Source organism: Stegostoma tigrinum, chromosome 29, assembly GCF_030684315.1.
Source record: "Stegostoma tigrinum isolate sSteTig4 chromosome 29, sSteTig4.hap1, whole genome shotgun sequence".
NCBI lineage: Eukaryota > Metazoa > Chordata > Chondrichthyes > Orectolobiformes > Stegostomatidae > Stegostoma > Stegostoma tigrinum.
The window spans coordinates 37279531-37351619 of record NC_081382.1 but is presented as its reverse complement, the minus strand read 5'-3'; the positions used below and the strand labels follow the sequence as shown (position 1 = coordinate 37351619).

Genomic DNA, 72089 nt, shown 5'->3' with positions numbered 1-72089 from the left:
AGTTAGTCAATCCTCTACCCATTGCTAACATACCACGTCCAACACCACAGGCTGTTATTTTGTTCAGTAGTCTACCTTCTTAAATATCTCCTGAAACTCCAAATATGTTAAATATATTGCTTCCCCTTGACCCTATACTGTTTCTTACCACTTTGAATGTTCTAATATCTTCCTTATGCTCTAGTATTTTAGTATATTTTAGTAAATTTGTCAAGCATAATTTCCTCTTCATGTAGCCATTTTGACTATGCATTTCTAAATGGTCTGCTATTTCACCCTTTGTAATAGATATTTTCCTCCCTCTTCGAGTTTTTCTCCAGCTTTGAGGAATTGGTATTAAACTTAGCACCAAGCAGGCAATACAGCCTTTGGGACTCAAACTCTTGGCTTCCAGGGACAGGATCTATCTCTGCAATTACACTGTCCCCTCGACATTCCTTATCTCTTGCCCTACCTGAATGGCTCCCTGTACTAAGGTGCCATTGTCCGTTTGCTCATCCCCTCTGCAGTCCGCATTCTCACCTGCACAGTTCGCAAAAAACTGTTGGACGATTGCTGAGACTGAGGCTCCTCAATTGTAACCCCTTGGGTTCTCTTAACTGCCTCACCTCCAGTCACACCAACCCATCTCTGATCATGGACCAATTTTGAATTGCCTCACCTGATGGGTGTGAGCGCCCCCTGGAGCACTCTTCAGGTAAATTTTCCCCTCCCCCTGAAATGGCCACAATATCTGTAGCTCAGTCTCCAACTCCTCAACTCAGATCTGAAGTTCCTTGAACTGCAAACACTTACTACAGATGTGTTCCACACCAGATGTGACCAGCAGCTCCCACATGTGGCAGCAGCAATACAGCACCCATCTTGCCATCACTATCATGTACAATTTAAATTCAAAATTAATTACTTGTGATTCCCTGCTCTTTACACCTCACTGTACAGACATATTGCTTTCATAAAATAAAATGAGACAAAATATCACCAGCATCAATCTGATGCTTAAACAGTTTATTTTTTTTGAGATGAAAGCAGTGAAGACCAAAACACAAAGTGAAAATCTGACTTCTGTTTTTGAAGACTAGAAATATTCACCAATCCCATTCACTAATCAACTTCTTTCACTATATTTGTGTCACACTTTGGTTTGTGACATCTTTTCCGTGCTGGTCTCACTGCAGTTTGGCCTTCCAATCCACACCTTTTATCCTCCGCCTCACCTCTCCTACTCTGGAATGTTAATCTTAGTTAAAGTATCTCTGCCCACCCTGTGCTCTAAATCTCCATTCGGAATCAATTTCCAATAGCCACTCAGTGTTGCTTGTCTTGCTGAGTTATACACTTTAGTAACACCAACAACAGATTTTAAGAAAGTGCCAGCATTTGGAAGAAGTTTGCCAGAAAATGTGATTTTGTTGTTCAAACTCCGAATTATGCAGTTTCGTAACACCAACAGCTTATTTTAAGACATTTGCGTGAACAGGAAATTGTGATGAGCAAAGTTGCTTATCTCACCGAGATATGCAGTTTTGAAACATCTTCAGATGATTTTAAGAAGTTTGCTCGAAATGGAGATTTTGATGTGTAAAGTTGTTTATCTCTCTCTCTGTGAAGGTCCTACTGTAAGGAGGTCCCGCTCTGACTGGATCCTTATGAACTGTGCATAGAATGTCTTTTCTTCTCTATAAAAGTCTACTCGGAGAACCTGTTCAACTACTCTAGTCAACACCTTTAAAACTGAGGAATTCAAGTAATTCAATTCTAACAACCAGAATCAGGCAGCTTCTTCATTTAAGGAGGCTTACTTACCTGTGCTGAGTTTACTTCTCCAAGCTAAACTTAGAAAGGATATACCTGGTGAGTTTCCACTTTGAATCAATTTCCAATGGAAGTCAGACAGTAGCTCACTCAAGTGAAGTTGAACACTGCTGACTGCTAACTGACGGAGTGCCACAGGGGTCAGTGCTCGACCCCAATTAGTGACAATATACATTCACGACTTGGATGAGGAAAATGAATGTACCACAGCCAAGCTTGCAGATGAAAGAACAATCGGTGCTTATTACAAACTGTGCCATGATTGTCTTCTCTTTCTTACAGAGAATTGAGGAATAGATCATGGAGCATTTGTGGGATTAGAAGAAGTTACAGAGCCTTGGGATTTGGAAACAAGGATGATAATGGATCTGAAAGGTTCACATTATTTCTCTTTCTTACAGACACTACTGGGCCGGCTGAGTGTTTCTACTTGTGTTTTTTTTTCACAGTAGTTTGTTTTGCATGTCTGTCATTGCAAGTGATCAGAAAAGCTGACAGAATTGAATCACTTTCCATAAGATTGATTGATTCAATTTGATTTGTTGTCATGTGTACCTAAGCGCAGTGAAAAGCTTTGTTTGTTAGCAGTACAGGCAGATCATAATAGGCAAGGACAAGGCATGGATGGGGCAAGATCAACATGAACAAGCTCAGCATTATTTGAAGTCACAGAGTCCATTCATCAGTAAAACAATAGCAGGGAAGAAGCTGTTCTTGAACCCACTGATGCATGTGTTCAAGCTTCTGTATCTTCTGCTGATAGGAGAGGTTGTAGGAGAGCATCGGGTCTGTGAAGATGTTGGCCGCCTTTCTGCAGCAGTGAGCCGTGTAAATGGAGTCCATGGATGGAAGGTTGGATCCGTGATGGTCTGGGACACCACCTTCTGTAGTTTCTTATGGTCCTGGGCAGAGCAGTTGTCATACCTTATGCACCAGGACAATGTGTTTTCAATGGTGCATCTGTAGAAGCTGGTGAGAGCCCTTGTGGACATGTTAAATTTCCTGAGCCTCCTGAGGAAGAAGAGACGTTGTTGTGCCTTCTTGACTGTCACATCTACGTGGGAAGTCCAGGACAGGTTGTTGGTTATCACCACTCTGAGGAACTCTCCACCCTGCCAAGCTCAGCTCTGTTGATGCAGAGGGGCCTGTGTTGTCCTCCTTGCCTTCTGAAGTCAATGATCGGTTCTTCAGTTGTGCCGACATTGACAGAGAGGTTGTTCTCATTGCACCGCATCACCGAGCCCTCTATCTCCTTTCTGTGTTCTGACTCACCATTGTTTAATATCCATCCCAGCACAGTGCAGTCATCAGCAAACATGTAGAAGGTGTTTGGAATTTGGTAACACAGCCGTCTGTGTACAGGGTGTACAGTGATCCAACGTCTCCCTTCACACAATGTTAGTGTCCCTATCTTTGGTTCAGAAAGTCTGACATCGCATCCCACCCACCTCAGAACTGTGCCCATAACATGCTTAACAGGGTCAATTACATTTTGTTTATCGCTAAGGGACCCAAATACAAAAACATTATGTTTCTGTTATCCAGGACCCTGGTGGGACCACATTATAGATTAGATTATAGAATCCCTGCAGAGTATAGGAAGCAGGCCATTCAGTCCATCGAGTCCACACCGACCATCCGAAGAACATCCTGCCCTTCTTTCCTCCCTTTATCTCCTCCACCCTTCTCTCTCTTCCTCCCCTCTCCCATACATGATCATTCAAACAGCTCTCCCTTATCTTCAACTACCTTCCGCCTTCTTCCTCTTTGCCCAAGTCTACTTCATAGCACTCTCCAGTTGCTCTTCTCTCTCCTTCTCTCCATCCATACTCTCCCATTTCTTATCTTCCTCTGTCACCCTCCTCCAAATGCCCTCCTCTTCCCGTTAACCCCCCAAACCCAATCCCATCTCCTCCTCTCTCTCCCCCTCAAATTTCTCTGCCCACCTCCTCCTATTTCTCTTCTCTTTCTTTCCATCTCAACTCCTTCTTTTCTTCTCCCTCTCCCTGCCCATCCTCTCTTCCCCCTCTCTCTCCCATCCCCACCTCTTCCATTCCACTCCTTATAATTCACAGAGTCATGGAATCCCTACAGTGTGGAATTCTCTCTCCCCTGAATCCCCTTCTGTCCCTTCTTTCTCACCCCCTCCCATTCTCCCTCTTTAACCCTCCACTCCTTCTCTTCTCTTCCCCCTTCTCTCTTCTTCTCTAACACCATCCCTCCCTCTCACTCTCTCTCTGTGCCAGTTCCCCGCTCCCTCATCTTCATTGTTCCTCTTCACAAATACCTCTCTCCCCGCCTTCCTCCCACATTGTACCTCCTTCCCTGTGTCAGGGAAATCAGTTTGGATTCTAGTGCAATACCTCTGGCTCATCCAGCCAAAAAGATGGGAAGTATTGTAACAACTGAGAGATTCAGCGATAACTCACAAAGGGAAAACTCCTTGAGGGAGAATCTAAATTACATCCCAGCTCTTACTCAGAATTAAAACATTTCACGATTCTGTTCATAAAGGTCAATCTGATCAGGAATTTAAAAATTATAACATCTCACCAAATTGCTTTTCACATCTGAAAATCTGACCCTCAGATAGATCCGTAAATGTGAGGAGTGAGGTGAAGGAGATGTTAGAGAAATTCGAGCACTTATCAGAAGAAAGAATTCACCTCCAGAGATGCTGCTTGGCCTGCTGTGTTCATCCAGCTCCACACTTTGTTATCTTGGATTCTCCAGCATCTGCAGTTCCCGTTATCACTGATACAATTTTAACCTCACTGCGAAGCCTCTTCCAGGGATGCCTAACCTGAAGAAGTTACCCTCCTCCCTCCGGACCAACCTCAGTCTCCCCCTATTTATTCCAGAACCCTCTCCCCATCCCCCTCTCTGATGAAGGGTCTAGGCCCGAAACGTCAGCTTTTGTGCTTCTGAGATGCTGCTTGGGCTGCTGTGTTCATCCAGCTCCACACCTGGTTATCAAAGAATTTACCAAGACTGCCAGGAATGTACAACAAGCTGTCACACAACACTAGTGATATAATAGTAACTTTACAGCAAGAATATCACAGAGTGGAGCATGGACAGGGAGCAACTATTCTCCTTAGTTAAAAGTTCATTAACGCTTACGTATTACCTTATTTCTTTATTTTTCTACTTATTCCAGGAAGGGAATGCTTAACTTTCTAATTTTGTTTCTTTAACTACTTTGTGTCTAAGTTTATTCTTCGACCTCGGTACCTTAGTACCGAAGATGGCATCATGTTTGACAACATTTAACACTTTTCAGTGTATCACTGTATTTCTGTACTTGACCACACATGACAATAAAATCAATATCTAATTTTAAGGCGAAAGGCAGGGGGGTTTAGAGGGGATTTGAGGGAGACATTTTCCATCCAGAGGGTAGTAGGAATTAGAAATGCACTTCCTGGTGGGAAGCCTCACAACCTTTAAAAAGTATTGAGATGTGCACTTGGAATGTCGTAACATTCACCGCTACAGTACGAGTGCCGCAAAGAGGGATTGATCAGTGCAGACTTGACGGGCCAAAGGGTACCTTCTGTGCTGTGTGATCCTATGACTCTCAGAAACTCCTCGATTAGCCAGTGAGGTCTGAGTGCCATCCTGCGCACAGGTCAAAAGCTGAAAATCTTCGTCCTCAGCCCCCACTCTGTCTTGTTGCCCAACCCTTTTAACTGTTTCTTTCCTCATTACCCGCCATCACTTTTTGGGTGTTATTATGAATGCCACTGCAGTTAGAGATCAGATGTTCCAATAACCCACCATGCAGCCCCCAGCCCCATCCCTTCGATTCAGTACTACCTGGGACCACCAGCAGATGACAGAGCTGCCCTACACAATAGACTATGACTTGACGCATCACCACCATCTGCTGGTCAGAAACGGTAATGCTGGAAGAAGGTGGGCCTTTGGAAGGAGTTGTAATGTCTTTCACATTCTTGGGTCAGCCCTGGGCGGTTTGCAGCCAAATGAATCATTTTTGGAAATGGTGTTCATGTGGGCCCAAATCAGCACAAGGAAACTGCACTCAACACAACCTGACACACAGCAAGAAAGAGATAGAACCTACACTCTGTTCGCGACAAACGACAACACTTCCCAGTCACGAACCAATTCAACACCCCCTCCCACTCCCTGGATGACATGTCCATCCTGGGCCTCCTCCACCGCCACAACGACGCCACCCGAAAACTGGAGGAACAGCACCTCATATTCTGCCTTGGAACCCTACAACTCAACAGTCTCAATGTGGATGACACGGTGTGGAGCTGGATGAACACAGCAGGCCGAGCAGCATCAGAGGAGCAGGGAAGTTTGACGTTTCGGGTCGGGACCCTTCTCCAGCATCAGCAGTTCCTACTATCTCAGTCTCAATGTGGACTTGACAAGCTTCAATATCTCCCCACCTCCGACCTCATACCAAGACCAGCAATCCCTCCCACCCCGCCTCATTGACCTATCCATCTTCTCTCCCACCCTATCCACGCCTCCCACCTCGCTGACCAACCCCCACCCTACTTCCTACCCACATTCACCTCTACTAGCCTCGTCACCGCCTCATTGACCTGTCCATCTTCTCTTCCACCCTATCCGCTACACTATCTCCCTGCTAAAACCACGCCCCCTCTCTATTTATTTCAAAGCCCCCTTCCCCTCCCCTATTTCTGAAGAAGGGTCCAGACCTGAAATGTCAATTTTCCTGCTCCTTTGATGCTGCCTGGCCTGCTGTGTTCCTCCATCTCCACACAGTGTTACCTCAGAGCAAGACAGCCAGGCCATACCTATCATCGGTGTCCACTTATCATCACCATCCCACTACCCCACTACCCCCACCCCTCTTTATCTGTAGCTCCCCCTACCCTCACATCCAGTCCTGAGGAAGTGTAACACCTGAAATGTTGACTGCTCCTCTCCTCCTGATGCTGCCAGGCTTGTCGCGTTCTTCCAGCCTCCTGTCTGTCTACCTGACACAGCTGGCTTTACACAATCAGGAAAGGAACATATTGCTGGGAATGGAGGATTTGAGTTATATGCGGAGGCTGGATAGTCTGGGACTTATTTCACTGGAGTGTAGGAGGTTGAGAGGCAACCTTATAGAGGTTTATAAAATTATGGAGGGGCATAAATAAAGTTCATGGTAAATGTATTTTCCCTACTGTGGAGGATTTCAAGACTAGGGGGCATATTTGTAAGGTGAGAGGAGAGAGATTTAATCTATTCAAAATGGTGTTGGATAATGTCAACAGTGGGCAGTTTTCACTATCTTACTGTATTTCTCACTGTAAAATAAACATGACAATAATATTATCCATTCACTCAAAATAAATCATTCATTCATCATTCATTGAAACACAGACATAAGAGGACTCCAAGGTCCCTTTGTCAATCTTTCTCAATCTATCACCATTTAAATAACTCTCTGCCATTCTGCTTGCAGGGACACACCTCTCTCTAACCTGTGTCAATGGCACCAACTTGGACCAGGACCTCTGGCTTATGTCCCTCCCGCTTCAGGATGTCCTGCTGCTGCTCAGTGGGAGGCAACATACCATTGAACAGTCTCCCATCTGACGCGACCCCCTTTGTAATTAGATAACACCGTGTGGAACACAGCGGGCCAGGCAGCATCAGACGAGCAGGAAATCTGGCGTTTTGGGTTGGGACCCTTTGTCAGAGAAAAACAAGGTCCATCCCCGAAACGTCAGCTTTCCTGCTCCTTTGATGCTGCCTGGCCTGCTGTGTTCCTCCAGCTCCACACTGACTCCAGCATCAGCAGTTAACGATTCAGGTCCAGTGACCCTGCCTCAGAACTGGGTGTTCTGAGTTCTGACCTGTTCTGAGGAAGGGTCACCGGGCCCAAAATGTTAACTCTGATTTTTTTCTTCACAGATGCTGCCAGACCTGCTGAGCCTTTCCAGCAACTTGTTTTTGTTCCTGATTTACAGAATCCGCAGTTCTTTTGGTTTTTATTTAACACCCCAATAAAACATTTTTTGCACCCTCTCCGAAGCCTCCATATCCCTCCTGTGGTGTGGCAACCGGAACTGCACATGATAGCATTTGAGTTTGGTTTATTTTTGTCACGTGTACTGAGAGACAGTGAAAAGTGTTGTTTTGCATCTACAAGCAGATTGTACCATACAAAGTGCATCAGGGTAGCAGAACAGGGTGCAGAATCCAGTGTCACAGCTGCACAGAGAGAGAGAGAGAGAGAGAGATCAATATTAACATTGTAGACGTCCATTCAAAAGTCTGAGAACCCCAGGGAAGAAGCTGTTCTTGAATCTGTTCATATGTGTATTCAAACCTGTATACCTTATGTCTGTCAGAAGATGGTAGAAGAGAGTGCAATCAAGAGAAAATCCAGATAAGATGCTTTCTATGGTGCACTTGTAAGAGTTGGTAAGAGTGTTTGTGGACATACTGAATTTATGTAGCCTCCTGAGGAAGTAGAGGCTTTGGTGTGCTTTGTAGACTGTACCGTTGATGTGGGTGGGCCAGGGCAGATTGCCAGTGATCATCACTCCCAGGAACTTGATGCTGTCAACCATCTCCACCTCAGCACCATTGATGCAGACAGGGTCATTTCCTCAATCCGCTTCCCAAAGTCAATGGCCAGCTCCTTGCTGATCGAGAGATCATTGCCATTACACCATAAAACACGCAATCTCTTTTCCTGCATTCTGTCTCGTCCTTGTCTGAGATCTGACCTACAACGATGGTGTCATCAGCAAACTTGTAAATGGAGTTGGAGTGGAATTCGGCCCCACAGTCACGTGTGTGTAAGGAAGACCATAGGCAGCCTTGTGGAGCACTGGTGTTGAGGATTATGGTGGAGAAGGTGTTGTCGCCTAACCTTACTGATCGCGGCCTGTGGGTCAGGATCCAGTTACAGAGTGGGGAGCTGAGGCCTAACCCTCAAGTTTGGAGATGTGTTTCTTGGGAATTACAATGTTAAAGGCAGAGCTGTAGTCAATAAGGTGCAGTCTGTGTTTTCCAGATGTTTCGGGGATGGGTGTAGGGCCAGGGAGATACTGTCTGTCGTGGACTGGTTGCACTTGTAAATGAATTGCAAAGGATGAAGGCAGTCTGGGAGGCTGGAGTTGATGTGAGCCACGATTAACCTTTCAAAGCACTTTGTAACGATGGAGATCAGAGCCACCCGGGCTCTGATCATTAAGGCACGATGCACTACTTTTCGTTTGGTACCGGCATGATGGCGGTCTTCTTAAAGCAGGTGGGGACTTCAGACCATGGTCAGGAGAAGTTAAATACGTCAGCAAATGTTCCCACCAGCTGCTGTGCGCAGGATCTGAGCGCAAGGCTGGGGTCTCTGTCTGGGTCAGCTGTTTTCTGTGGGATCACTCTCAAGAAAGGCAATTTAATGCTCGCAGTGCTAACCGTGGGGATAAGTTGCATCTTAGGCCGTTAGGACAGATAACATCATGGAACATAGAACAGTATAGCACAGGAACAGGCCCTTTGGCCCATGACATTGGGCCAAACATGAGGCCACATTAAACTAATCTCTTCAGCCTGCCTCTGGTCCATATTCTTGTGCATTTATGTGCATTATCTAAAAGCCCCTTAAATGTCTCAATTGCACCTGCCTCCACCACTACCTTCACTGATCTGCTCAAAGTGAGTGCAGATTGCATTGAGTTCATCAGGTAGAGATGTACTGTTGCCCGTGATTCCGTTCGACTTTTCACGTTGTGGCCTGTTATGTAGCCTAATCCTCCAAAAAATGGCCCGACTAAAGTTTTACACGGCTGCAATACCACTTGCCAGCTTTGTATACTCAAAAGCCCCGACTGACAAAAAATAAATAATTTGGGGCAGGGATGGAGGCGAGAGACACCGAGAACTCACATCGCGGTGAACGAATAACCAGCACCCAGGAAATTCGGTTTTAACAAAGTACCCTTTTCCAATACTCAAACACCAGTCTGATGGTAGTCAACTCAACATGCAAAATGATGGAGTTATGTTTTAAACCAGACAGCCCCCTGTCCTCTGTACATGTGAACTGTCTTTCTGTTGGGAATAGTAGTACACAATAGAGAACAATGCGACCACATGTTGCATTTATGTAGCACCTTCAACATAGCAAAATCTGCCAAGTTGCGACCGTGGAACATCAGCAAATAATAAAAAAATCAAAATTGACTGTGCTGCATAGATCGAAAGCTTGATCCGACGTTGTAAATTTATTTTGTTAGTGGGATGGGATGGTCACTGATTAAACGGCACGGTGGTTAACACTGCAGCCTCACAGCACCAGGGACCCAGGTTCAATTCCAGCCTCGGGCAACTGTCTGTGTGGAGTTTACACATTCTCCCCATTTCTGTGTGGGTTTCCTCCGGGTGCTCCTTCGGTTTCCTCCCACAGTCCAAAGATGTGCAGGGTAGGTGGACTGGCCGTGCTAAAATTGCCCGTAGTGTTCAGGGAGGTGAAGATTAGGTGGGTTACAGGGGGAATGGGACTGGGTGGGATGCACTGAAGTTCGGTGTGGACTTGTTGGGCCGAAGGGCCTGTTTCCCCACTGTAGGGGTTCTAAGCCAGTGTCCTCTACGTGTCTCCCACAGGCCTAGAGAAGGTGGTGGAGGGCTATGCTCTTGAACCGCTGCAGTCCATGAGGTGTAAGGGTACCTACAATGCCCTTAGGGAGGGAGCTCCAGGATTTTAACTCAGCGACACTGAAGAAACGGTGATGTATTTCCAAACTGGGCCCGTATGAGGCTCAAAGGAGTGATGGGACTAAAGGAGGACAGAGAGCGAACGGAATACCGGAGCTCAAAATCCTGACAAATGAACACATGACCACTAACAGCAGAACAACAAAAATCACACCATTAGATTTATTTATTTAACACACAGACATACGTTAACCATTTATAACTGAGAACATTGATGAGGGAGGAGCTCATCTCTGAGCAGAACCTATCTCTGGTCTGTCCTTTAAGTTATATGGCAAACTGATTCCATTCACATGAAATTTTTACGTCCATGATACAGCCTTTCAAACAATTGCTGTCAGTTTATCAAGACAAACATTAATTATTAACGTCCAGTATAAAAATATAGATCACACACTGTCTCCATCTGAAAGGGAAACTTTAGCAAATTGACCCCTTCTGCTTTGTCACGTCAAATGTAGAACAGTGAGGAAGAAGGCAGTCTGTGTGTGTAATGAAGGAGTTTCCCCCTGTTTCCCATCTGAGCTGAATTTTCCTCGACAGTTTCATGTCAAAATGTGATTCAGTATCGAGATGGAGAGAGGCAGTGGACCGTGACCAATCCCAGCTCCCACCAGGAGGCAGGAATGTGCTGGGATCAAGACTGCACACTCTAACCTGGTTCTGTCCTCGTCTGACGTCACACAGCAAACGTGGAGCCACAGGAATCCATGCAGCACTCCCACTCCCCTGATCAATCACTGTAGCCCCCGCCACTTTATTTCCCTCAAATGTTGGTCCCAGTTTACTCCTGAAATAACAGGCCAAGTCGATTTCCACCACATTCACAGGCAGCATGTTCCAGGTCATTAGCACTTACTACAAAAGACACCACGTCCTCATGTACCCCCAAATCACACATTGCCCAAAACCTTAAATCAATGTCCCCCTGTCCTTTGACCATCAGCTGCAGGGGACAGCATCTCTTTCCCCCTTATCTAAACCGGTCATAATCAGGAACGCCACGATCAAATCTCCCCTCAATCTCCTTTGCTCTTGGGATAACAGCATCAGCTTGTCCAAACAGGCCTTGTAACCAAAATCCCTCATCCCTACCCCATTCTGGGAAAGAGCCATGCAAGAACCCTCACATCTTTCCCAACACACCTCGCGCCTCTTCCTTGTCCAATTTACATGTTGCCTTTTTCTGGGCCATGTAGGAGCAAATCACTGAGGTGCTGGAATCCATACGGAAAACATTTTATAAAAATGCTGGAAATCACAGCGGGTCAAGCCGTATCCACAGGGAGAGAGAGGGAGAGTAAGTTAACAATTTGAGTCTAAATGGCTCTCTGTGAAGCTCTAATGAAGAGTCACCTGCACCCAAAATGTTTGTTTGCTCTTGCGTTATGGATGCTGCCTGTGATTTCCAGCATTTTTTTTCTTGCCAGTAACTTCTGTGCCACTTTACTCATCCTGCCTCTCTGTGAACCTTTGGGTAGACCAACACCTGCTAATGTTAATGTTTCTAGGGCACAGAGAAGGGTGGGGGACAGCAGTCCAGTTTGTCATTTCAACAGTCGTTCCTATTCAAGATCAGCAAGCCTGCAATGACTGGGATGGAATATGATGGAATATGGAATATGTATATGTTCTCCCTCCCTATCACCCTCCCCCCAAATCAGCATGTCTATCTCATGGTCAGTGTGACTTTAAGAGAGACACTCTTGATATCATCACTGCATCACAGCGTGTGGTCTGAGGGTATAAAGGTTTCAGACTCCTTCTTACCCCAAGATCACTTGAGACATAGCACTGCACTGGATGCATGTTGCTCTGCTGTAACTTGATAATGCCTGAGGAATGCAATGCAGTGGGAGGGCATTGGCCTAGTGGTATTATTGCTGGGCAGTAAATCCAAAGACCCAGCCAATGTTCTGGGAACCTGGCTTCAAATCCCACCAGGGCAGATGGTGGAATTTGAATTCAATAAATATCTGGAACTAAGAATCTAATGATGACCATTGTTGAGTGTTGGGGAAAACCCCATCTGGTTCACTATTGTCCTTTAGGGAAGGAAACTGCCATCCTTACCTGGTCTGGCCTACATGTGACTCCAGACTCACAGCAATGTGGCTGACTCTTAAGTGCCCTCTGGGCAATTAGGGATGGGCAATAAACGCTGCCTGTTCAGCAATGCTGTCATCCATGAATGAATTTTTAAAAAAACATGTAATATTGTACAGAATGGTTACTGGTAACAAATGAAACAAATGACTGAATGAGTGGGCAGATGGAGAACTACTGAAGCTATGCAGTGGGCAGACAGTGTGAGTTAGCAATACAAATCCAAACACTCAGTTATCAGCAAAGATTTCAACAATATCATCACAGTATCTTACAACGTGACCTGAAAGCATACTGAGTGTGAGACACAGTGCAACACCATCACTGGTTCAATCGTCAACTTTCTGTACACAATTGCGTAGTCAGAAGCTCAAAGCTCAGAACTGTGCAGGTCGAAAATTCAATGGGGAACAGTTCCTCTCATTTGGATCAGTAATTCCTTCTTGCGGTGCCATGCTGTGATATACCACTTAGATCCACAGTCTCTCCTTCACAAATACTGAAAGGCTTGGCATTTCAGAATTAAAAAGGTAATTACCAACATTCCATATAATAGTCAACTTGAAAAAATTTCACAGTATCACACGATTATCTTATTCCATTTTTGAAGATATCTGGAAATAAACAAATGGCAAAATAGTCATACGTAAAAATCTTTTCAAGTGGACACAACCTTTCCCCATTTTGACGATTTACCGTTGTGTTCTTTGCTCCAGAACAGAAAGCATTTGCATTTTCCTTGTCTTTAGACCATGACACCAAGCTCATGTTCACCACTGTCCCTGTCATTCAGCTACCTGGATCGTGCATAATACAGACCCCCTTGTTCCTATGCTAATTATATATCCCAACCATCTTTCAGTCGGTGAAGTACAGAAAGCCATGTGCTCCATTTCATTTCTATTTTTGTATTTAAAACGCACCTGGATAGAATTAAATTCAGGAAATTACTGAACACCCAATACTGAATGATTTTTCATCATGTTTCCTAAAACAGGTGATAGTGTTTCCCAGGCAATAATCTGTGATGTAGAGAATAGCTTCTTCTACCCCAGAAGGTGGCAACTGTTATGTCTCTGCCGTCTTCGATCCCACATGCTTCACTGCTACTTCCAACTCTCTCTTTGCCCTTTCCAAGCTCGTTGTACCTGCTATCCAAGTTCTTTTGTATTTGTAATCACCTACAACACACTAGAGAAAATTAAAGTTCAAAAAGAATCGGAAGGAACTGAGGAACAGGTAGAAGTAGCTTTCGAGATAGCTAGAGAAGTTATAGAGCACCAAGAATGGACTAGAGAGTTGAGGGATGAGGCGTGTGCTGTGGGGTTCTCTGGGAACAGATCTAAACTTATGGGAGGGTTTGTGACAGTCACTTTTGAGAGTAGGATGTTAATGGAGTATGAGAATCCATGAATACAAACCCACACAGTTGATGGTAAGTTCCATGACATGATTTCCAATGGAGAGGAGTCTATAGCACAATGAAGCAATCACTGGAAGAATTAGGAAGATCTAATATTGAAGATATCACTACGGCAGCACAATGCGATCTTCAGGGTCAGGGATTAAGGCACATTATTCGGGCAGAGGTTCTGCTGTGGACCCAGTCCATGTTAGACCTGACCTTGGGACAATCAAATGGTCAGGACTGAGAGCAAATCAGAGCTGAGTTACAAAGCAATGTGACAGGAATAGGAAAAGGAGGGAAGAATATCTGACAATTTGCAAAGATTTGCATCGTTACACTCACCATTATTCACAAAGTAGAAATAAATCAGTCAAGTTCACTAGATCTTCTACAAGTCCAGATTTGGTTAAAATTCTTGAAATTAGAGAAAATAGGATGAAGGTCAAGCTCTGATGCAAAAACAAAGCCAATTCTTCAAATCATGAAATAGAGAAAAGGATTTCTGTTTCAAAACAGTCACATACAATGGCTCGTTTTAACATTTTAAATATGAGCCGTTGGCCCAATAGAAAACTGGACGAAATAGCAATGCCTTCTGGAAAAGAAAGAAGCCCAGGACCAGCTCAAATCTCAAGAAGCTGTATCTCCATTCTAGGCAAGTCTCCAATTGATCATTCCCAACGACCATCTCATCAAACTACAACAAGGAAATGATTACACTCACAGCAAATCAAGACTTTCAATGTACTGACTTGGCACAACTCGAAGTGTTCATTACAGTTACAAAATGATCTAGAGCAAATTACTCACAATGACATCAATAATATGTTGTGTGTGGGATTTATTTGGGTTGTAACAACAAAGTGGCAGTGATCAGAGATACAAACTGGTCAGGCGAAATTCATCTTCCTATTCCAAACCACACCACCACATAAATATTAGTGAAAGTTCGGGCTGTGTACAAGAAACATAAAGCAGTGGAATCTTTATCCCCCCCGCCCCCGAAACAACAGTCTTACATGACATACTGAATTCTGGAGATGGTAACATCCACTAGGTACAACAGCTCAAAGTCATCCCGCCAATTTCAGCGAGCAAACCAGCAACGGTAACTACACAAAGCTGCCCCAACCCTTTGAGCAAAGTTATCAGGCAGCATGGTCTATCCTCTTTTACAGAGGTCTGTGTTCTTGGAGGGATCTGCAAGATCAGTGAAGGACAGACGCATCTTCCATTCGTGAATGTCTGTGAGATGATGTGAAATTTAGCAAATTGAAAATGCTTCTAAAAATGCTTTGCCCAAGGTCAATCACAATGCTCCATTCTGCACAATCATTATTGGGTGGTGCATGTCTCCGGTGCTATCACAGGGGCTGTTAAAAGGCCTAAAGCAAGGAACTGTGCTGCATTGCTTGAATTAGGTCACACCCCGTTGTCAATAAACAGATACAAATAGGGTTACAGGTTGAATTTTCTGTTATGAACAGAGCGCTTGAATGAATCTGCTCCACAGTATATTCAACAGGGTGCAGTTAATTTGCCCACTGCACTGGTGGTCTGGTGCAATTGTCCACCATCACTCCGATCCCACTCTCCAGCAGCCCTCCGATTCCCTGTCAACCATCAGTGAAGGGGCTTTAGCTTCAGCCTTCCATTGACCAGGGTGGGTTTTGTTTCCCAGACGTGGATGTGAAGTTGAAGAACGGTGAGGGCAGGCAGACCGAAGCGTGATATTACCTCACCTCACCAGCTGGGCTGCAGGAAGGAAATGTTGTAAAGCTTTGCCCATTCGGCAAACACATCCTTCTCGGTGATGAAACGATGGTGGTTCCCCTTCTTGGCTCGTTCATTCCCGATGAAGGTCCTACATTCATCTGGTCCTTTCGGCTCATAATAGTGATAAGGCATCCGCTTGGGCTGAGATTCCCTGTTCACAAAAGAAAAATATTAAGGTTTAAAATAAAAAGGCAATCATCATTTCTCCCGCAATGCATGGTTATGACAACAGTTACCAGATCCCACATCCATCTCTTACTTGCCCCCACTGTTTATACACTTGACAGGAGACTGCTCCCTGGTTCTACCTCTCTATCATGTGATGAGTTTGGATTCAAGATGACTGGCAAAGTCAAAACCATGGACTTACACATCTTGCGCCAAATGGCCATGCATGAGTCTGAAGCGAAGATTTCACAGGGACAGTCATTCTTTTATTCATTGGCGGAACAAGAACTAACCAGGCAGCATTTATTGCCCATCCCTAATTACCCAGAGGGCAGTTAAGAGTCAACTACATTGCTGTGGGTCTGGAGTCACATGTAGGCCAGACCAGGTAATAATGGCAGTTTCCTTCCCTAATGTGAACCAGTTAGGTTTTTTCTGATGCTCAACAATTGTTTCACGATCATCATTCGATCCGTAATTCCAGGTTTTTATTAAATTCAAATTCCACCAGTTGCCGTGGCAGGATTTGAACCTGGGTCTTCAGAATACTGCCCGAGTCTCTGGATGAACAGACTAGCAATACTCCTAGGCCATCACCATTTTATATATACTCCTTCATGGGATGGGATGTCCATCACAATTGTTAAGAGTCAATCTGTGCGTGTGGAGTCGCACACAGGCCAGACCAAGTAAGGACGGCAGTTTCCTTCCCTTATTTTCTGACATTAGTGAGCCGGATGCTTCTTCTTCATTCCAGTTTTTTTTTTGACCATTTTTTGCTGAATTCAAATTTAACCATCTGCTATGGCAAGTCGAGAGAAAGGTTCACTACCTGGTTTCTGAGCACAAAGTGATTTCCTGATGAGGAGAGATTGAACAGATTATGCGTGTATTCACTGGAGTTTAGAAAATGAGAGGAGACCTTACTGAAACATATGAAATCCTTTAGGGGCTTGATAGGTAGATACATGAAGATTGTTTCCCCTTGTGGGACAGTTTAGGATCAGAAGCAAAATCTCACAATAAGGGGTCACCATTTAGGGCAGAAATGAGGAGGAATTGCTTCTCTCAGAGCGTAGTGTATCTGTGGAATTCTTTAGTGCAGAGGGCTGCAGAGGTTGGGTCATTAGGTCTCTTTAAGGCTGATTTTTAAAATCAGTAATGGAATCAGAGATGATGGAGACAAGGCAGAAAAGCGGAGATGGGGTTTCTCTGATCAGCCATGATTTCACTTAAAAGCACAGCAGACTCGATAGGCCAAATGGCCTACTTTTGCTTCTATGTATTATAGTGCAGCTTGCTGATGGTACACACTGCTGTGACTGTGTGTCGGCAGTGAGGAGAGTGAACGTTTAAGGTGGTGCAAGGAAATTGAGTCGGAAATGACAAAAGCCCTCAGATTTCATCACACTTATTAGGAATGTTCAGTAATTAGCCTTTCAATTGAAATGTACTAGATCACAGCCTCACTTATTTGGGTATCACAACAAGGCTGCAGTATTCTGCAGAGAAGACGAGAGAAAACACACAGCAGAGTTTTGATGTGAAAGAGAAGGAACTTGGTCGTACATGTTTAAGGGATGTACTGTCCTATCTCTTTTCACTGGAACAGAATAGGAAATAAATTTTTTTCCCATTTTCACTACAAGAGTATAGGGCAGGGCATGCTACATTCCCTGGACGTTGGATGAATGAGATGTGATCTAAATGAAACATATCCCCCTACCGTCAAAATCCCGGGGGTTACCATTGACTAGAAACTCAACTGGACTCACCACATAAACACAGTGGCAATGAGACCAGATCAGACGCTAGGAACACTGTGATGAATAACTCACCTCCTGGCTCCCCAAAGCCTGTCCCACCATATACATGGCACAAGTCAGGAGTGTGATGGAATACTCCCCACTTGCCTGGATGGGTGCAGCCCCAACAACACTCAAGAAATTTGACACTATCCAGGACAAAGCAGCCACTTGATTGGCACCACATTCAAAATCATTCACTCCCTCCATCACCGATGCTTAGTAGCAGCAGTGTGTACTATCTACAAGATGCACTGCAGAAATTCACCAAGGATTCTCAGACAGCACCTTCCAAACCCACAACCATTGCTATCCAGAAGGACAAGGGCAGCAGATACACGGAAGCACCACCAAGTTCCAATCCAAGTCACTCACCATCCTGGCTTGGAAATATATCGCCGTTCCTTCACTGTTGCTGGGGTCAAAATCCTGGAATTCCCTCCCTAATGGCATTGTGGGTCAAACCACAGCAGGTGAACTGCAGCGGTTCAAAAAGGCAGCTCACCACCACCTCCTTGAGGGTAACTACAGACAGGCAATAAATACTGGCCCAGCCGATGACACCCACATCCCACAAATGAATAAAAAATAAAATGAAAGGAATTAAATTCTTTACGGCCCTGACAGGACTTGATGATGATGTCACTTCCTAGATGCATACAGCTAGGGGATTAAAGGCTCAGCGATAGGTTATTTATGATTGGGATGAGGAAGAATTTCTTCAGAGGATGGTGAAGCTTGGGAATCTGTACCCAGAAGCTCAATGGGTGAGTGTACGTCGGAATGAAAGTGATCAACCTTTGGGGAATTACGGAGTACAGTAATATTGTGGGAAGGTGTAACTGAGGTAGAAATCAGCCATGATCAAATGGCAAGGCAGGGTTGAGATGCTCCTGCTTATGTCACTATTGCCCAGGTCCTGGTCACTGATCAGAAGATAAGGCACCTACCTGCAGTGATGAGGTGGTGCCATCCCATACACTTGGACGTTGTCACAGAGTTCTATGGCTATCACCATAGTGAACCAGCCCGTACTCAACCAGGAATGGGATTTCTTCCTTCAGAGGGAAGGGAAAGAGAGAAGAAAGTCCCGTTAACAATCACCTCCCAAAAAACACAATTTAGAGATGCAGACCATGCAGGCCAAGACTCAAGGCAAGTGGGTCATGCACACAAATGGGTAGATTTTATGAGTTCTTGGAGGAGTGTGAGAGTGTGTGGGTATGAGAGAGTGTGTGTGGGTGTGTGGGTGTGAGAGAGTGTGTGTGGGTGTGTGGGTATGTGAGAGTCTGTGTGAGTGAGTCAGTGTGAGTGTGTGCGTGGGTGTGAGAGTGTGCATGGCTGTGAGAGTGTGCATGGCTGTGAGAGTGTGTGTGGCTGTGAGAGTGTGTGGGTGTGTGAGCGTCTGTGTGGGTGTGAGAGTGTGTGTGTGTGTGTGTGTGTGTGTGTGTGTGTGGGTGTGAGGGTGCGTGGGTGTGAGGGAGTCAGAGTGTGTGGGTGTCAGAGTGTGTGGGTGTGAGAGTGTCTGGGTGTGAGTGTGTGGGTGTCAGAGTGTGAGAGTGTGAATGGGTGTGAGAGTGTGTGTGGTTGTGAGCGTGTGCGGCTGTGAGATTATGTGGGTGTCAGAGTGTGTGGGTGTCAGAGCGTGAGAGGGTGTGAGTGTGTGTGGGTTTGAGAGTGTGTGGGTGTGAGTGTGTGTGTGTGTGGGTGTGAGAGTGTATGAGTGTGAGAGTGTATGGGTGTGAATGTGTGGGCGTGAGAGTGAGAGAGTGTGTGGGTGTGAGTGTGTGACAGCTGAGTGTGTGGGTGTGCACGCGTGGGTGTGAGTGTGTGGGTGTGAGAGCTGTGAGTGTGTGTGTGTCAGAGTGTGTGCGAGTGAGAGTGTGTAAGTGTGTGTGTGTATGAGCGTGAGTATATGTCAGAGTGAGTGTATGCATTGAGAGTATGTTACTGGCCACTTTAGAGAGGTCCACGAGTGGATCCTCTGAGCCTGCCTGCTTCCTTCCATACCAGCTGGACAACCCAGCGGTTCCCTTTGGATCCGCACCTCAGAATGGCCCAGTCGGCAAATTAAAGCCCACTTAACAAACAGAGCCCACTGAGGGCAAAAACCCAGCTCTCAATATAAAGGTCATGAAACGTTACTTGCTCACAATCAATGAGCAGTTACCCTATGAGGGGCTCTTGTGGTAGTGCCCCTACCTCTGATCTGGGAGGTCTGGGTTCAAGTCCCACTTAGTCCAGAGGCATGTAATAACCCTACTGAAGGGGTTGGTTACAAAATACTGGCTGACCCTTAAAGGGACCTGCCTTTCTAACTCTTAACATGGGCCGGGGATTGATGTAAGGAATTAACGAACCTGTTAGGAACTGGTAATTAGCAAACAGAGAGCGATACAAGCAGTGGGCCACATCCACATATCATGGTCGTTGGGACAACAGAACATTCAGGAAAGAAGGATATTCTGTTTCCACTAGCTAGGTCATCGGTAGCTAGGGGACCAGAACTTCAAGACAGTCAACAGGAGAGTTGGGAGTGTAGATGGGGAGAAACTTCTTTCATCAGAGATTTGTTCGGATTTGGAATGCACTGTCTGGGAGACTGGTGGAGGCAGATTCCATGGGCGGTTTCAAAAGAGAGCTGGGTATACATCTGAAAGCGTTGAATTTTGAGGATTACAGAGATAGGGCTGGGACTAGCCGCGCGGCTCTTATGGGAGCCAGTACAGACACGATGGATCGAATGGCCTCCTCCTGCACTGTAAAGTTCCATTATTCCTGACATTGTGTGGGAGTGAGGGATGAGAGGTGGGTAAAATGGTAGGAGCACTCAGCCAAATACCTGATTCTGATAAATAATTGTACCTGTCTCTCCCAGTTTCCCTCTGAAATAAGTCATCAAACTGTTGCATCCTTTTAGGAGCGATAACAAACGCAGACAGGTTGGAGAACGCCAAGCCCACATGGTGAATCAATCGGTACAGGCCCCCCCTGCTGTTCTTCTGCATCTTCTGCGGGGGACCCCAGAAAATACAGACGGCCCCCTGGCTTTTGTTCAGGAATTCCTGGGGTCTCCTTATCACACGGTACACGCTGGAATGGGCGACAACCCGCAGCGTCGTCTTACTCCCGACGTCAACCTCGTAGCCAGTCGTCGGTGCGTCGTTCATGCGGATGGTGCACTCGGTCTGGTCGATTTGTGAGCCCAACTCACTGCCCAGTAAGTGGCTGGAGCTCGTGACGAGTGCACACTGCCTGCAGTGAAGGCCCATGGTCTGGAATGAGAGTTACATCGCGTCACTAAAACTGGCATTGCAGCCTTCGCTCTGATGTCACACCGCGGGCATAGTTAGTGAGGGTCCCGAGTTTCGACTGCATTGGGCAGGAGCTGGGGGTAAGCGGGGTGGGGGGAGCTTCACCAAAATACAATATTTCCCTTTCGGGCGTGAGTTCCTGTCTTGCCTCTGTTGGGGGTTTGCATGGCTCTGAAGTGATCAGTTGTGACATTTCGGACAATTTGTGGGTAGTGATTGGTTAGCTCAGTTGACTGGATGGCTGGTTTGCGATGCAGAGTGAAGCCAATATAGGTGAGTGAGGCATGGTTATGCCTCAAATTAAACCATCACTGATCATCTCTCTGATGAGAGAGAGCAGCCCCCTGTTACAGTACCTTACAGCAGTCTTTGTTCACCAGATTGTTCTTTCCTGCTCTATCAGTTTTGTCTACTTGTATATTTTGGTACAATATTGATTATGGATTAGTTGCTTTCGTACCCAGTAGGTCAAAGTTGGGTGTAGTTCCAAGACAGATCTGAATGGGCTTATCCACATTCCCAGTCTAGATGAAACAAAGAACTGCAGACGCTGAAAATCTGAAACAAAAACTGAAACTGCTGCAGAAACTCAGCAGGTCTGGCAGCATCAGCAGAGAGAGAAACGCAGCTAATATTCTGAGTCAGAACTGTTCTGAAGAAGTGTCACTGGACTGGAAATGTTGACTCTGCTTTCTTTCCGCAGATGCTGCCAGATCTGCTGAGTTTCTCCAGTAATTTCTGTTTTTATCCCAGTTTGGATAGTTGATAGCGGCTAGCACTGCAGCCTCACAGCACCAGGGACCCGGGTTCGATTCCACCCTCGGGCAACTGTCTGTGTGGAGTTTGCACATTCTTCCCGTGTCTGCGTGGGTTTCCTCTGGGTGCTCCGGTTTCCTCCCACAGTCCAAAGATGTGCAGATTTGGTGGATTGGCCGTGCTAAATTGCCCATAGTGTTTAGGGAGGTGTAGATTAGGTGGGTTATAGGGGGATGTTCTGAGGTTCAGTGTGGACTTGTTGGGCCAAAGGCCCTGTTTCCACTCTGTAGGGATTCTGTGATTCTATGAAACCATTCCAGTCTGCTGCCCATTCCAGCTCCTTGAGGGGACTGTTCAATTGGTCACAGTCTCCCTTGCTCATTCCCTATGCTTTAAAGGTGTGATGTTACCGGGAATGGAAGACTTGAGTTATATTGAAAGGCTGGATAGGCTGGAACTTGTTTCACCGGAGAATAGGAGGCTGAGAGGAGACCTTATAGAGGTTAGTAAATAAACGAGGGGTATAGATGGGATTAATGGAAGTTGTTTTTTCTCTAGAATGGGGCATTTCAAGACAAGGGGGCACACTTTTAAGGTGAGAGGAGAGAGGTTTAAAAACAACGAGGGGAACAGAGAGTGGTTCGTGTGTGAAATGAACTTCCTAAGGAAGTAGAGACAGTAGGAGCTGCCGATGCTAGAGTTTGAGGTACCAAGGTGTGGAGCTGGAGGAACACAGCAGGCCAGGCAGCATCAGAGGAGCAGAAAAGCTGACATTTCGGGTCTGGACCCTTCAGAAATGGGGGAGAGAAAGGGGGGTCTGAAATAAATAGAGAGAGGGGGAGGCAGTGATAGACGGTGGATAGTGGAGCTGATAGGTGGAGAAAAGTCTCCTGCTCCTCTGATGCTGCTGTGTTCCTCCAGATCCACACCTTGTTATCTCTTGAGGAAATGGTGGATATGGGTACAGTTACAAAACGTAAAAAGCTATTTGGATAAGTAGCTGAACAGGAAAGGTTTAGAGAGATAAAGGTCAGGAGCAGGCAGGTGGGACTAATTTAGTGTGCGACGATATTCTGCGTGGACTATTGGAATGAACGGTTTGTTTCCATGCTGTATGACTGTGTGACTCTATGTGACCGTTCGCTGTGGAAAGTAAAATTTTCCTCATCTTTGCATTAGTTCTTTTCCCATTGTTAGCCTGTGGCAAATGGGATTAAATGATTGTTGGAAGATGGGCGAATAATAATCAAGTTTTCACTTCTGAAGGAAGCAGGTGTAAGTGTTGAGTAAGGAAGGATTGGAGTCCAGTACTACACATTGTCTATGTTCAGTGAGACACTGTGGACTTCAGATTCTCTTGGAACTATACCCAACATAAAGACTTCTTCAAAGGAGCAGCACAGTGGGGCCAGAAAACAAGAGTGACTTCATTTTCCAATAAACTGCGGCAACAGTTATTAATTAGTGGTGAGACAGTTGACCTATTTGAGAATGTTCTAACCCATTAAACCTCTGTACGACACCGAGTCACCAACAGATGACTGCTGCAAAGTTCAGTCACACTTAATCAACTTCAACTCATTCATTTAATGCACTCAGCTGCTTTACCCTCACCCAAAGTATTTGCTTTAATACTGAATAACTTTCAAGGTCTTTTTTACAATACAGAAGAAATGAGCGGCAGGGAAATGAAACTAAATGCCCAGGGGTTTGGGCAACTTTCATTCTCACCCACAGAGAATACATGGTCATTTCAATGTTAGTTACAAAGAAACAGTTTGTTAAACCATAACCTTCCTGCTTCAGAAGGCCCTAAGATATTGGAGCAGAACTAGGACATTCAGCCCATCAGATCTGCTCCACCATTCAATGAGATCAAAATCCAATGACCCTCAGCTCTGGTTCTCTGCCTTTTTCCTATAACCCTATCAAATGTGGGGCGGCACAGTGGCTCAGTGGTTAGCACTGTTGCTTCACAACACTAGGGACCCAGGTTCTATTCCACCCTCGGGTGACCGTCTGTGTGGAGTTTGCACATTCTCCCCGTGTCTGCGTGGGTTTCCTCTGGGTGCTCTAGTTTCCTCCCGCAATCCAAAGATGTGCAGGTTAGGGTGGATTGGCCGTGCTAAACTGCCCCACAGTGTCCAGGGATGTGCAGTTGGCGGATGAGCCATGGCAAGCACAGAGTTGCAGGGTCTGGGTGGGGTGCTTTTCAGAGCTTTGGTGTGGACTTGATGGGCTGAATGGCCTGCTCCCATACTGTAGGGATTTTACAAAACAGTGATCATAACATGACTGAGTTCAATGTTGCATTTGAAAGCCAAAAAACATGAATCAGCTACTAGAGTTTTAGATTTAGGTAAGGCCAACTTTAATGAGATGAGGCAGAGACTGTCCACAGTAAACTGGGGAAATCTGCTAACTGTTGAAACAACTAAAGAACATGGAGGATGTTTAAAGAAACGTTTAACACAAAATCCATTTATACCCTTGAACATAGAACATAGAACATTACAGCACAGTACAGGCCCTTCGGCCCTCGATGTTGTGCCGACCTGTCATACCGATCTCAAGCCCATCTAACCTACACTATTCCATATACGTCCATATGCTTATCCAATGACCACTTAAATGTACCTAAAGTTGGCGAATCTACTACCATTGCAGGCAAAGCGTTCCATTCCCTTACTATTCTCTGAGTAAAGAAACCACCTCTGACATCTGTCCTATATCTTTCACCCCTCAATTTAAAGCTATGCCCCCTCGTGCTCGCCGTCACCATCCTAGGAAAATTGCTCTCCCTATCCACCCTATCTAACCCTCTGATTATTTTATATGTCTCAATTAAGCCACCTCTCAACCTTCTTCTCTCTAACGAAAACAGCCTCAAGTCCCTCAGCCTTTCCTCGTAAGACCTTCCCTCCATACCAGGCAACATCCTAGTAAACCTCCTCTGCACCCTTTCCAAAGCTTCCACATCCTTCTCAATGCGGTGACCAGAACTGTATGCAATACTCCAAGTGCGGCCGCACCAGAGTTTTGTACAGCTGCAGCATAAGAATTGAAGCTCCACTTCACTCAAAAAAACAGCCACAGACAATTAAACAGGTAATGGACAGCATAAAACTAAAAGAAAGGGCTTACAAAAATGAGAAAAAAAACCCCGCACAGATCCCACTGAATGGGGAACATACAAAGACCAACAAAGGGACACAAAACAGTTTATAAGAGCCATTGCAAGGGATTGTGAAAGGAAACTTGCAAGGGACATCAAAATCAATATGAAGAAATTTTATAATTACATAAAGGGAAATCGAGTGGTGAAGTTCTAAAGAAGTGTCACTTCCCTTGAAACATTAACCGTTTCCCTCTCAGACCTGCTGAGTTTCTCCAACAATTTCTGTTCTTTTTTTGGAGTTTCAGATCTCCAGTATCTGTAGTTCTTTATCTTCTGTTACAATAACAACTGGAAATGACTGGTTCCAATTTTCAACAGGCTTCAAATGGGCCAGTTGAGTCCTTTTTTAAAACCTTAGTGGATATTCGAAAGCATTACAATTATTTACAGCAGAGAAACACACCATTCAGCCAGACTGGTTTACGTTGGTACTAATGCTCTACGTGAGCCACATCCCAGGATTCCTCATCTAACTCGATCATATTCTATTCCTTGCTCTCCCTCTCACATGTGTTGATCAAGCTTTTTATGCCATTTCTTTCCACCACTCCTCACGGTGGCAAGTTCCACACTCTACACACTCTCAGAAAAAGCAGCTTCACCTAAACTCTGCATGGGATTAACTGCTTATGGGTGCGAAATTAATTCGCAAGATGAAAATCTCAGACAGGCTTTCTTACCTTGTTCCCAACAACTGGCAAGTAACCATCTTTTGTGACCCACTTCTTTAAATTTAGCGGCGCCCGACTCACAACATTGTAAATGAAGCCTCCTCTGTAATCCAATGAGCTACTGCCATTGCTAGAACTGTAGATGATCAGCAGGGTTGTCAGTATGAAGATTGCTGTAGCAACGAAATATTTTTCAACCTGCAACAAAAAAAATTGAACAAAAGGATTTGTTTTGCCAAAGTCATAGGGTTTACAGATGTAAGTGCGACCATTTATCCCAACTAGTAGGTATTCAAATGGTTTCCAGATGTCAAATGTTTTAAGAACAGAACTGATGTTGGTCCCTAAATTCTCTTCGCTCAGTAACTATACACAGATGGATGATTAATATTTGCATGCCTTATACAAAACGCTTCACATGCTGTCTCCAACTAATGTCTTTAGCTCTTCCTGGTTTGAAATTACCTTTCAAAGTCTGTATATTTGAGGTTCTGTGAATCTACAAAATACAACTGAACCTCCAACATTTTCATTCATTGTTTAATAGAACAATGGAGTTGCTGGAAATGTCATCATTTGCATGTGGCATGTTTGTAATTGCTGCTGTTTGAGGACAGTAAAGAGGAGGAATGTGATTGCACTGGAGAGGGTGCAGAGGAGATTTACCAAGACATAGTTCCTGGGCTGGAGAGTTTTAGTTCTGAAAAGAGAGTGGATGGTCTGGAGTTGTTTTTCCTGGAGCGGAAGGAACTGAGAAGGGACATGAATGAGATGTATAACCAGGGGCACAGTTGGGGTAGATGGGAAGAAATTGATCCCTCTGTAAAGAGGAAAAATGGCCAGGGTATAGGTTTAAGGTAAGGGGTAGGAGGTTTACAGAGGATGTGAGAAAGCACTTTTTACCCAGAGGGTGGTGGGCATCTGGCACTCACTGCGTGTGAGAATGGTGAAGGCAGAAACTTTATAACATTTTGTGGTGATTGGAGTGAGGTTGGTCAGGTGGATCTCTGATTACACTCAGAGTTATACAGCTCAGAAACAGACCCTTCGATCCAACCAGCCCATGCCAAACATAACCCTGAACTAAACTAGCCCCACCTGCCTGCTCCTGGCCCATATGCTTCTTGCCACTGTGCTGCTGCAAGTTTCATTGTCATCACTGATCACCCTCACCAGAGGAAAAATGCTTAAGACAGAAATCCTGAAAACTATCTTTTGAATTGGGGCTGTTAACTTGGTCCAATCAGGGAGCCCTGGTTGACAGACATAAACAGGAGTCTCAGGGATTCTCCTCACTCTTGGCACTGGCTTTGAGCTAGCTGATCAGACTCCACGAACTGTGTGCTTGTAAGTAAAGGGTGATTTGGTGATGGGATACCAGCCTTCGTGGACTTACTTCACATTTAAAAAGTATTTGATGTGCAACTGTGATGCCAAGGCTAAATGCCAAGCACAGGAAAATGGAACTAAAACAAATAAGTTGCTTTTTTTTTAGACTAGTGCACGGCTATGATGGGCTGAAGGGCTTTTTTCTATGCTGTAGATCTCCATGATCCTAGGAGGCAATCACACAGCTGAGAGTCTGGAGTGACATGCAGGATGTAATGATAACAGATTTCCTTCCCTAAAGGGCATGAGAGATCCGAGTGGGAATTTCTTTAATGATAATCAATGTTGGTTTGACACCCACCATTTCTGACACTAGCTTTCATTCCAGACCCTTTTTTTGGGGATTAATTCAAGGAACTCATTCGTTGAATAGAAGTTACACCAGATGCTGTGGTGGGCTTTGAAACTGCACCCCCACGAAACTGTGGGTTGCTACTGGTGACTTACAGCCTCGCCCCCATCTTCTCCCTTGCATTCGTATAGCGCTGTCACCACAGTGAAGCATCCCAAGGCACTTTAAACAGAAAAAAGAGGCACCAATCTGACCATGGCACTGGAGATATTTGGGAAGACACACAGAAAGCTGGTCAAAAGAATAGGGTTTTGAGGTGACAAGGTGTAGAGCTGGATAAACACAGCAGGCCAAGCAGCATCAGGGGAGCAGGAAAGCTGACATTTTGGGCCTCGACCCTTCTTCGGAAAAGGATGGGGTATTGTAAAGGAAAGCAACGGAGAGGCAAAGAGGTTTCAGAGAGGGAATTCTACAGCTTAGGAGCTAAATAGGTGAACCAAAACATGCAGCAAATAAAATCCGAGATGTGCAGAAATTGAAGGAGCGTAGAGATATCAGAGGGTTGCAGCCCAAGCAATATTCCCTGTGAACTGTGATCCACTTGAGGTTCCACAAACACCAAATGGCGTTTAGCTTATGAGAGTTTAGCTTAGCTTTCCCGAAGCTGCTGTCGTGCACTGATCTCAGAGATGAGTCCGGCAGAAACAATAAATAAAGGGAACAGAGGTAGTGAGGGTTGAAAAAGAGGAATTTGGAGCGAACGAGAAAACTAATGGATTGCTAGACTGGAAGCCAGTGTAAGTCAGTTAGTGCAGGGTTGATGGTGGATATTACTTGGTCTGAGTTAGGATATAATCAACAGAGCTTCCCCTCAGCTGACATTTCCAATGGATGCAACTGGGAGGCTGGCAGAGATTGTTTAGGAATAGTTTTAAGTCTTGAGGTAGTACAAATGCGAATGAGTTAAAGGGGTTATATTCAGAAGCAGAGACAATTAGTACATTCATAGCTTTCATTAGGACTGAGCAAAGCTGCTTGCAAGCAGCTTAAAAGCTCTTTAAATCACATTTCATAGCTACAAACATAATAGTGGCAAATGAAGTCAATAATCCAAGAAATCCAAAATAAAAGCAGCTGTTGTTGGAAATGCAGAGAGCAGCATCTGCAAAACAGGTTACAATCCAGCAAAACACAGACTTCTCTTCAGATGATCTGCTGCATTTATGTCTAGCAGTTGTTTCAGAAGCAGTAGACAGCTTGTAGCATTTTCCCCCAAGTCTCTTGATGTTGGCAGCAGCACTAGTTCTGTGAACATTGAGTCCTCACCTTAAACATGCCTGGAACAAAAGTAAAACAAATTTCTGAATTTCACACAAAGTGATTTTTTTTTGAAAACATGAGCATAATCGATTGATTCAATAAAACCGACGGACAATAATTGAGGAGTAACTTATCTCCTTTAATGTTGCACTAACTCCAAACTAATTTAGGTGACAAGGGTTAGCTCAGAACTGAACTTCTCAACAAAACAAAAAATCTCTGTATTAAACACATCGAAACAAATCTGCGTTTAGAAAGTGGCTTACAGCTTCTTGGGAAAATGCTAAAGAACTTACATTTGCTTCTCAAACATAGCCTACTATTTTTCTAGGCACATTCATCCAATGTGGTGTTGCGACAGGTACCAGTATTTATTGCCAATCCCTATATGTCAAAAAAAATTGTTTTGGGATGTGATTATCACTGACAAGGCAGCAACCGCTGTCAAGCCCGAACTGCCCTGCAGTAGTTGGCGGGGAGCTGCTTTCTCGAACCACTGCAGTGGGGGTGCCGCGGGATTTTGAGCCAGAGATGGTGAAGGAGTGGCAACGCAGTTTCAAAGTCTGCTCCCACATGTCTGCTAGCCATGATCTACTGGGTAGTAGAGGCTGCAGGTATGGAAGGTGTTGCTACAAGAGGCTTGGGAAACTTTTAAGCGCCTCTTGAACATGGTACACGGCAGGGAGTGAATGCCCAAGGTGGCAAATGGGGTGCCAATCAGAGACAAGGTGCCATTTTGCACACACCTAAGTGGTTTGCTAGGCCACTTCAGAGGGAAGGTACAAGTTAACCTGGAGACGCAGACTAGGTAAGAACAGCAGATGACGTTCCCTGAAGTGTTGATAAAAAAAAAATGAGATACAAACCTTTTCAATGCAGATCGCTCCAATCGGGCAGCTTCCAAAACACAGTTCTGCCCCAATACATGTACAAAGAGCTGCCTGGCTGATCGCAGAGTCACTGCAAGTTAACAATGGTTTTCAAACGCTGAAAGCAAGGGACAAAATCAAGATGTAAAAACCTTATAGAAAGGTTGCGCTGGTTAGATTACTGACACAATCAAATCAGATTCATTTCTCCAGGGCGTATTTTGTTCTGAACATGAAGCAGCCAAAGAGAACCTGGACTTCACCAGTTTCAAAATCTCCCCTTCCCCCACCGCATCCCTAAACCAGCCCAATTCGTCCCCTCCCCCCACTGCATCCCAAAACCAGTCCAACCTGTCTCTGCCTCCCTAACCTGTTCTTCCTCTCACCCATCCCTTCCTCCCAGCTCAAGCTGCAAGTCCATCTCCTACCTACTAACCTCATCCCACCTCCTTGACCTGTCTGTCTTCCCTGGACTGAGCTATCCCCTCCCTACCTCCCCACCTATACTCTCTCCACCTATTTTCTTTTCTCTCCATCTTCAGTCCGCCTCCCCCTCTCTCCCTATTTATTCCAGTTCCCTCACCCCATCCCCCTCTCTGAAGAAGGGTCTAGGCCCGAAACGTCAGCTTTTGTGCTCCTGAGATGCTGCTTGACCTGCTGTGTTCATCCAGCCTCACATTTTATTATGTAGCAAGGACTGATGCCTTTGTTTACAGGCTGCTAGGAGGATGCAATAAAGCACAAATGGGAAAAAAAGACACAGGAATTTCACAGCCATAAGCTGCTTAGAAAGAGCTTCAGGGCGAAAAGTCGCAGTATCGTAGGCAGCACACTGGAAATGCTGGAAATCTTGAAAAAAGTAGAAAGCGTGTAAGATAACTAGTCCCCAAAAGAGCTAAGTGATATCATGAAATAAGCTCCATCCATCAGGAAATGCAGGAGCTAACAGCATTCTAGATGAGATTCCAAGTCAGTGTGAGAATGTTTCATTGGCAGGAAGGTGTATTTACCTTACAGTCTCACCATGGACAAACATTTCTTTTTATTTGTTCTGGGGATGTTGCTGTTTCTTGCTGTTTGGGCCAGCATTTAATGTCCAGAATCTTTAATTGATTCAATTTTTCAAATTTATTCATTACTGGGATGAGAACGTCGCTGGCTAGGCAGCATTTACTGCCCATTCCTAATTGCCACAGGGTAGTTCAGAGTCAACCATTTTGCTGTGGGTCTGGAGTCACGTGTAGGCCAGACCAGGTAAGGATGGCAGTTTCCTTCCCTAAAGAGCAGTAGTGAACCAGATGGGTTTTTTTCCCCAACAGTTGGCAATGGATTCATGGGGTCATCATTAGATTCTTAACTCCTCCAGATATTTTGAATTCAAATTCCACTGTCTGCTGTGGCAGGATTTTACCTGGGTCCCCAGAATATTACCTGGGTCTCTGGATTAAGACTCCAGTGATTATACCACTAGGCCCTCGCCTCCCCAGCATATCCCCAGTTATTAAGCTGCTGTGCGCTAATGTGCTGGATATGTTTGTCTTGACTCCACACTTCTGTACCCAGCAGTTACCATCAGATGTTTAATAGATGTTAACTGTGTTAGCCGCATGGGATTGAGTCAAACATTCCTTTTTTTTAAATGCAGCAACGCATTTTGTGTTCATCACTAGGACTTTGTATCAACTACGTGCATGCAATAAAAGTAGGTCAGAAGCATCAGGAAGGGATGAGGAGGAGCATATTTCAATAGTGACTGGTCAGGATTGGTTTATCTGGGTCTCTGGATTAACAGTCCAGTGATAATACCACTAGGCCATCGCCTCCTCCTCTGATAAGGCTCTTTCAGAGGGCAGTTCGTAGAGTCAGAGTCCCTACAGTGCAGGCAGCGGCTATTCGGCCTAAGAGGTCATCACCGAAGAGCATCCCACCCAAAACCTTCCTCATCCCCCCCCCCCCCCCCAAACCCTATCCCCGTAATCTTGCATTTCCCATGGTGAAGCCACCTCGCCTGCGCACTCCCAGAACACTACAGGACAACTTAGCCTGGCCAAACTATCTAATCCTAGGACTGTGGGAAGAAACTGGAGCACGCACACAGGCACGGGGGGAACGTGATAGACCTACACAGTTAAGAGTCATCTACATTGCTGTGGGACTGGAGTCACATGTAGGCCAGACCAGGTAAGGATGGCAGTTTCCTTCCCTAAAGGGTTTTTTTTCTGACAATCAACAATAGCTACACAATCACCGTTAGGCCAGAATCTCTCAGATTTGAAATTTCCCTATCTGCCTTGGTGGGGTTCGAACCCAAGTCGCCTGGGGTTGGAGATTACTAGCTCATCAGCAATACCATTAACAAACAAAAACAGAATGCTGGAGAAACCCAGCGGGTCGGGCAGCAAGTGCAGAGACGGAGAAGAATAGTTAATGCCTCAAATAGCTTTTTCAGCCCGGAAAGCAGCTCGGGAAAGGCGGTACTTAATGCTGACGGTGGGTGGGCGGTTAGGCGGGGACAGGGCTGGGCGCGGAGAGAGAAAAAATAGTAGACAGACAAGGGGATTGTTGATAGTAAGCCAGGGGAAAAGGGAAGCTCGGTAAGTGATAGTGGGAGCTGGAGATGGTTGAAAATGGGCTGACTGCAGTGAAAGCAACGCATTTAATAATAGAACTTGGGGTGTGTGGTCGGTGCTAGACAGGGAAGGAGCTGGCCATGCTCTGAAATCATTCAATTCAATGCTGAGTGCTGAAGGCTTTAAGGTGCCTGAGCATCGTCCCTCAAGCTTGCATTGAGCCTTGCTGGACATGAGACAGAGAAGTTGACCAGCGAACACGGTGACAGGCAATAGGAATCTCCGGGTCATTTTCACGGCCAGAATGTAGGTGTTCTGCAAAGCTGTCATCCAGTCTGCATTCTATCTCCCCAATGTACAGCAGACCACATTGTGAGCAGCAAATAGACAAGCTTGAGTGATGTGCAGGTAAATGGCTGCTTCACCCTGGAAGGTGTGTCTGGGGCCTTGGGTACCGAAGAAGGAAGGAAATGGGCAGGTTCTGCACCTCCTGCGATTGCAGGGGGAGGTGTTGAGAGTAGAGGCAGAATGGACCAAGGTGTCCCAGACAGAACAATCCCTGTGGAAGGGGATGGAGGGGAATATATGTCCGGTGGTGGCATCACAGTGGAAATTAGCAGCTCATGATCATTTAGGTACAATAGCTCGTGGGGTAGTAAGTGAGGATGCGGGGGGGGAACCATAACGAAAAGGATAAGGCTGAGAGTCCGTCAACCACTAGAGAAGTTGATAAAAAGATGCTGCTAGACTTATTGAGGTTCAGTGGCCCAATGGTTAGCACTGCCACCTCAGTGTTAGGGTCCCGGTCCCAACTGTCTGTGCGGAGTTTGCACATTCTCCCCGTATCTGTGTGGGTTTCCTCCGGGTGCTCTGGTTCCCTCCCACAGTCCAAAGATGTGCAGGCTAGGTGGATTGGCCGTACTAAGTTGCTCCTAGTGTTCAGGGATGTGTAGATTAGGTGGGTTCTAGGGGGATGGGCCTGGGTAGGATGCTCTGAGGTTTGGTGTGGACTTGCTGGACCAAAGGGCCTGTTTCCACACTGTAGGGATTCTACGACTTCTGTTTTTTGTTCAGATATCCAGCCTCCACTGTTCCTTGCAAAAACTGAAAGAACATTAACTCTGATTTCTCTCCACAGATGCTGCCAGACCTGCTGAGTTTTTCCACCAATTCCTGTGTTTGGTCTACTGTTCTTTGCTTTATTGTTGATCTTACCACTGTACCACTTTAATGTGCATCTACTGTAAAGAAACTTGCTATTAATTAGCATGTAATAATTCTTTACCATTGTTTTCAAAACTGAACTTAACTCCTGCCAAAGGAATCATTTCCATAGGGTATGAGTAACTTAGACCAACTGCAATAAGGAGGAGCGATGACTGTGAATCTAGCCAAAGGTATGTGTGAGCATTACCATAGCGTACACCCCTGCTGACCTATCATAAAATCCCTGCAGTGCGGAAACCGGCCATCCCCAGGCATTAGATTAGATTAGATTCCCTACAGTGTGGAAACAGGCCCTTCGGCCCAACAAGTCCACACTGCCCCTTGAAGCATCCCATCCAGACCCATCCCCCTATAACCCACACACCCCTGAACACTACGGGCAATTTAGCATGGCTGATCCACCTAGCCTGCACATCTTTGGACTGCGGGAGGAAACCGGAGCACCCAGAGGAAACCCACGCAGGCACGGGGAGAATGTGCAAACTCTGCACAGTCAGTCACCCAAGGTGGGATTCGAACCCGGGTCCCTGTGAGGCTGCAGTGCTAACCACTGAGCCACCGAGCCAATTTAGCACGGCCAATCCATCTAGCCTGCACCACTTTGGACTGTGGGAGGAAACCCACACTGACATGGGGAGAATGTGCAAACTCCACACACACTGTCATCCAAGGGTGGGATTGAACCCGGGAACCTGATGCTGTGAGGCAGGAATGCCATACGCTGAGCCACCATGCTGCCCTAAAGCATGATTACATTCCACACGCATTGATGGTGAGACTTGAGCCTCTGTCCCTGGAGGATTGGCCTGGACTGATTACAACCCAGTGACATTACGACAACACCACCAGCCCCTGTGCAAAGGGGACCGACGGACAGGATTTCCTCTAAAACCAGGAAATGCTCCAACAAGCTCAACCCAAGATTAAAGAGTAGCTTTCAATTTGGCACATTGCAGCCTTTCAGACTCAATCTGAGTTCAACATTTTCAACTTCTGACATGTACTCCTATTGTATGCTTCATCTCATTTTTCTGGGTCTTTTTTCGCTTTCGGACAGCCGTTGCTCATCGCTCTTCCATCTACACCTCCTCTGGGCCCTATCCCATGTCTATTCTGGTGATGGCAGGTTCCCATCTCGCGAGACCATGGATCGTGCTGTGAGCATCGACCGGCGCTGCTCAGGAGCGCATATCTGCTTCTGTAACAGCGACCGCAGGATAAATTTAGCACACCAGGGAAAGTTACTGTGTTCAAGCTGGAAATAACGCCGTGGAGATCTCACCATCCACCTGAGGGCTGCAGACAGAGCCTCAGTTTAATGTTCACATCTGAACGATGGTGCAATCTCATACAGGAACAGCAGTACGACCAACGCTGTCTGTGCAAGATCCCGCCCATCCACTGGGAAGCAAGATGCACCAACACCAGCATCCTCACCCAGGTCAACACCCACAGGATCGAGACACCGAACTCCCTCGTTCAGCTACAATGGGGCTGGGCACGTTGTCCACACAATCGACTCGAGACTCCCCTCGCAGCAGCTCCAAAACAGCAGGCAAGCCCCAGGTGGACAGAGCAAGTTCTCCAGTGATACCCTCAAGGGTTCATTGGAAAAACGTGACATTCCCACAGACGCCTGGGAATCACTGGCCCCAAGATCATCCAAAATGGAGGAGGAGCATCCTGGAAGGAGACCTGGAGTCTCGCAGTGGGGAGAAAGCAGAAGCCAGCCAGAAACAGCAAAGGAATGGTAATGCATTCCAACACCCCATCTACGCCTTCCCACAAACTCCCTCTGCCCCAAGTGTAACAGAGCCTGCAGAAGTCGCATGGGTCTGTACAGCCACCCACCGACTCACCCTGAGAGCGGAAGAGCGTCGTCGTCATCTGCAAGGGACCCGCCGATGATGATGTTTTATTTTCCTTTAGGAACAGTCATGCAGGATTCAAAATGTTGACTCTTGTTTTTCTCTCTCCACAAACACTGCCTGTTGACTTTCTCCAGCATTCTCTGCAGTTCTTACGGAATGAAATAAAACTGGCAAGAGAGGTCCTAACACTTCAAAGGGCGAAAGCATAAAAAGCACCACATTAAACCCGTGGTGCGGTGATCTGGCAAGTTTTTCTGTATGCTTACATATGTGGAAGGTTTGATCTGTTTTCGCTTCAGTCCTGCTGAAAGCAGGCTTTATTATACAGCAACATGGGGTGGGGGGTGGAGTAATTAATACCTGCAGGCGTAATGTGCTGACAGACTGAAACCATACCCACACAGCAATCACTCCTAGGTGTGGGGTGATTCATCTCCCAGGCATGGCATCCAAGCTGCTCCTAGTACCAAAAATAAATCAATAACAAGGGCAGAAAGTGAACAGCACCCACCAGATGGAGGGCAGCTATGGAGGGCACAAATGCATTGTTTCGTCTCTTTGAAAACCGTTCCAACTTCCCCTTTCTTTTCTCTTGTTCCTCCAAAAACAAATTACAAACCAGAAACTGGCAGGCACTTGCGAGCTCGCAATTCCACGACACGATCAGACCTGTGGGAAAGTTGGCAAGCCTGCAGCCTGCGCTTCCTACATCTGTTGCCGTGACTAGAATTCTTTTCTGATGACACAGAATCACAGCAATGTCACAGACTCTCACGTCCTTCCCCATGCAGTCTGTAATGAAAACTCTCTTTGTTTCGCTCAGCAGCAAAATGTCACCTTTTTAAGATGCTCAGACATTTGACTGGCAGCAAAAAGGAGATGTCAACTGTTTATCCCCACAAGCCACCCAAAGCCAACCCCACTCTGCTGATCAGTTCCTGACACAATGTAGAATTATTCCTCGATCAAGCAACTTTCTAATCGGTCATGCACAATGCAGCCGACCCTAACCCTTCCCGGTTTTCTTTGGGAACAAAATGATTCTTAATGTCAGTACCATAAGCCTTAACAATATACCACCTTGTTCCACAGGGCGATGTGACAATGCCTGCATGGTGGATGTTTTCAGGGAGAGAGATCCTCAAGATTTGACTGAATCTTACGAAGCTGAAGCAGGCCATTCAGCTCATCACGCTGGCACTGGCTCTTCAAAGGCTCGGCACTGTCAAGTGCCAATCTCCTGCTTTCTCCCCATTTCCCCTCACTTTATTTTTATCCAAATAATGGTCCAGTACTCTGTTGAATCCCTCAACTGATCCTGCCTCCAGCATACTTCCAGACACTACTCATTGTGTGAATACGGTTTTCTCAGACCATCATATTTGCTTCTTTTGCAAATAACTTTTAATTTACACCCTCCTTTGCCAAGCAGGAACAGTTTCTCTCCATCCACTCTACCCTGCCCACTCATGATTTTGAAAATACCTATCAGGACTCCTCTCAGTTTCATCTCCAAGAGAGAAAGCCCCAACCTCCTCAATCTCTACTCAAGACTGACATTCCTCATTCCCGAAACCATTCTTGTAAACCACGCCTGCATTCACTCCCGTGCGTTCACATCTTTCCCGTAATGTGGTGTCCTGAACTGTACAAAATACTCCAGCTGAGGTCCAACTTGTGTCTTACACATGTGCAACATCACTTCCTTGTTCTCGCGCTCTATGCCTTGACTATTAAAGCTGAGGACACTGTATGTTTTACTTGTGGCTCTCTCCACCCGCCATCTTCAATGATCTGAGCATCTGTACACACAGGTTCTTCTGTTCTTCATCCACCCCCCTCCCCCATTCAGACTTGTACTCCATTTTGAACATGCAAACGCTCCTTGCATGAGCACAGAACAGCAGAACCACCCTTTATACTGCAGCTATAATGACAGGAAGCAGTTCACTGTATCAGCAGCACCTTTTATCCTGATCTCGGACTTAAAGACTGCGTTTTCAAAATTCGCTGAAGTATAAGTGATAGAAGCACACAACAAAGGAGGAATCCAGCTAGTCCATCATATACCTTAATAGTCTGATACAGCAAAGACCAGAGTTAAAATGATGCTAAAGTCTAAAAATACATCTAGAGAAACTAAAATGCACTGATAAGTAAAGAAATAGAACAGCAGTGGAAAACACCCATAATTTACAAACAGACAAAAGGCAAACTATTTTGATGCAACTCACAGTGTGTGCTTCAATGTTAAAACTGTCCAAGCCCCTGCTTCCCTGATGCAACAATTACAAACTCCTTGCATCAAATTCTGACACACTGTGTCCTGTCATTCTGTAAACACTATGTCCCTTGTCAATTTGTTAATGCTATGTTCCCATACTTCCTAGATATCACATGGGTTCTGCAGTGAGGATACAGATCTGATTATTGAGAGGTGTCAGCACTTTTTGCCACATTAAGCCAAAAGTGGCTGAAATAAAAAGAGGAAGTGTTGGGGAAGCTCAGCAGGTCTGACAGCATCAATGGATAGAGCAAACAGAGTCAATGTTTTAAGTCATAGTTCTAACGGATAATAGTTCAGAAGATTCTGGAATTGGACGTTAACTCTGTTTCTCTTTTCACAGACGCCATCACACCTGCTGAGTTACTCCAGCACTTTCTGTTTTTATTTCAAATTCCCAGCACCCAAGTCGCTTGCTTGCAATCCAGACCAATCCTGACTTAGTCAATATTGAAATATGCTCCTCCTCATTCCTTCTTACTTTTATTGTAAGTACCTAGTTGATACAAAGTTCTAGTGATGAACACAAAATATGTTGCTGCATTTAAAAACAACAGGAATAATAAAATGTGAGGCTGGATGAACACAGCAGGCCAAGCAGCATCTCAGGAGCACAAAAGCTGACGTTTCGGGCCTAGACCCTTCATCAGAGAGGGGGATGGAGACAGGGAACTGGAATAAATAGGGAGAGAGGGGGAGGCGGACCGAAGATGGAGAGAAAAGAAGATAGGTGGAGAGGAGAGTATAGGTGGGGAGGTAGGGAGAGGATAGGTCAGTCCAGGGAAGACAGACAGGTCAAGGAGGTGGGATGAGGTTAGTAGGTAGGAGATGGAGGTGCGGCTTGGGGTGGGAGGAAGGGATGGGTGAGAGGAAGAACAGGTTAGGGAGGCAGAGACAGGTTGGACTGGTTTTGGGATGCAGTGGGTGGGGGGGAAGAGCTGGGCTGGTTGTGTGGTGCAGTGGGGGGAGGGGATGCACTGGGCTGGTTTAGGGATTCAGTTGGGGAAGGGGAGATTTTGAAACTGGTGAAGTCCACATTGATACCATATGGCTGCAGGGTTCCCAGGCGGAATATGAGTTGCTGTTCCTGCAACCTTCGGGTGGCATCATTGTGGCAGTGCAGGAGGCCCATGATGGACATGTCATCTGAAGAATGGGAGGGGGAGTGGTAATGGTTTGCGACTGGGAGGTGCAGTTGTTTGTTGCAAACTGAGCGGAGGTGTTCTGCAAAGCGGTCTCCAAGCCTCCGCTTGGTTTCCCCAATGTACAGGAAGCCACGCCGGGTACAGTGGATGCAGTATACCACATTGGCAGATGTGCAGGTGAACCTCTGCTTAATGTGGAATGTCATCTTGGGGCCTGGGATAGGGGTGAGGGAGGAGGTGTGGGGACAAGTGTAGCACTTCCTGCGGTTGCAGGGGAAGGTGCCGGGTCTGGTGGGGTTGGAGGGCAGTGTGGAGTGAACAAGGGAGTCACGGAGAGAGTGGTCTCTCCAGAAAGCAGACAGGGGTGGGGATGGAAAAATGTCTTGGGTGGTGGGGTCGGATTGTAAATGGCGGAAGTGTCGGAGGATGATGCGTTGTATCCGGAGGTTGGTGGGGTGGTGTGTGAGAACGAGGGGGATCCTCTTTGGGCGGTTGTGGCGGGGGCGGGGTGTGAGGGATGTGTTGCGGGAAATATTCTGGGGACCTGTGTTCAAATCCCACCACAGCAGATGGTGGTATTTGAATTCAAAATATCTAGAATTAAGAATCTATTGATGACTGTGCATCTGTTGTTTATTGTTGGGGGAAAAACCCATCTGGTTCACTACTGCCCTTCAGGGGAGGAAACTGCCATCCTTACCTGATCTGGCCTACATGTGACTCCTGGCCCACAGCAAAATGGTTGACTTTGAAATACCCTCTAGGGCAATTAGGGATGGACAACAAATGTCACCTCATCAGTGACACCGTCATCCCATTTATGAGTAAAGGAAATAAAAATGTTTCTCCCATTTCTGAGACTACTTCCTTTCTCAGCTTCTATTTAATACTATTCTAGTCAAAAGGCTGAGCAAAATTTCTTCAAGTTTCAACCACTGTGATGTTATCCCAATCGTCAGCCCCTCTCCCTCCCCTCACCCACCCCCCTCTCCCTCACTGTCACCCACCCCCTGTCCCTCCCCTCACCCTCACCCACCCCGTCTCCCTCCCCCTCTCCCTCACCCTCACCCACCCCGTCTCCCTCCCCTCACCCTTTCCTACCCGTCTCCCTCCCCTCACCCTCACCCACCCCGTCTCCCTCTCCTCACCCTCACCCACCCCATCTCCCTCTCCTCACCCTCACCCACCCCATCTCCCTCTCCTCACCCTCACCCACCCCATCTCCCTCTCCTCACCCTCACCCACCCCGTCACCCTCCCCCTCTCCCTCACTGTCACCCACCCCCTCCCTCCCTTCACCCTTTCCTACCCGTCTCCCTCTCCTCACCCTCACCCACCCCATCTCCCTCCCCTCACCCTCACCCACCCTGTCTCCCTCCCCTCACCCTCACCCACCCAGTCTCCCTCCCCTCACCCTCACCCACCCAGTCTCCCTCCCCTCACCCTCACCCACCCCGTCTCCCTCCCCTCACCCTCACCCACCCCATCTCCCTCCCCCTCTCCCTCACTGTCACCCACCCCCTGTCCCTCCCCTCACCCTTTCCTACCCCTGTCTCCCTCTCCTCACGCTCACCCACCCCATCTCCCTCCCCTCACCCTCACCCACCCCATCTCCCTCCCCCTGTCCCTCACTGTCACCCAAACCCTGTCCCTCCCCTCACCCTTTCCTACCCGTCTCCCTCTCCTCACCCTCACCCTCGTCACCCCGTCTCCCTCCCCTCATGCTCACCTACACCCCGTCTCCCTCAATGTCACCCACCCCTGTGCCTCCCCTCACCCTCACCTACCCGTCTCCCTCTCCTCACCCTCACCCTCGTCACCCCGTCTCCCTCCCCTCATGCTCACCTACACCCCGTCTCCCTCAATGTCACCCACCCCTGTGCCTCCCCTCACCCTCACCTACCCGTCTCCCTCTCCTCAGCCTAACCCTCATCACCCCGTCTCCCTCCCTTCACCCTCACCCACCCCATCTCCCTCCCTTCTCGATCACCCATCCCATCTCCCTCCCCTCACCCTCAACTCCCTTGTCTCTGTCCCCTCACCCTCAGCCACCTCCTCACCCTCACCCTCACCCTCACCTACCCCCGTCTCCCTCCCCTCACTGTCACCTGCCCCCTCACCCTCACCTCACCCATCCCCCCTCCCTCCCCTCACCTTCATCCACCTCCCTCAACTAGGCCCCTCCCCCTCACCTACCCCTCTCTCCCTCACCCTCCCCACCTCCCTCCCTCCCCTCTGGGTGTCAGGTGGGCTTCAGTCGGGATAGAAACTTGATGTCTGTAGTCAGGGATTGATCTGATGAAGGACTGGTTGGTGCAGTCAGGAGCCTGATGGGGTATGGTGAGGAACCCAGTAGAGTCAGAGCTGCAGACAACAGGGAGCTACCTTGTGCATTTGAGGTTGAGAGTGGCAGGGAGCAGACTGTTACTGCAGGGTCCTAGTGAATAAACACTGGATCAGGGGTAGGATGATGCTGAGCTTTGACACATTCGCACAGGAGAGCAGAGGGAATAAAATGTTGGGATTTCAGGGTCTCAGCCAGAAATATCAGCCTTCCTGCTCCTAAGATGCTGCTTGGCCTGCTGTGTTCATCCAGCTCCACACCTTGTTATCTCAAAAGGTGGAAGGTAGGGAGAGGAATAAACTTATAGACGCTTCTGTTAATGAGTTAAAGACCTCGTACTCGTGCATTAGGCATGCTCATGTGACACAGTCACCACTGTCTTCCTCTTTGTAAAGTGCTGAGACACTTCAAAATATTACTTAAACACTATGATAACAAGGTGTAGAGCTGGATGAACACAGCAGGCCAAGTAGCATCATAGGAGCAGAAAAGCTGATGTTTCGGGCCTAGACCCAATAGGCCCAAAATGTCAGCCTTCCTGTCCCTCTGATGCTGCTTGGCTTGCTGCGTTCATCCAGCTCCACACTTTGTTATCTCAGACCCTCCAGCATCTGCAGTACCTACTATCTCTGATTACTTAAACACAAATGTCTTTTCATATGAAGCAATTATTTTAATGCCATCAATAAATTATGCCTCCAATCCTACTCTCTTATGGTAATGAGCAGGCTGTGTGAGTTTATTGCAAAGAAACTGTCAAGTCAAAACTCTCAATAATTACCCACAAGCTATTTCCATCCACCATGGATTTGATAAGGTGGTTTTTCCAGCTCTCCTTATTCTCAATTTGTTGAAATCAACATTCAACTTGCAAACTTGCAATTTAAGCCACTCTTTCCCAGGGCCACAAATCTATGGAGCTCTTATCAGAGCTTCCTCCTGTTTCAGAGGCTTTTAGGCCCACTGCCGTAATTTTCTGACTTATTCATTACTGTTTCTCATTATCTTCACCTTCGGTAGCTTCTCCCACCTCTCAAAAATGAATAAACAATTCACTGCTGAAGCTGACCACAGGACGCAAGTCAATACAGTGCTATATTATAGCAGACAACCATGTCAAGCACACTCCTGACAACCCACTGCACTGGTTAAGGTCTTGAAAAATACAAATACATGGGGTGGCACAGTGGCTAGCGCTATTCCCTCACAGTGCCAGGGACCCAGGTTCAATCCCAGCCTCGGGAGACAGTCTGTGTGGAGTTTGCACATTCTCCCTGTGTCTGCGTGGGTTTCTTCCCACAGTCCAAAGATGTGCAGGTTAGGTGGATTGGCTGTGGGAAATGCAGGGTTACAGGGATGGGGGGTGTGGGGTGGGGTGCTGTTTGGAGTTCAGAGGGATGGTATGGACCAAATGGCTTGCTTCCACCCTGTTGGAATTCTCTGAGCCAACAGTGCTTCTGACAATGGGCGATATCACCAGTCTTCTTGTGCCAGCCTTACCTAAACCAGTTTGGATGGCAATGTTTGAGGTTTGGCAGTTCTACAGAATACAAAACTGAACTGCAGCTGTGGGTGTGAAAATTACAAAACAGTTACCTCAGAGGAAATGCCCATCATCTTTGCATAAGCTGTTGGCTAGAGCAATCTAACATTAAATCTGGTTGCTCTGTTTTATCCCCAAAACTGTGCTCACTGTTCTGTTTCAAACAGTTACCTCATTTTACCTTCAGCAGGACAATGGTCTATGCCTCAGCCAACCCCCGTCCCAAAGTATTACCTTCCACTCTACCTTAGAAAATCCCCCAGCTTCTGTATCTTCACTCAAAACAGAAACACTTTCACTTGAAACGCAGTTTGTTCCTTAAAGCTTTTGATGGCCTGTCCTACAATATCCTGTTGGGGCTCAGCTTTCGGCTGGTTCCTTGCCTGTCAAATAAAAAACCCTGTGAATGTTTCCCTTTTCCTTGTCGGGGGTGGAATATAAACGTCATTGACCGGGCCAGTATTAACTGTACATCCCTAACTACCCAGAGTTAGCCATCTCACTGTGGGTCTGCAGTCGCCCCGTAGGAGGACAGCAGATTTCATTCCCTAACGGACTCCTATGAAGCAAATGGGTTTTTAACATCAACAGTGGGCAAGCAGGTTGCCATTATGTCAATATTTTAATTCCAGATTTCATTGCTTTTAGGTTTCACTTCTACCACAGTGGGACTCAGTGTGCCCAGAACATTTGTTGATTATTATCCAGTCCATCTCCTGAGACACACACTGTTTATTTCATTGTTGATGTATTCACCAACAATTCCTTCATCAGAACTAGATTTGATTTTTAAAATCATTCATGCCAATGAATTGCCAAGAATAATGTTACTCTTGGAGTTGAAGGCCTTTTGGTTAGAAGGGCTTTTTATAAGTGAGGATGGGGATTCTAAGGTTGCTTGAAATGTTCAACTGAGCACACAGCAAGTCCACAAGTACACAAGGATTTGGAAAGCACCCAGCAAGCCTGAATTAGAATCCCTACAGTGTGGAAACAGGCCCTTCAGCCCAACAAGTCCACACCGAACCTCAGTGCATCCCACCCAGTCCCATTCCCCCTATAATTCACCTAAGCTACACATCCCTGAACACTATGGGCAATTTAGCATGGCCAATCCACCTAACCTGCACATCTTTGGACTGTAGGAGGAAACCGGAGCACCCGGGGGAAACCCACGCAGACACGGGGAGAATGTGCAAACTCCACACAGACAGACACCCGAGGCTGGAATCGAACCTGGGTCCCTGGCGCTGTGAGGCTGCAGTGCTAACCACTGAGCCACCGTGCCGCCCACTGAGTGAAAGATGCCTGAACATGAATACATGGCAACCCAACTTCAAAATGACTCCACAAAGATGAATCTCCAGAGGTTAAAACCAGTCAACTGGAGAAGGCAGCTTTAGTCTTGTGTTTTAATAAATAACACCATCTGACTGGTTACAGGACAATTGTGCTACTTTAAAATTGTATCGGTTACCAGGCATGGAAATGGCTTCATTATTTTGTGAAAGTGTTCCCAATAAGACCAGGTTACTAATATATTAATTGTTGCACTTTTTGGAGAGGCAAATTGGTTAGTCATCTTTCAGGAACTAAAATGAAAATTGGCACTTACCACAAATATTTATCTTTCTTGACATCTCAAAGCATTTGACCGCTAATGAAGCACATTTGAAGTATAATCACTGGTGTAATGCAGAGAAATACAGCAGCCAATTTGCATGCAGCAAACTCACACAAGGGAAAAACAACAAAAATAATCAACTAATCTTATCTAATGGTATTGATTGAGAGCCATGCGTTAGCCTGACACTGTGAACGCACTCCTTTTTTTAAATTAATTCATGGGAAGTGGGCATCATTGGCCAAACCAACACTTACTGGGCATCCCTAATTGCCCCAGAAGGTGGTTAAGAGTCAATCACATTGCTGTGGGTCTGGAGTCCATGTAGGTCAGACCAGGTAAGGATCGCAGATTCCCTCCCCTCAAGGGTATTCACAAACCAGATGGGTTTTTCTGACAATCAACAACAGATTTAGAGTCATCCTTAGACACTTAATTCCAATTTTCTTTTCGTGGATTCAAATTCCAATTTCTGCTGTGGCAGGATTCAAACCCAGGCCCCCAGAACATTATTGGGGGTGCTGGTGGTGGTGGTGGTGGGGAGGGGGTGCGCGGAGAACTCTCTGGATTAGTAGTCCAGTGGTAATACCACTAGGCCATCATCTCCACCACCTCTCCTGCTGCTCTTCAAAAAGAATCCTGATACTTTACAGCCACTCAAGGGAGAACACCAGACCTTGGTACAGTGTCACTGCGATGACGTGGAGGTGCCGGTGTCGGACTGGGGTGGACAAAGGCAGAAGTCGCACGCGCCAGGATATAGTCCAGTGGGTTTATTTGGAATCACACAAGCTTTCTGAGCACTGCTCCTTCGTCACATGACGAAGCAGCAACGTTCCAAAGGTTTGTGTGATTCCAAACAAAGCTGTTGGGCTATATTCTGGCGCGCGCAACTTCTAATAATGTCACTGCAGCGTCAATTATGTGCTGAAATTCTGACATTTTGTCTTAGATGGCTGCCAACTCAGCCAAGCTTTACAAATGCAGAAGACGCAGAGCTCTATTCAGTAAAAAAAACTTGATTTATTTTGACACTTTTAGAACAGTAGCCCTACTTTAGCAATGTGCCCAGTAAACTGATTGAAGCCATTAATAACAGAGCAAACGTTGGTAATAAGCCAATGGTGCCCTGACATCTACTACTCTCTATGAAGTGAGCCAAATTGGTAATTGTAATTTTAAATGGAAGTCATGTGATACATTTCCACTGAGCCTGAAATGAGGGTGACACCTTTGATTCCAAAATTTCAAATGCCACATGAAGCCTCATGCAGGTGAGCCCTCATCAAACATAAATCCCAGCCAAATTCGATCTCCCAGGGTGAAGTGGTTCACATGATTGATCTGAAAGGGGCTGAGACTAAAACATATGAACTTCCCTGGACTGACCTATCCCCTCCCTACCTCCCCACCTATACTCTCTCCACCTATCTTCTTTTCTCTCCATCTTCGGTCCACCTCCCCCTCTCTCCCTATTTATTCCAGTTCCCTCTTCCCATCCCCCTCTCTGATGAAGGGTCTAGGCCCGAAACGTCAGCTTTTGTGCTCCTGAGATGCTGCTTGGCCTGCTGTGTTCATCCAGCCTCACATTTTGTTATCTTGGATTCTCCAGCATCTGCAGTGCCCATTATCACTGAACCAAATCCTGATGAGTTTAAGACTTCCGATAAATGATGAGCGTGTAATTCTGACAACGTTTGAAAAAAACAAACACAAAAATCTGAACACAGACTGGGGTACTCATTTTCTGCCACATCCCTAAGCAATGAAGTATTGTCCACTTTGTCAGATTCTCCAATCCTTCACTGTCCTACCTGTGATAAATCTGTTGTAAGTATGTTCACATTTCCTGGGCACTTCACTCTGCCTCATCATTGTAATCGTGCCTGTCACTTAATCATTTTGTACTCTCAGCCCAGTTACCTCCTTATTAACTGTTCAGCTGGACCACTGAATACCTACAGTGCAGATAGAGTGCTCATTAGGTATTGCATTGACCCCTCAATAAGCATGCCAGCCAGCCCCTCCCTATCCCCTTAACCCCACATTTCTCACGGCCAATACAACTAACCCGCACATCCTTGGACTGTGGGAGGAAACCAGAGCACCCAGAAGAAACCCACGCAGACGCGGAGCGAACGTGCCAATTCCACACTGACGGTCGCTCAAGATTGGAATCAAACCCAGCTCCCTGGCATTGTAGCCACTGGGCCACCATGCCACCCATTTTCCACTTCTGATCAAAGCTGACCTGGAAATGTCAACCCTTTGTGTTTCTCTGTCCATGAACGTTACCTGGCTGTCTGAGCGTTGCTACCAACTTCTCTTTTAATTCCAAAACTAATGCCTTACCTTTCACACACTCTTGCCGCTAAATATCAACACAGTTACCCTGTCAAATCTAACACTGTCTGCATCCGCTCCCTCTCTAGACACTCTCAAGCAGAGCAGTACCAAGTGCTCAGCTCCCTGCTGCACGACTAGGGGCTGTGGTCATTTACTGCATTGGAGAGTGAATAACACTGAGACGGTTCGAGGGAGTGACACATGACCAAATGTGAGAGACAGCAACATGAAGGTCTGTCAGCGGAGGGAGATGAAATAACTCAGTCAAGACTAACATGGAACTTAAACACTGGCAGGGAGTGGTTGAGCCAAACAGCCCATTTCAGTGCTGCAAAATTCCATGTAATTCCAAGCTGTGTCACAAAATTTACAAAAACATCGTAAATAAGCACAGAATTAGGCCAATCAACCTCTCTACCCAATAAGATCAGGGTTGAACTGATAGCAACGTGTGGAGCTGGATGAACACAGCAGGCCAAGCAGCATCAGAGGAGCAGGAAAGCTGATGTTTCGGGCCTAGACCCTTCATCTTCACTTTCCCACTGGTCCCCCAAAACTGAGACACCATTATCCATAAACAATCTGTCAAACACAGCCCTCAATGCGTCCACTGACCACTCTCTGTGGAACAGAAGTCCAAACACTAGCGATCCCCTCAATGACAAATTCCTCCTTCTTTCAACCTACGTGAAAAGCCAGACCTTGTTATACCCAATTTCCAAAGCTACTTGGCCCTCAAACTTGTTCAACCACTCAGTAAGATCATGGCTACTTGGACTGTGCCTTCAAATCCACATTCCTGCCTATCCCTTGATAACCGTCGATGGTCTAGAATCTACCTACGTCTGCCTTAAAAATGTGTAACTGCTCTGTCTCCACCGCTCTCCGGGATCAAACAACCACAGACTCACAACATTCTGAGAGAAAATAAACTCCTCTTCTCCATTGGAAATAGGAACCTCCTTAATTTTAAGCATTGGCCCCCAGTTCTAGAATCTTCTACAAGGGGGAATATCCCTTTAGCATCCATTCTGTCAAGTCCCCTCAAGGTCTTTCATGCTTCAATAAGATCTGCTGTCATTGTCCTAAACTCCAATGGATACAGAATTAGCCCATCCAACCTCTCCTCATAAAATTTCTTCCGTAAAACATAGCAGCGGAAGCAGGCCATTCAGCCCATTGAGACTGCTCCACTCACCAATGTAGTTGCCCTTCAGTCTAATGTCTCCAGTGCTGCTTGCAGTAACAATGTTTATTTGGGCCAGACATATATCTTCACCAAGTTCATCAACACTTCCTGTGGGAGAGTTTTCTCTCACTCTCTCACACACACACACACACACACACACACACACACACACACACACACACACACACACACACACACACCTCTTCCCTCCAAACCACTCCCCTCTCCTGTAATGTACCTCAAGATAACTCATTCACATGAGTTCACTATTTCATTTCTGTGGAAGGAGATATTTTCTATTCGTTTTACGTCCTTCTACCCAGTGGACCACATTGGTGAAGCATTCCCCAGGTGAATAGCTGCAAACAACACCATAAACTCTGATCGAACACATTACTCAGCACCAGAACTGCAACAGGATAACAGTCCCCAGTTGGCAACAAGCTCTGTAACTTTTCTGAGCTATGCTGGTGTAATTCGTTGCCAGATTTGGGTCAACAGACTTGGCCGAAGATTGGTAACATTCACCCAAAAAAATCACTTGGCATTTCTACGGCTGTCAAAGCAATGAATATTCAGCTCACATCAGCATTTGAATTCAATTGCTGCGTGGAACCAAAGAGTTTGAATCTACAGTCTCCCCTTATACATGATTAGACAGATTATATAGTGCAGTCAGAGGTCTCGCAACTGGACAGAAACATTTAGGTTAAGTGTTTGCAAGTGAGTTCCCCTGCACCTCACACAAACGTGCAGAATATACTTTCAGCTGCTGGAAGCTGTAATCCTTACCTCCCACTGAGTCCAGGAATGGGAAGGAGGCAAGTGGCAATATGAACAAGTGTGAAAAAAGTAACACTCTACCAATAACGCCCCATCCCACATCTCCAAGCGATAAACCCCTTCCCCACCTGGAACAGTAAACACCAACCGCCCCTGCATTGGGAACAGCAAAGGCCACCTCCCTCCATCTGAGACAGAACCCCCACCTTTCCCTGATTTGCAAGTTAAACATAACCATTCACCCACCATAAATCTGAAATAACTAACCTTACTCTAAAACAGTAACCCCTGCCCAATCTAGCACAAAGACAGTCTCTTGATCTAGGGTATCATCTCACTCCTAATTCAGAACTAACCTTGAGTGGTTGGAAACTAAGAAATACCTTTGATTTAGTAATCAACCCATTCTTCTGCTAGAACATTAACACACACCAATTTAAGATATACTTTTATCTCCTGATGAGGTCCGTTAAACACCTCAACTAATCGACTCCCTACGGCGCACCACCCCACTGATCTGGAACGTTCCAAAATCCCAATCCCCTGCCAGAACTTGAATGTGAAGCACCTGTTCCCTCCTGATCTGAAACTCCAGCATCCCACTCCAGGCCAGGAACATGAACCCCTACACAATACTAACTGGGAGCCCTGACCTCAATGTCCCCCTCCTGATCTAGAATACTAACACCTTTCCTTGCTGCTGATCTGGATCACTATCCATCCTGCCTCATCTGGAATACTGCAGGGCTCCGATCCTGGCCTGAACACCTAACCTCCCCCTTTGTCCTCATCTGGAACACTAAGCCACCTCCCGATCTGGCAGAGGCCCTTCCTCATCTGAAACACTGACCCATTGCTCCTGATCTGGAACACTAACTCCTTCCTCAATCTGGAACACTAACCACCACCAGCTCCCTGATCCAGAACACCGGCCCCCTCCCCCTCCTGGACACTGACTGCTCCCCCAACCTCCCACTCCTGATCTGGAATGCTGACCCACACCCCCAACACCCTCCTGATCTGGAGCAGTGACCCAACCCCCACACTCTCCAGATCTGCAACACTGGCTCCCACCCCTATCCTCACCTTCCTGATCCAGAAAACTGATGCCCCCCACCCTCCCCCTCCTGATCCAAAACACTGACCCCCACCCGACTCTTCACCTCCTGATCCAGAACACCAGCCCCACCCCCATACCCTCCTGAACAGGAACACTGACACCCCCCCACCCCTCCTGATCCAGAACACTAACCCCACCCCCATACCCTCCTGAACAGGAACACTGACACCCCCCCACCCCTCCTGATCCAGAACACTAACCCCACCCCCACACCCTCCTGAACAGGGACACTTATCCCCCACCGCTCCTGATCCAGAACATTAACCCAACCCCACCCCATGATCCAGAACACTGACACCGCACCCCCTCCTGATCCGTAACATTGAACTCTCCCCTGATCCGGAACAGTGACCCTCCCCCAACCCCTCCTGATCCAGAACACTGACCCACCCACCCCATGATCTGGAACACTGACCCCCCCTCTCCCTTCCCGCCGATCCAGAACACAGGCACCACTCCCCTGATCCAGAACACTAAACGCCTCACCCCGATCCAGAACACTGACCCCCTCCCTGATTTGGAACACTGACCCCCTCTCCCCCCCTCTGATTCTGAAACCTGACCCACACCCCAATCCAGAACATTGACCCCGTCCCCCAATCAGGAACACTGACCCCCCACCCCATCATCTGGAACACTGACCCCCTCCCCGCCCGGTCCGGAACACTGACTCCTTTTCCAACCCCACCCCCAATCCGGAACACTGACTCCCTCCCCCCCCGATCCAGAACAGTGACTCCCTCCCCCCCGAACCAGAACACTGTCCCCTCCCCCCTCCGATCCAGAACAGTGACCCCTCCCGCCCCATCCAGAACACTGTCCCCCTCCCCCCCATCCGCAACACTGTCCCCCCCTCTCCGGTCCAGAACAGTGACCCCCTCCCCCTCCGGTCCAGAACAATGACCCCTCCCCCCCATCCGGAACACTGACCCCTCCCCCCTCCGATCCAGAAGAGTGACCCCCTCCCCCCCATCCGCAACACTCTCCCCCTCCGATCCAGAACAGTGACCCCCTGCCCCCCATCCGGAACAGTACCCCCTCCGGTCCAGAACAGTGACCCCTCCCCCCCAATCCGCAACACTGTCCCCCTCCCCCCTCCGATCCAGAACAGTGACTCCCTGCCCCCCATCCGGAACAGTACCCCTTCCGGTCCAGAACAGTGACCCCTCCCCCCAATCCGCAACACTGTCCCCCTCCCCCCTCCGATCCAGAACAGTGACTCCCTCCCCCCCGAACCAGAACACTGTCCCCTCCCCCCTCCGATCCAGAACAGTGACCCCTCCCGCCCCATCCAGAACACTGTCCCCCTCCCCCCCATCCGCAACACTGTCCCCCCCTCTCCGGTCCAGAACAGTGACCCCCTCCCGCCCCATCCAGAACACTGTCCCCCTCCCCCCCATCCGCAACACTGTCCCCCCCTCTCCGGTCCAGAACAGTGACCCCCTCCCCCTCCGGTCCAGAACAGTGACCCCTCCCCCCCATCCAGAACACTGACCCCTCCCCCCTCCGATCCAGAAGAGTGACCCCCTCCCCCCCATCCGCAACACTGTCCCCCTCCCCCCTCCGATCCAGAACAGTGACTCCCTGCCCCCCATCCGGAACAGTACCCCCTCCGGTCCAGAACAGTGACCCCTCCCCCCAATCCGCAACACTGTCCCCCTCCCCCCTCCGATCCAGAACAGTGACTCCCTCCCCCCCGAACCAGAACACTGTCCCCTCCCCCCTCCGATCCAGAACAGTGACCCCTCCCGCCCCATCCAGAACACTGTCCCCCTCCCCCCCATCCGCAACACTGTCCCCCCCTCTCCGGTCCAGAACACTGACCCCTCCCCCCTCCGATCCAGAAGAGTGACCCCCTCCCCCCCATCCGCAACACTCTCCCCCTCCCCCCTCCGATCCAGAACAGTGACCCCCTCCCCCCCATCCGGAACACTGACCTACTCTCCCCACTCCGGTCCAGAGCACTGCCCCCCTCCCCCCCCGCCGATCAGGAGCACTGTCCCCTCCCCCCTCCCCCGACCCGGAACACTGCTCCCCCCCCCGGAGCTCCTCCCCCTCCCGGTGCCGGTGCACCTTACCGTGTCAGCAGCGGGCCCGCGGAGCCTGCCAGCGCCGGGTTACAATGTATCCGCCTGGGACCCGGTCCCCAGCCTCACGCTGCTCCCTCACTGTATCCATCACAGCTGTTCCCGGTCCGCGGCACAACACCGCCGTGAGCGCGCATCTGCTCGTCCCCGAGAGAGAGAGAGAGCGCGTGCCCCGGCCAGTGCGACCGGAGAACGGCGGCTCGGTTTGTAACTTCCCGTTAGTTCAATTTCCATCGGTTTTGTTTCCAGGCCAGTGGAAATCAGACAATAAATATTCCTTTCCCTAACACCCCCCTCCCCCGCCGCCAGGATAACTATTGCAAATATAGCCATATATTTTGTATCAGGAGTTTTGCAAAGAAACTAGAGCCGTGGAGACTTTCAAAAGACTGGAAAGTGGGGCTTGATAAATAATTTTATTTGCAATAAAGTGGTTACTGTGTAAAAAGAGGCTATTCCGCCCTTAACCTTCATGCTACGTCTCCACGGTGAACCATCTCAGCAAATCCCAATTCCCCTTATTTCCCTGAATTTTCCACAGACTATGATCCAATTCCCTTTCAGAGTCATACTGCACGGAAACAGCCCCTTGGGCCCGACTCGTCCGTACCGACCAGGTTTCCCAAACCGAACGACAGTCCCACCTCCAGAGATAGCGGGAACTGCAGATGCCGGAGAATCTGAGATAACGCGGTGCAGAGAAGCTGGACGGCCACAACGGGGCAAGCGGCATCGGAGGAGCAGGAAAGCCGACCTTTCGGGGTCTCGACACAAAACCGTCAGCTTTCCTGCTCCTCTGATGCCGCTTGGCTTGCTGTGTTCATCCAGCTCTACACCTTGTTATCTACAGCCACTTGCTTTTGCTTGGCCCATGTCCCCGAAAGCCTTTCCTATTGATGTACTTGTACAAATACCCTTTAAACCATGTAATACCACTTCCTCTGGCAGCTCATTCCATACACACCCCACCCTCTATGAGAAAAAGTTGCCCCTCAAGTCCCTTTTAAATCTTTCCCCTCACCTTAAGCCTCTAGTTTTGGACTCCCTACCCTTGGAAAAAAAAACCCTAGCTATTGGCCTTATCTATATCAAGATTTTAAAAGTCTCCATAAGGTCACCCCTAAGCTCCAGAGTTAAAAGTCCCAGCCTCTCGTTATAGCTCAAACACTAAAGTCCTGGCAAAATCCTGGTAAATTTTCTCCATTTTTTGAAAGCCACTGTGAATCTGCCTCCATTATGCTCTCTAGCAGTGCATTCTAAGGCCTAACCAGATCTTGCCTTTATTCTGGGCATCTGGACCAACGTTTATTGCCCATCTCTGATTGTCTCCATGAATGTAATGGTGAGCTGCCTTCTTGAACCACTGTGGTTCTTGGGATCTCACACTATGTTGTTTGGACAGAAGTTCTGAGATTCTGAAGTGAAGGAATGACAATATATTTCCGAGCTAGAGCGATGTGTGGCGCAGAATGGAATTTGCAAATGACAAACGGTTGAGGACACGGTCTGTACTTGATGGAATTTAGAAGGATATGGGGAGGGGAGAATCTGATTGAAACTGACAGAATACTGAGAAGCCTGGATACAGTGGACAGATGTTTTCATTAGAAAGAGAGACTAAGGTCCAGAATGAAGGGACGACCCATTAGAATTGAGAACGAAAAGAAATTTCTTCAGCCAGACGGTAAAATCCTTGGAACTCATTGCTACAGAGATCTGTGGAGGACAAGTCATTGAGACAGAGATTGGTAGTTTTTTACTTAGTGAAGGGATGAAGAGTTATAAAGAGAAGGAAGGAGAATGGGGTTGAGAAACATATCAGCCACAATCGAATAGTGGAATAGCCTCGATGGGCCGAATGGCTTAATTCTGCTCCTGTATCTTATGGTGATGGTCTCATGTATCTGCAGCCCTTGCATTCTAGATAGTCGTGATCCTGTGTTTAGAAAGTACCATGTCAGGAGCATTGATAAGTTCTTCCAAAGCATCTTGTAAAAAGTACGCACTGTGTCACGTGCGTCAGTGTAGAGCGGATTAAAGTTAAAGGTGCTAGATGGAGTGCCGATCAAATGGACCCATTTGTCCTGGATGGTGGCAAGCTTCTTGAGTTTTGTTGGATCTTCCGCCATCCAGGCCAGTGGGGAGTTTTCCATCACACTCCTGACTTGTGCCTTGGAGATAGTGCAGAGGAGTCAGGAGATGTGTAACTCGCTGCCATACTCTGCCCTGCTTTTGTAGCCACTATATTCATATAGTTGTCCAGTTCAGTTTCTGGTTAATGGTAACCCACTGGATGTTGATAATGGGTGGGGGGTTCAGTGTCATTGAGTATCAAAGGCTGATGGTCAGATTCTTTCCCTGGAGATGGTCATTGGGGCCATACAAGTGTCAGACAATGTTATTTGCCACTTATCAGCTCGAGCCTGAATGTTATCCTGCTCTTGCTACATTTGGACACAGACGACTTCAGAATCACAAGAGTTGTGCAATCATCAGCGAACATCCTCATTTCTCACCTTACACTGAAAGGATGGTCACTGATGAAGCAGCAGATGATGGTTGGGCCTCAGACATTCCCCTGAGGAACTCCTACACAGATATCCTGGAGCTGAGATGACTAATGTTCACTAATCACAACTATCTTCCTTTATGCTAGATATGACTCCAACTAGTAGACAGTACTCCCCCCTATTCCCATTGACTCCAGTTTTGCGAGGACTTCTTGATGCCACACTCAGACAAATGCTGCTTTGAATAAGAAAGCACTCGAATCTAAATCTAAGGTAGAGCTCCTGGTGCCACCAACGTCCCCAACAGATGGAAGGCTATGTGAGACTCACGTTTGTATATATTTGTGTTATGTGGTTTATGCTAATAGTTTCACTTATTTGTTTGCATTTGACTCTAATATATTTTAAGTAGATTAAGCTCATAAATTTGCTTACATTGAACCACATGTGTTTTTTGGTATTCATTTTATCCGACCTTAAAGAACGTGTTGGGTCCTTTCAGCCTAACAATACACCACCCAATGTGTCTGCAGCATTGTGAGTTAATACAAAGCGTTAGCCTGTTTCTTGGATTACATTGAAATAATTCTGTAGAAGCAGGTATCCCATCACCAAGTCACCCTTTATTTACACATGGAAAGTCCTTGACACTGATCAAGCTCCCTCAAAGCCATCTCTCAGAGCGAACAGAGCCTCTGACATTCCTGGTCTTATCTGTCAGCCATGACTCCCTGATTGGATGAGTAAACAGTCCCAATCAGGGAACTCATATGCTGTCAGATCTCGTTGTAGAGCTGGATGAACACAGCAGGCCAAGCAGCATCACAGGAGCAGGAAATCTGAATTTTCGGGCCTAGACCCTTCTTCAGAAATGGGAGAGGGGAAGGGGTTTCCGAAATAAATAGGGAGAGAGGGGTATGCGGATAGAAGATGGATAGAGGAGAAGATAGGTGGGGGGGGGGAGACAGACCAGTCAAAGAGGCAGGGATGGAGCCAGTAATGGCGAATGTAGGTGGCGAGGTGGGGAGGAGATAGGTCAGTCCAGGGAGGATGGACAGGTCAAGGGGGTTGGATGAGGTTAATAGGTAGGAAATGGGGGTGCAGCTTGAGGTGGGCGGAGGAGATAGGTGGGAGGAAGGACAGGCTAGGGAGGCGGGGACAAGCTGGGCTGGTTTTGGGATGCGGTGGGGGAGGGGAGATTTTGAAGCTTGTGAAGTCCACATTGATACCATTAGGCTGCAGGGTTCCCAAGCGGAATATGAATTGCTGTTCCTGCAACCTTCGGGTGGCATCATTGTGGCACTGCAGGAGGCCCATGATGGACATGTCATCTGCAGAATGGGAGGGGGAGTGGAAATGGTTTGTGGAGGTGCAGTTGTTTAGTGAAAACTGAGCGTAAGTGTTCTGCAAAGCAGTCCCCAAGCCTCCTGTGATGTTCCTTGGCCTACTGTGTTCATCCAGCTCAACACCTTGTTATCTCAGATTCTTCAGCATCTGCAGTTCTTACTATCTCTGCTATCAGGTCGACCTGGCTGATCTCATTACAATAACCAGAGTACGGTTAAAATTAAAGCAGACCAATAGACAGGCTTTCACTTAAGCAGATTGAAGATTAATTTATTGCAAGTTTATGCTGAACGATTCCTAAGAATATAGAATATATTCCTAAGAATATTATTAACAAAAAAGAAACAGCTGCTAAGATTAGAACGAACATTGATTAGATAAAAGAATGCTTAAAATCAGGCTAAGATATACCATTGGGGATCGTTGCTGATGTTTCTTCTTGCTGAAATTTAAATGCTAGCCCTTTACATTACAACACCAGCTCTAATGGACTCTAGAGTTGAATGGACTCAGTAATTGCAGCAGAGAGACAGCAAGCTTTCTTGTTCTACATTAGTTCCCTGGTTGTAGCACTTGCGGATTGCCTGGGCTGTTTTCGCAGAAGTGTGATTGATTCCTGAAACAAACCTCTCACTTGAATTCAGAACTCTCTTCTCTGAAGATGCTGCCTCTCAGCAGCCTTCTGTGGAGAGTTCTAATTTTAAAGTGGGAATTAACAGCTGTATGTATAAAACAGTGTTTTATATCCTAATTTGAAGATTCGAACATTCTAATTTGAAGATTAGAATTCTCTAAAGAAGGTTGCTGAGAGGTAACACCTTCAGAGGAGAGAGTTCTGTGGAACAATAACTCATCAAAAATCACAACAGCAACCATTATAAGTTCGATGATCTCAATTAGGCTTAAGATGGTTGCTTTCTTAATGTTTAATGTTACATTGTTCCACAAGCAAAGCCAAATATGCTGAAATTCCTTATAGTGTTCTGGTTTATTCCAGTCTTTTGTCTGCTAACTCAAAAGCCTTGGATTATCTCATCTGTCAAAATCCATTGTGTTGTCCAAAGGGAAATAATCAGATTCCAAGTGGTTCTCTTTGCAGTTGCTGATGACATAACATATTTGCCTGTCGGAATGTTCTAAACTGGCTGGAGTTAATCAGCAAACCCAGTCATGTGTCTCCTGGCAACCAATTTTTCTATGTCGTGTCTATTTTTGAACGCTCAAATTAGTCTCCTTTACAAAATACACAATGCTGTAATTACACAGTCATGATGTTGGTCAATGCTAGTGTAGCACCTGGAATGAGCATTGGTAGACTTTCTGCATGTAGCAAGGAGCAAGAAACTGCAGACATATCAGTGAGAGCAAGAGGACAGAATTGCATTCCATAAATGTGGTACAGACATTTCTCTGGTCATGACACTTCGGGGTCTGCATGCTAAGCAGAGTGCGTCCTATTTGTACCTTTAGAGGTTTTTGCCAGTGATATTACAGCACAAACACAATCTAGTCAAGCTCTTTTCTGCAGAAGTTATAATCCACTTAAAATTTTAATCGATTTAACAGCTACTGTAAAAGAGCTGAGAAAGGAATTTGATACAATGACTTTAACAAAGCATGCGATAACATCACTTAACAGCCATTTCCAGGCTCCAGTTTTTGCCTGTGACTGAGATTTCATTCATGGTCCTGAAGTGTTGAAACTCTGAAGTGAATATCTGCAGAAAATGATTTAATTTGAGATCAGCAAATGTACCTTGAGGTTGTAGACATGCTCGCTGAGTCGGTGGGTTTCGTTGCAAACATTTCGTCACCCTGCTAGGTAACATCATCAGGGCACCTCTAGTGAAGCGTTGGTGTTTCTGTCCTGCCTGTAATTTCCGTGCCTCGGTTTGCTGGGGCGGTTGGTATTATTTCTCGTTTTGCTTCTCAGTGGTTTGTACACATTGTTCAATGTGTTTGTTGATGGAATTCCAGTTGGGATGCCAGGCTTCCAGGAATTCCCTGGCGAGTCTGTATTCCTGGAGGCCTGACATTCCAACCAGAACTCCATCAACAAACACATTGAACTAGACCCTGTGTACAAACCACTGAGAAGCAAAACCAGAAATAATACCAACCGCCCCAGCAAACCGAGGCACGTAAATAACAGGCAGGACAGAAACACCAACACTTCACTAGAGGTGCCCTGATGATGTTACCTAGCAGCGTAATGAAATGTTTGCAACGAAACCCACCGACTCAGCGAGCATGTCTACAACCTCATCCACAATCCGAGCTACACATCTTCTCAAAAACATCAAAAAGTGCCTTGTAAAGAGCTGGTTGGAAACATATACAGTTAAATAAGGCTAACTGTGAAGTGAGGGATGAGCTGAAAGCAGTTAACAGTGAAGTACTGCAGAAGAATAGCACAGGAGAAGGAAGATTAAATGCTTTTAAAACTACAATGGCAAACATGGAAATACACGCGAAAAATAAAGTCTCCAAAATGGATGTATTGCCTAATTAATGAAGTAATAGGAAAGAAGTGCATTAGAAATTACCAGCAAAAGGAGATGGTGAACGCAAGAAGGAGTACAGAAATTAACAGTTTTATTGGATGCTAGAGGTGCCAAAAGATGAATATGTACAAGATGTTTCAATGAGGTGGGGAGGAGGTGGCGTGGGTGTAGTGCTATTGTCACTGGACTGGTAATCTAAAACCGCTGAATAACAAGGTGTAGAGCTGAATGAACACAGCAGGCCAAGCAGCAGCAGCAGAGGAGCAGGAAGGCTGGCATTTCGGGCCTAGACCATTCTTCAGAAATGGGGGAAGGGAAGGGGATTCTGAAATAAATAGGAAGGGGGGGGTGGTGCTGCTCGGCCTGCTGTGTTCATCCAGCTCTATAACTTGTTATCTCAGATTCTCCAACATCAGCAGTTCCTACTATCTGTAAAACTGCTGAATGATGCTTTGTACAAATCCCACTGTGGCAGGCAGTGAAAATTTAACTAATTAAAAAGTGAAATTTCCAAATTACTTGTAAAGATTTGGTGATTGTTGTAAGATCCCATCTGGTTCACTGACATCCAACTGGGGAATGACCTATCCCGCTGGTAGGGCAGACTCACCATTGCTGGTGACACAGAGGCATACTGTTGGAAAAGATAATAAAATGTGAGGCTGGATGAACACAGCAGGCCAAGCAGCATCTCAGGAGCACAGTGCTCCTGAGATGCTGCTTGGCCTGCTGTGTTCATCCAGCCTCACATTTTATTATCTTGGAATCTCCAGCATCTGCAGTTCCCATTATCTCTGTTGGAAAAGAGTTGTCCTGTGAATCCACAACATTGACACCTCGTGCAGTGTCATGTCAAACATGGGGAAGGAAACCTCCTGATGTTATTACCTACTATCACCCTCCTCAGCTGCTGATCCAAGACACCTCCAAATTCAATACCACATACTGAAGGTATGCGATGTGTGGGGACATACAATGTGCCCTGGCTGGGTAACTTCAATCATCTACCACCAAGAGTGGGTCGACGGTCCTACGACTAATTGAGGTGACAAAATCCTGAAGGCCCTTGTTGCTAGTCCTCGCTGCCCTTGCAGGGTTTGTGGCAGGTCATGAGAGATCCAACAAGTGGAAAAAAAACATGTTTGACATTGTCCTTTACAAATCTACCCGTTGTACAGTTCTGTGGAGACAAATTCTCAACCTCACTTTGAGGATACCAAACCATCAGGTTGTGTGGCATTATCACTGTACTGAGTAGGACAGATCGAGCAGCTCAAGACTGGACACCCATGATGTGCTGTGGGGGAGCAGCAGGATGGTACTCAATCACAATTTGTATCCACATGGATTGCCGTATCCACATGGATTGCCGTAGCCCCGCGATACCATCACCAATCAGGCTTACCTTAAAATGAGGTTTCAACTTGGTGAAGCCACTAAACAGGAGTGCACACATGCCACTGCAGCATAAATGGTGAGTAATAAACAGAGCTCAATCATTGCACATGGATCAGAGCGAAGCCCTGCTCTCGCAGTCAATCCTGAATAGCTTGCGGCAATTAAAAACTCGCTGAGGAGCTGCAAGTTCATAATTCTATTTACAAGTTATGTCTGAGACACAGGATGAGTGAAGTGGAAACGTAGAAACTAGGAACAGGAGTAAGCCATTCAGCCCTTCAATCCTGCTGTGCCTTTCAGTATGATCATGGCTGAACATCCAACTCAGTTCCCTCTTCCCACTTTCTCCCCATACCCTTTGATATTATATATTAGATTCCCTACAGTGCGGAAACAGGCCCTTTGGCCCAACAAGTCCACACCATCCCTTGAAGCATCCCACCCAGACCCATCCCCCATACCCCACACACCCCTGAACGCTACGGGCAATTTAGCATGGCCAATCCCACTAGCCTGCACACCTTTGGACTGTAGGAGGAAACCGGAGCACCCGGAGGAAACCCACAGACACGGGGAGAATGTGCAAACTCCGCACAGACAGTCGCCTGAGGCTGGAATCGAACCCGGGTCCCTGGTGCTGTGAGGCTGCAGTGCTAACCACTGAGACACCGTGCTGAAGTATATCTATTTCAATCTTGAAATCATTCAATGTTTTGGCCTCAACTGCTCTCCATGACAGAGAATTCCACAAGATCACGGCACTCTGGGTGAAAGACATTTCTAGCGAGTTTTGAGAAGATTTGTAGCTCAGGTTGAGGTTCTGGATGTGAGATTGCTCGCTGAGCTGGAAGGTTAGTTTTCAGACGTTTCGTCACCATTCTAGGTAACATCATCAGTGAGCCTCCGATGAAGCGCTGGTGTTATGTCCCGCTTTCTATTTATCTGGTTAGGTTTCCTTGGGTTGGTGATGACATTTCCTGCATTGGTGATGTCATTTCCTGTTCTTTTTCTCAGGGGATGGTAGATTGGCTCCAAATCAATGTGTTTGTTGATGGAGTTCCGGTTGGATTGCCATGCTTCTAGGAATTCACATGCGTGTCTCTGGCTTGTCCTAGGATGGATGTGTTGTCCCAATCAAAGTGGTGTCCTTCTTCATCTGTATGTAAGGATACAAGTGATAGCGGGTCATGTCATTTTGTGGCTAGTTGATGTTCATGTATTCTGGTGGCTAGCTTCCTGCCAGTTTGTCCAAAGTAGTGTTTGTCACAGTGGGGTAGCCCACAAACCCACCAACACACTAAAACAGCAGCTAATGAACTTAAAAGACCCTATACAGACAACAAACAAAACAAACGTCATCTACAAAATACCTTGCAAGAACTGTGACAAACACTACAAACAGGCAGAAAGCTAGCCACCAGGATACATGAACATCAACTAGCCACAAAACGACATGACCCACTATCACTTGTATCCTTACATACAGATGAGGAAGAACACCACTTTGATTGGGACAACACATCCAAACTAGGACAAGCTAAACAGAGACACGCACGAGAATTCCTAGAAGCATGGCATTCCAACCGGAACTCCATCAACAAACACATTGATTTGGAGCCAATCTACCATCCCCTGAGAAAAAGAACAGGAAATGACATCACCAATGCAGGAAATGACATCACCAACCCAAGGAAACCTAACCAGATAAATAGAAAGCAGGACATAACACCAGCGCTTCGTCAGAGGCGCACTGATGATGTTACCTAGAATGGTGACGAAACGTCTGAAAACTGACCTTCCAGCTCAGCGAGCAAACTCACATCCAGAAAGACATTTCTACTTATCTCAGTCCTACATGGCCTACCCTGCATCCTTAAACTGTGACCCCCTGGTTCTGGACTCCCTAGTCACTGAAATCATTCTTCCTGTGTTTACCCTGTCTAGTCCCTGTTCAAATTTTATAGGTTTCTGTGTGAACCCCTCATTTTTTTCTGTACTCCAATGAAAATAGACCCAACTAATCCAGTCTTTCTTCATACATCAATCCTGCCATCCCAAGAATCAGTCTGGCAAACATTTGTCACACTGTCTCCAAAGACAGAACATCCTTCCTCATAGGTGATAACGAGAGCAAAACCATTCTGTAGAGTGGAGGAGCAGGAGCAGAGGTCCCTAAGGGCTCTGGTGAAGAATCACCTAAACTTGAAACGTTAGCTTGCTTTCTCTCCATGGATGCTGCCTGACTCACTGTAATCTTCGTCTCCCCCCCAAGAAGATTTTGGCTTATTCCCCTGAAAGTTCTCATTCCTGCTGTTCACCCCCCTACCCCAGTGGAGATACATTATTGCTGTGCCAATTATATGCCTAAACCCCTTCAACCAATGACCACAGGCAGCTACTCATGATGCCAGGATGGCCCCTTGCCCACCTCGATTTGAAAGTCAGTTTTCATACCTTTAAAGAACAAAAACTTCTGATTTCTCAAAGCACTGCATTGATATTAGGGTAGCGTGGTGACTCATTCATTGCTTGATCTGAGACATGACCTCAGCATTCCGTATAATCTTCCCTTTGTATTTTTCTGTTTCTTTTTTCTTTGTATTTATTTAAAGATATTTATTTATATTTTATACAAAAGTTTGAATATATGTACGGACAGATTCAAAAACAGCTTCATCTCGCTGTTGTCAGACACTTGAATGGACCTCTTAAATGTTAATGTTGATCGCTCTCTGTTCCTTCTCAGCGGCTGTAAAACTGTATCCTGCACTCTCTTCTGTTACCCTGATGCACTTGTATGGTATGATCTGCCTGTAAAACAAGTAAGGCAACACTTTTTCATTGTACTTCAGTACACATGACAGTAATAAATCAAATCAACTCAAATTCCAACAGATGCCAACATTTTCTTATGAATACATTTTTAATTAGGGCTTTCAGCCTCTAGAGCATGCTCCACTGTTTATAATGATCATGGCTGATCCCCAAACTCAACTCCACTTTCGTGTTTGATTCCCGCATCCCTTGGTGCTCAAAAACCTCTTGATGTCAGAATGCCCCAGTCAGTTTCTGACCGTTGCTCCAAAGTGGCCAGTAACTGCCTCTGGGAAAATAGCCTGGAGGTAGGATCAAACAGGCAGTGGGAAATTCCACACGTCAATTTCTGTTCCCACCCACAATGGTTTTTGTTGACGAAGCTTGCGTTTCTTGGAATCTCAAAGGATAAGTGGCAATCCGATCAAGGTGACTAAGAGAATTAAATGATATTTGATAGGGTTCCGAGGGATAGGAAACAGGAGATAAAATGGCCTAAATGTAGTTCATCAACCATGACTGTGGAGCACATTTGATGGAATGAATGGCCTATTCTTGCTCCTATTTTCTACATCCCTTCTATCTCATAGCCATTGTTTCTCTTTCAACTTGCAGCACAATGAGCAACATATTTGGGGAGAGGGGGTAGACAAGGGAGATGGAGGGGGAGAAGAGGAAGGGTGGGGAGGGTTTAACTGTTGGTGATGGTTGTGGATGGGCTGTCCCATGCTTTATAATGCCTGCCGCCAATCATTGAAGACCAACCTGAAATTGCCAGCAGATGTAACGATACTTTAATAATCATCCTGTGTGAAAACATTTTGCATTTATGGACCTTCCAATCGATCCCTTTCTCAGAGACGCACTTCCAAATTGGTAATTCATAATTTTGTAATAACTTCATTCTTAATCTTGATCAATTTGTAATCTGGAATTAGTCCTGGTGTCTAATGAGATCAAAAAATGAGGGCGGAATCAAGCCAGAGGCTGCATTGGCAATTAAAGCAACATCCCCAATTGCCCAATGGGGAGGTAAAAGTCAACCATGTTGCTGGAGGTCTGAAGTTACATATAGGTCAGACCAGGTAAGGATGGTAGATTTCTTCCCTGAAGACCATTAGCGAACCAGATGGGTTTTCCCAGACAATCAACAATGGTTTCATGGTCAGCATTAAATGATTAATTCCATTTTTTTAAAAATTGATTTCAAATTCCACCATCAGCAATGGTAGCCATCAAGCTCAGGCCCCCAGAGCATTCTCTAGATTAACATTTATTTATATTTTATACAGAAGTTTGAATATATGTGCAGACAGATTCAAAAACATCTTCAGCTCGCTGCTGTCAGACATTTGAATGGACCTCTTAAACGTTATCATTTAGCAACAATACCATAAACCCTCACCACGATTAGGTAATCAGTTTTGTTCTGTCTTACCCAGTAATGTAAATACAAAACCGAAAGCCAGCTACTCACAATCTGCTGACCATCCACTCGGCTAATGGAGATTCTGCTGGACTAATTTTTTTATATATAAAGAGAGGTTGAGTAGATTGGGAACTGAAAGAACTGCGGATGCTGTAAATCAGGAACAAAAACAGAAGTGGCTGGAAAAGCTCACCACGTCTGGCAGCATCTGTGAAGAAAAAAATCAGAGTTAACGTTTCGGGTCCGGTGACCCTTCCTCAGAACTGGGGTTCTGAGTTCTGACCAGTTCTGAGGAAGGGTCGTCGGATCTGAAACGTTAACTCTGCTCTTTTCTTCACGGATGCTGCCAGGCCTGCTGAGCTTTTCCAACAACTTTGTTTTTGTTCTTGAATAGATTGGGGCTGTACTCACTGGTGATTAGAATGGGAAAACATATAAGAATCTTAGGGGACTTGACAGGGTCAATGTGTAGAGGTTGCTTCCCCTTGAGAGTCTAGGACCAGAGGGCGTAATCTCAGAATAAGAGGTCACTCATTTAATACAGAAATGAGGAGGAATTTCTTCCCTCAGAGGATAGTGAAGCTATGGAATCCTTGACCACAGAGGGCTATTGGGGTGGGTCATTACATATAGTCAAGGCACGGAGGTAGATTTTTAATCAGTAAGGGAATCAAGGGTTAAAGAGTCATGGAGTTGTATGGCACGCCAACAGACCCTTCAGTCCAACTCATCCCTGCTGACCAGATGACCTAAATTAACCCAGTCCCATGTGTCAGCACTTGGCCCATATCCTTCTAAACCCTTCCTATTCATACATCCACCCAGCTGCCTATTAATTGTTGTAAAAGCACCGCTTCCTCTGGCGGTTCATTCCATACACGCACCACCCTCTGCGTGAAAATGTTGCCCCCTGGGTCCCTTTTAAATCCTTCCCCTCTCACCTTAAACCTGTGCCCCTCTAGTGGAAAGGGTAGGAAAGTGGAGTTGAGGATTACCAGATCAGCCATGATCTCTTTGAGTGGTGAAGCAGACTTGATGGGCTGAATAGCCTTTTAAAAACTCATTCATGGGATGAGGGTGTTGCTGGCGGGACAGCATTCTTTGCCTATCCTACTTAAGAGTCAACCATGTTTCAGTGGGTGTGGAGTCACATGTAGGCCAGACCAGGTAAGGATGACAGTTTCCTTCCTTAAAGGTAATCAGTGAATGGGGGGTTGGGGGTCTCCAACAATCGGCAATGGATTTATGGTCAACATTAGGCTCTTAATTCCAGATTTTTTAAATTGAATTGAAATGCCACCAGCTGCAATGGCAGAACTCAAATCCTGGTCCCCAGAACATCATCTGGGTCTCTGGTTTAACAGTCCAGCACTAATACCAGTAGGCCACAATCTTTCCCTATTTCAACTTCCAGGTATTATGGTCCTTTACAGAAGGGAATCTGCCAGCCTTACCTGGTCTGACCTGCACATGATTCAAGATCTACAGCAATGTGGCCGACTCTTAACTAGTCTTTGAAATTGCCTGGCAAGCCATTCAGTTGCATCGAGCCATGAAGAATTTCTCAAATGCAGTCAGGTATTCGATAAAAATGTAGCCCTCGACAGCAACACTCACGTGTTATGAATAAATAATAAGAAAGATGTATTTCTTAGGAATTAGAGCATCAGATATTAAGTTTGCTGAGGCCTAGCATTCTTCATAAATGTGGTCATCCATCCTCCAAAGGGCAGGGTAATATCCAAACATTCAGTCATAGATTTTTGAGGATTGTAACTGAATCACTTACGGCCATTCAGCCTATCAAGTCCATGCTGGCTTTTCAGCACAGTCTGCCCCATTCCCTGTAACCACTGCCAGTTTATTTCCATCCAGTTTCCTTCTTCCCACTTCTGTGGGCAACAAGTTCCAGATTACTGGCGAGAAATCCGAGTTAATGTTTCAGGTCTGGTGACCCTTCCTCAGAACTGAGCAAATTCCAGTTCTGAGGAAGGGTCACTAGACCTGAAACACTAACTCTGATTTCTCTCCACAGATGCTGACAGATCTGCTGAACACTTCCAGCAATTTCTGGTTTTGTTTCTGATTTATAGCATCGGCAGTTCATTTTTTTTAAGATCCAGATCATTACCATTTGCTAATAAACAAGCACTTTCTTCCTGCATCTCATCTAAAATACTGATCTTATGTCCCTTGTATCACCAGCAAATGAGAAGAATTTTTGTTTTATCTATCTTGGTTCAGTCTCTCAGTCTTATACACCTCCCATCGAGTCTCCCCTCAATTCTCTTTGCTGCAGAGAGAGCAACCTCAGCCATTCCAACCTGACCTTGGAACTAAACGAACCCCTACTATTCCCCTCCAATCCCTGGGTCCATTCTGATCAATCTCCAAGACACCCTCTGAAGGGTCTCCACATCATCTTTACAGCTTGATAACAAGAATTGCACACAATGGAGATGATGGCATACGGTTATTACCATTAGACTATTAATCTGGGGACCCAAGTTCAAATTCAAGGACCACAACATCCCCCCCCCCCCGCCCCCGGTGGTTCAGAGCGCCCTTGATCATGTCTCCCGCATTTCCCGCAACTCATCTCTCACACCCCGTCCCTGCAATAAGAACCAAAACAGAATCCCCCTCGTCCTCACGTACTACCCCACCAACCTCCGGATACAACGCATCATCCTCCGACACTTCCACCATCTGCAATCTGACCCCACCACCAAAGACATTTTTCCCTCCCCACCCTTGTCTGCTTTCCAGAGCGACCACTCTCTCCGTGACTCCCTTGTTCGCTCCACACTCCCCTCCAACCCCACCACACCCGGCACCTTCCCCTGCAACCACAGGAAGTGCTACACCTGCCCCCACACCTGCCCCCTCAACCCCATCCCAGGCCCCAAGAAGATTTTCCAGATCAAGCAGATGTTCACCCACATCTGCCAATGTGGTATACTGTATCCATTGTACCCGGTGTGGCCTCTTCTACATTGGGGAAACCAAGCAGAGGCTTGGGGACCGCTTTGCAGAACACCTCCGCTCGGTTCGCAATAAACAACTGCACCTCCCAGTCACGAACCATTTCAACTCCCCCTCCCATTCTTTAGATGACATGTCCATCTTGGGCCTCCTGCAGTGCCATAATGATGCCACCCGAAGGTTGCAGGAACAGCAACTCATATTCCGCTTGGGAACCCTGCAGCCCAATAGTATCAATGTGGACTTCACTAGTTTCAAAATCTCCCCCTCCCTCACTGCATCCCAAAACCAGCCCAGCTCGTCCCCGTCTCCCTAAACTGTTCTCCCTCTCACCTATCCCCTCCTCCCACCTCAAGCAGCACTCCCATTTCCTACCTACTAACCTCATCCCGCCCCCTTGACTTGTCCATCCTCCCTGGACTGACCTATCCCCTCCCTACCTCCCCACCTACACTCATCTCTACTGGCTCCATCCCTGCCTCTTTAAACTGTCTGTCTACTCTCCACCCATCTTCTCCTCTATCCATCTTCGATCTGCCTCCCAGTCTCTCCCTATTTATTTCAGAACCCTCTCCCCCTCCCCCTTTTCTGATGAAGGGTCTAGGCCCGAAACGTCAGCTTTTGTGCTCCTAAGATGCTGCTTGGTCTGCTGTGTTCATCTAGCTCCACACTTTGTTATTACAGCAGATTGTAGAGTTTGAATTCAATTAAAATCTGGAATTAAATCTCTAATGGTGACCATGAAACTGTTGACAATTGTCAGGAGAAAAAAAACCCATCAGATTCACTGATGGCTGCCCATATCTGGTCTAGACTACATGTGGCTCCAGATTTACACCAATATGGCTAACCCTTGAGTGATCTCTGGGCAATTAGAGATGGACAGTAAATACTAGACAAGACAGTGATGCCCATATCCCATGAATGAATAAAAAAAAGACAGCTTTACAAAGATTCAAGGTATCATCCAACATGGCCCTTAATGAATGGAGCTCATGATGCCACATCCTTTCTTAATTCGTCATGCCACCTTCAAAGATCTTTAAATTGAGGGGTGAAAGATATAGGACAGATGTCAGAGGTAGTTTCTTTACTCAGAGAGTAGTAAGGTATTGGAATGCTTTGCCTGCAACGGTAGTAGATTCGCCAACTTTAAGTATATTTAAGTCATCATTGGACAAGCATATGGACATACATGGAATAGTGTAGGTTAGATGGGCTTCAGATCGGTATGACAGGTCGGCACAACATCGAGGGCCAGAGGACCTGTACTGTGCTGTAATGTTCTATGTTCTATGTTCCATCAGAGGACATGAACCTCAGTTCTTTAGTACTATATTGTCGTTCCCTATATTTTCTGCAATTATTCATGGCCTCACACATTTGTACCCAACAGCAACAGTTCCAGAGTAACACCTACCTGTGTGCCAATCCTTCCAGTCCCATAAAGGAAGTTCTCTGTCTTTATTGACTGTGATTCCCATTCAGTTGTATCTGGCATTGTGACTGAAACAAACCTACAGCAACATGGGTGACTCTCCAATGATCTGTGGATGGCCAAGCAAGCCACTCACATTTTTAACTCTACAGAAAGGTCAGTAAGGGATTTAGTAATGGAAGACTCTGTTAGCATCGATGTAGGCACTGGAAACAATAATGGGACCCCTAACTCTATTAACCTTGTGAAGTCATTGCTACCAACATCTAGGAGCTTTTGTCACAACTGTAGGAGATTTCTGTCAAGGAGCGGCCTGATATCTTCATACTCATAGAATCTTCAAACAACGCTACCATCGCCATCCAGTCCCACAGGCAAGCAGAGGGGCTGGCAGAGTGGTGTCCAGACAGGAAGGAGCTGGTCTGGCAATGCTCAAGGCACCCGACAAAGTTTCACGATTCCTATAATACTTAGAGTCATACAGCACAGAAACATACCCTACGGCCCAACTTGTCCATGCCAGCCAGGTGTTCTAAATTGAACTAGTCCCATTTGCCAGCATTTGGCCTATATCCCCCTAAACCTTTTGTATCCATGCACCTGTCCAAATACCTTTTAAATGTTGTAATTTTACCAGCCTCTACCACTTCATCTGGCAGCTCATTCCATATGCGCACCATCCTCTGTGTGAAAGAGCTGTCCCTCAGGTCTTTCTCCCTTCAGGCCTTAAACCTTATGCCCTCATCTTCACCTTAACTAAGCCGCAATGGTTTTATAAACCTCTATGAGATCACCCCTCAGCCTCCTACGCTCCAGGGAAAACAGTCCCAGACTATCCAGCCTCTCCTTATAACTCAAAGCCTCCATTCCCAACAACATCCCGATAAATCCTTTCTGCACCCTCTCAAATTTAATAACATCCTTCCTGTAGAAACTTACCTTTCTTGCTGCTGGACTTTAGATTTTCCTCAATGTTTTGTTTCACGTCCATATCTTCTCTTCATTCAGATGCAATTCCAACATTTTTCTCTTTTTACGTTGCCCTCCTGCACTCCTTACTTGTTTGTTCTGTAAACCGTGACCTCCGAACTGCTCACCGTCCTGACTCGGAAATATATCGGTGGATCACAATCCTGGAGCTGTATCCCTGACAGTATTGTGGGTGTACGCACACCAAATGAAGTGGTTCAAGGCAGCTCATGACCACCTTCTCAAGGGGCAACTGGGGGCAGTCAATAAATGCAGCACCAGCCAAAGCCAACATCCTATGAACGAATAAAAACATAAATGCCCCATTTGATCAATCCTACAGTTATGTGGAGGTGCTGGTGCTGGGCTGGGGTTGACAAAGTCAGAAGTCTCATGATACCAGGTTATAGTCCAACAGTTTTATTCAAAAGCACAAGCTTTCAGAGCACACTTCCTTCATCAGGTGAGGAGCAGTGCTCAGAAAGCCTGTGATTTCAAATAAACCTGTTGGACTACAACCTGGTGAGAACAACAAGAACTGCTGATGCTGGAGTCAGAGGTAACACAGTGTGGAGCTGAATGAACACAGCAGGCCAGGCAGCATCAGGAGCAGGAAAGCTAACATTTTGATTCAAGAGATAGTGGGAACTGCAGATGCTGGAGAATCTGAGATAACAAAGTGTGGAGCTGGATGAACACAGCAGGCCAAGCAGCATCAGAGGAGAACAAAAGCTGATGTTTCGGGCCAGATGAAACGTCAGCTTTTGTGCTCTTAAGATGCTGGTTGGCCTGCTGTGTTCATCCAGCTCCACACTTTGTTATCTTTTGATTCGAGACCCTTGTGTGACTTCTGACTTAATCCTACTGTAGCTCAGGCCTGACAACTTGAGGTGAAAGCGTGAGAGAACAAAGAGACAGCTCTGGGTCATGGACCTCCACAAAGACACAGCTTTATTTAAATAGAGGAGGCTTTGATTACACAGATATGACTCTTTTTTCGTATTTGCCACAGGTCACTTTCAAAGCATAAATACACAGATTTAATTTATTTCACCATGAATATCATATACATAGATTTCAAATCAAAGGCCTGTATACCAGATATTTATTGTATTAATATATACCATCACGGTTTGATTTAAACTAAAACACTACACAGGAACATGACAGGTTCAATAATGTTTCTCCCTGAAACACACTTTAACACACGGAAGAAAATTTACTTGTCACACTATTACTGAATGGTTATTACAGAGCGCTGAAAAATAGAAGTTATCCAGCAGGAGCGACAGTTCCTGGATATGTGCAAGAGCAGATTATGCAGACATTAGAGCACAAGATATATATATTTATATATTTATATGACTTCCTTTCAGAATGGACAGGATGCTGAGGAGACTCGATGCACAGCAAGCGAAAACAGACTGGGATTTCAAAGCGGGACACTGGGCTCCCGGTTCTCAAGGGACTACCACTTAGTTTGCCTGAAAGTAAGGGAGACACAGAGAGAGAACATAACAGAGAGAGAGAGAGGAATAATCAAGCCAGTAATAGTTATTTAAATCAGTGCAAGCCCAGCTGGAAAAGTACCAGAATGGGATGAACGGCTGGGCAGACCGGACTGTGAGCTATGTTAATAAATGGATAATCTGGGAAAATAGAGCACGATTTTCACAGTATTGTTCCAGTTTTTTGAGTGAACTTTGCTCCCAGAAGGAAGTGGAATTTCTCCTGTTTTCCATATTTCTTCAAAAAAAAACAACTGCTCACAAGCTCCATGAGTGCTTTTTGTGAAAAAATGGGAGACTTTTCGCAGATGAGCCCCCACCCCCCCGCCCCCCCCCCCCCAATCTTGGTGTCGAGTCCTCTCTGCTCCAGTCAGTGAAGGGTTAAAGACCACACAGCCCTTCACCCCCATGTAGTATCCCCTTGCTGCACCAAGAAGCCTTCCTTCCACTTCACAACTGCTGAGTTTCTCCAGCACTTTCTGTTTCCATCAAAGGAAATGATGACTTGGCCACTGATCAATCGTGATCAACTGAGGATTCATAAATGCAGTACGGGGTGGATTGTTTTTTGGATAACCAGAATGCCACTCAATGAGCCAGCATCCAGACTTGTATTAGACTCTCTAACACCACATCACCCTCCCGTGTCACCCCATGTAAATGTATGAATGGAAAATTGGATTCTTTCAGAAGTGGACATTTCCCCAACCACCCATCATCCCTTAATTCCCTTGCCCCTAGGTGATCAAAACCCTTGGTGCTAGACTCTACAGTGTGTCAACTATAGTGAACAAGAAAAGCCTGTATCCCACATTTACTGTATAGTCAAATGCCAGGAATTTTACAAAATGCTGGGTCTTTGGTCTCAGTTGCAGTCCAGTCTTCAATTCTGGGCACCACATTTTAGGAAGGAGAGCATTTCAGCCTCATGGAGGATGCAGAAAGATTTATTAGAATGTCCCAGGGGTTGGGGATGTTGCATAGAGAAAGACGAGACAGAAACTGAGATTTGTTCTCCCCAGAGCAAAGAAAGTTAAAGGGAGATTGAGCTAAGGTGTTCAAAATGACCAGGTGTTTTGATTAGAGTAAATGAGGAGAACAAAAACAGAAGTTGCTGGAAAAGCTCAGCAGGTCTGGCAGCATCTGTGAAGGTTAAAAAAGTTAACATTTCGGGTCCGGTGGCCCTTCCTCAGAACTGTTCTGAGGAAGGGTCACTGGACCCGAAACATTAACTCTGTTTTTTTCCTTCACAGATGCTGCCAGACCTGCTGAGCTTTTCCAGCAACTTCTGTTTTTGTTCCCGAGTTACAGCATCTGTAGTTCTTTCTGTTTTTATTTAGTAAATGAGGAGAAACTGTTTCCATGAACAGGAAGGTCAAAAGTCTGAGAACACAGACCAGAGGAAATTAATTTGCAAAAGGGGAGAGTGGAGATGGGGTTGTGGGGGAGTTTTTTTTAATGCAATAAGTT

The 72089-nt window shown here is 46.4% G+C and overlaps 2 protein-coding genes across 5 annotated transcripts in view; both read right to left on the bottom strand.

Annotated features, from left to right (window-relative positions):
* Positions 1 to 14871: 14871 nt before the first annotated feature.
* LOC125465587 (alpha-N-acetylgalactosaminide alpha-2,6-sialyltransferase 6) lies at positions 14872 to 57447 on the bottom strand. Of its 3 annotated transcripts, none has more exons than XM_059638276.1 (7): positions 57331 to 57447; positions 29583 to 29703; positions 28723 to 28733; positions 25725 to 25913; positions 20662 to 21071; positions 18747 to 18854; positions 14872 to 15974 (listed from the first exon to the last, which is right to left on the bottom strand). In XM_059638276.1, exons 3-7 carry the CDS (start codon positions 28729 to 28731, stop codon positions 15791 to 15793), a joined length of 900 nt encoding a protein of 299 aa, XP_059494259.1. In that variant the 5' UTR covers positions 28732 to 28733; positions 29583 to 29703; positions 57331 to 57447; the 3' UTR covers positions 14872 to 15790. The 3 variants fall into 3 exon arrangements, with proteins under 3 accessions (XP_059494259.1, XP_059494258.1, XP_048415239.1); XM_059638275.1 differs by lacking the exon at positions 57331 to 57447 and adding an exon at positions 51709 to 51880; XM_048559282.2 differs by lacking the exon at positions 57331 to 57447 and adding an exon at positions 35242 to 35526.
* Positions 57448 to 70045: 12598 nt separating this feature from the next.
* LOC125465332 (dynamin-1) overlaps positions 70046 to 72089 on the bottom strand; it is a 284914-nt gene continuing 282870 nt past the window's right edge. For both annotated transcript variants that reach the window (XM_059638372.1, XM_059638370.1), the window contains one exon: positions 70046 to 70595. In XM_059638372.1, coding sequence (XP_059494355.1) covers positions 70580 to 70595 — 16 coding nt within the window. In that variant the 3' untranslated portion in view covers positions 70046 to 70579. The remainder of the gene's footprint in view (positions 70596 to 72089) is intronic.

Coding starts and splice junctions, on each gene's coding strand:
- LOC125465587 (XM_059638276.1), bottom strand. Junction 21,072..25,724: donor TGCCAGTTGTTGGGAACAAG/GTAAGAAAGCCT, acceptor CTCTCATTCCAG/ACCATGGGCCTTCACTGCAG. Junction 15,975..18,746: donor GCACCACCTCATCACTGCAG/GTAGGTGCCTTA, acceptor TTTTGTGAACAG/GGAATCTCAGCCCAAGCGGA.